The sequence below is a fragment of the Diceros bicornis genome, chromosome X, assembly GCF_020826845.1.
Source record: "Diceros bicornis minor isolate mBicDic1 chromosome X, mDicBic1.mat.cur, whole genome shotgun sequence".
In the NCBI taxonomy this organism is placed as follows: Eukaryota; Metazoa; Chordata; class Mammalia; order Perissodactyla; family Rhinocerotidae; genus Diceros; species Diceros bicornis.
The window spans coordinates 3,532,160-3,604,248 of NC_080781.1; the positions used below are offsets into that span (position 1 = coordinate 3,532,160).

Sequence of the window (72,089 nt, forward strand, 5' to 3'; positions counted from 1 at the left end):
GGCAGGCAGCAGGCCCTAGGGACCGGCCCTGCCCACCAGCAAGCCCACAGGCAACTTGTGGACCCACAGGGAAGGGGTGTGTGGGGCGTCTGCAGAGGGGCACGTGGGTCCATGTCCTCAGGGGCAGGGCGTGTGCTAGCAGTAGGCCTGCAGGCCTGCGTTGGCAGAGTGTGTGGGACCTCTGCAGCAGCACGAGCAGGCCAGCATGTGTCCACACGGGCAGGGCGTGCACCACGGGTGAGCCCGTGTGGGTGGAGCGTGTGGGGACCCTGCAGTGGGGTGAGAGGGTCCGCCTCTGAGGAGGAGTACTTATTTCACTGACTGAGGTGGAAGAGACAGAAATACCCCTCTGCTGAAGACAGGAGCCACACTCCAGCCCAGGCACTTCACAGCCAGGAGCAATCTTAGGTAAGAAGCTTTTCCTGGAGGACGGGACGATCTGAATGGGAGAGCTAAGCCAAAACACACAGACTTTAAATTTGGCACAAGCAAGAGAAGTGTCATAATACCTGGCTTTGCTGGCTGTTAAAACCAAGAGGCATATCCCCCAGAAAAGCTATCAAATGTAAGAGAAAGAAAAGCCTGCTCTTAAAGGGAGGACCAGAAATTGACCCATTCTGGAAACCAACACAAAATCACCAGAAAGAAGTGCATAGTCCTTTGGTAAAAGAGACTTATTTGATAATCTCTGAGTGTGTTTCAGAGAGGCAGGAGGTGGCTGGGACTGCGTCCCCAGAGACCTAGACAGTAGTGGCAGGCATTATTGTGATCTTGCACAGGTGTGCTGACACAGGCCGTGGCAGGCTCCATTGGATTTCTTCCCCTGGCCTGTTAGTGCAGGGGTTTGCCCTGCCGACTACAGTGCGGATTTAATCCAGATCAGCCATAGATGGCTATCTGCCCTAGAGAGTGGCCCAGCCCACCAGCAAGCCCACAAGCAATTTGTGGTCCCCCAAAGATGAGGTGGGTGGGACCTCTGCAGCTGAGTGAGTGGGTCCACCTCCATGGGGCAGGTTGTACACAAGAGGTAGGTTTGCATTGGTAGAGTTTGTGGAATCTCTGCAGTGGGGCAAGTGGGTCCTCCTTGGTGGGGGAGGGCATGCATGATGGGTGGGACTGCATTGGTGGGTGGAGTGTGTGGGGCCTCTGCAGCCAGGTGAGTGGGTCTGCTTCGGTGGGTCAGGGAATGCATATGGGGCAGGACTGCATTGTTGGGGTGTGTGGGTCTACTGGCAGTGAGGCTTGTTGGCTACAGCGGACTTGGGTTTCTAGCCTTCTCAAACAGTCACATAGGGGATCAGCCCCACCTCCCCACTCCTGAAACAATTGTGTGCTGCCTCACCTGGGGCAGGCCCCACCCAGCTGCACTTCTGAGAGAGCTGACGACAGCCTTGCAGGCCAGAGGCCTACAGCAATTCTGAGCCCCTGAGCCTAGCAACGAACCGTGCTGAGGGCGTGACCCACTAATAGCAAAACAGCAGCAGGTGTGTGATATTAGACACAGCCAGCCATGCTGGGGCTCACCCTGCCCAATAAAGTCACTGAAGTGACAGTAGCAGCTGCATGAGCCTGAGCCTTATAACCTGCCAGCCAGGGTGCCAGCCTAGCCTCGCTGGGCACCTGCAGCAAGATAAACCATGCCGTAACAGAAGGATACACGTAGCCCACACAGGGGACACTCCTGGAACATTTGGAACTGGTGACAGGAGGGAAGCACACTGCTGGGCCTCAAAAGACATGTCTTACACAAGCCCACATCTCCTAGATTGGGAAACATAGATGCACAGATATAAGCAGAGAGAAAGGGGCAAAGTGAGGAGGCAAAGGAATATATTCTGAGTAAGGGAATGGGACAAAAGCTCAGAAAAAGAACTAAATGAAACAGAGATAAACAATCTACCTGATAAAGAGTACAAACTAAAAGTCCTAAGGAAGCTCGCTGATCTTGGGAGAAGAACAGATGAACACAGTGAAAACTTCCACAAAGAACTGGAAACTATAAAAAAGAACCAATCAGAACTGAAGACGATACTGGAAATGAAAATTTCACTAGAGGGAATCAACAGCAGAGTAGATGACACAGAAGAATGGATCAGCGAGCTGGACAAAAGATTAGAGGAAATCACCGAGGTTGAACAGAAAAAAGAAAAGAGAATTTAAAAAAATGAGGACAGTGTAAGGGACCTCTGGGACAACATCAAGCAGACTAACATCCATATTGTAGGTGTCCCAGAAGGAGAAGAGACAAAGAGGCAGAGAACCTATTTGAAGAAATAATAGCTGAAAACTTCCCTAACCTGAGAAAGAAACAGCATCCAGGCGCAGGGAGCACAGATAGCACCAAACAGGATGAACCCAAAGAGGCCCAGACCAAGACACGTTATAATTAAAATGTCAAGAATTAAGATAAAGAGTGAATCCTAAAAGTTGCAAGAGACAGGCAACAAGTTACATACAAAGGAAACCCCATAAGGCTCTCAGCTGACTTCTCAGCAGAAATCTTACAGGCTAGAAGAGAGTGGCACGATATATTTAAAGTGCTGAAAGGAAATACCTACAGCCAAGAATACTCTACCCAGCAAGGTTATCATTCAGAATAGAAGGAGAGGTAAAGAGATTTCCAGACAAGCAAAAATCAGACGAGTTTATCACCAAGACACCAGCCTTAAAAGACATGTTAAAGAGACTTATTTAAGTGGAAAAGAAAAGGCCACAAATAAGAATAACAAAATTATCAAAGAAAAAAAAAATCACTGGTAAAGGCAAATACACAGTAAAGGTTGCAAATCAACCACCTTTGAAGCTAATATTAAGGTCAAAAGATAAAAATACTAAAATTATTTCCATGATGAGAGGTTAAGGGATACACACACACACAAAAGACGTTAAATATGACACCAAAACCAGAAACTATTGGCGGAGGTGAGTAAAAGAGGAGAGCTTCTAGTTTGAGGTCAAACTTAAGAGACCATCAACTTAATATAGATTGCTATTTACATATATTATTGTATATGAACCACATGGTAATCACAAACCAGAAACCTATAATAAATACACAAATTTAGGAGGAAGGAACCCAAACATAATACAAAAGAAAGCCATCAAATCACAAGGGAAGAGAGCAAGGGAAGAAGAAAGGAACAGAGAAGAACTACTATAACACCCAAAAAAAACCTCACAGAATGGCAATAAGTACATACTTATCAATAACTACTTTACATGTCAATGGATAAATGCTTCAATCAAAAGACATAGGGTGGCTGAAGGGACAAAATAACAGGTCCCATACATATGCTGCATACCAGAGACACATTTCAGACGAAAAGACACTCACAAACTGAAAGTGAAGTGCTGGAAAAAGATACTCCATACAAATGGCAGTGAAAAGAAAGCTGGGGTTAACAATACTTGTATCAGAAAAAATAGACTTTAAAACAAAAACTGTAACAAGAGGCAAAGAAGGGCTCTACATAATGATAAAGGGAACAATCCAACAAGAGGATAAAACACTTGTAAATATCTATGCACCCAACATAGGAGCACCTCAACATATAAAGCCATCAGTACCAGACATAAAAGGAGAAATAGACAGTAACACAACAATAGTAGAGGATTTTAACACTCCACTTACATCAATGGATGGATCATCCAAACAGAAGATCAACAAGGAAATATTGGCCTGAAATGACACTTTAGATCAGTGGACTTAGTAGATATATATAGAACATTCTATCCCCAAACCACAGAATACACATTCTTTTTGAATGCACATGGAACATTCTCCAGGATAGATCACATATTAGGCTGCAAAACATGTCTCAATACATTTAAGAAGACTGAAATAATACCAAGCATCTTTTCTGACCACAATGGTATGAAACTAGAAATCAACTATAAGAAGAAAACTAGAAAAGCCGTAAATATGAGGAGATCCAACAAAATGCTACTGAACAACTATTGAGTCATTGAAGAAATCAAAGGAGAAATCAAAACCTACCTGGAGGCAAATGAAAATGAAAACACGACATGCCAAAATTTATGGGGTACAGCAAAAGTAGAACTAAGAGGGAAATTTACAGCAATATAGGCCTACCTCAAGAAAGAAGAAAAAGCTCAAATAAACAATCTAAAGTGCAGCTAAAGGAACTAGAAAAAATAACAAAGCCCCAAATCAGTAGGAAGAAGGAAAGAATAAAACTCAGAGCAGAAGTAAATGAAATAGAGACTAAAAAAAAATAAGAAAAAATCAATGAAACTAAGAGATGGTTCTTTGACTATATAAACAAAATTGGCAAACCTTTAGCTAGACTCAGAATACAAAAGAGAGAAGGCTCAACTGAATAAAATTAGAAACAAAAGAGGAGAAATTACAGTTGACATCTCAGAAATACAAAGGATTATAAGAGAATACTATGAAAAGCTATACACCAAGAAATTGGATAATCTAGAAGAAATGGATAAATTCTTAGACTCATACAACCTTATAAAACTGAATCAAGAAGAAATAGAGAATTTGAATAGACCAATCACCAGTAAGGAGATCGAAACAGTAACCGAACACCTCCAAAAAATCAAAAACCCAGGACCAGACAGCTTTCCTGGTGAGTTCTACGAAACTTTCACAGAAGACTTAATACCTATCCTTCTCAAACTCTTCCAAAAGATTGAAGAGAAGGAGAAACTCCTCAACTTGTTCTATGAGGTCAACATTATCCTGATACCAAAACCAGACAAAGACAAAACAAAAAAAGGAGAATTACAGGCCAGCATCACAGATCAACAGTGACGCAAAAATCTTCCCCAAAATGCTAGCAAATCGAATACCAAAATATATTAAAAAGATCATACACCATGATCATGTGTGATTTATTCCAGCGACTCGGGGATGACTCAACATCTACAAATCAATCAACATGATACACCACATTAACAGAATGAAGAATAAAAATCACATAATCATCTAAATAGATGCAGAGAAAAAATTCCACAAGATACAGCATCCATCTATGATAAAATCTCTGAATAAAATGGGTGTAGAAGGAAAGTTCCTCAACATAATAAAGGCCATGTATGACAAACTCACAGCTAATAGCCTACTCAATGGTGAAAAACTGAAAGCCATTCCTTTAAGAACAGGAACCAGACATAGATATCCACTTTTGCCACATACTTTACCATAGTAGTGGAAGTCCTAGCCAGAGCAGTCAGGCAAGAAAAAGAAATAAAGGGATCCAAATTGGACAGAAAGAAGTATAACTGTCACTATTTGCAGATGACAAGATTTGATATATAGAAAACCCTAGAGAATCCAGCAAAAAACTTTTAGAAATAGTAAATGAATACAGCAAAGTTGCATGATACAAAATCAACATTTGTGTTTCTATACAAAAACAATGAAGTAGCAGAAAGAGAAATTAAGAATACAATCCGATTTATAATCACAAGAAAAAGCATAAAATAACTAGGAATAAATTTAACCAAAGAGGTGAAAGATCTGTACAATGAAAACTAGAAAACATTGTGGAAAGAAATTGAAGAAGACACAAAGAAATGGACAGATATCCCTTGCTCTCAGATTGGAAGGATTAACATAGTTAAAATGTCCATATTACATAAAGCAATCTACAAATTCAATGCAATCACTATCAAAGTTCCAATGACATTTTTCGCAGAAACAGAACAAAGAATCCTAAAATTTATATGGAGTAACAAAAGACCATCAATAGCCAAAGGAATAATGAGAGAAAAGAACAAAGATAGAGGTATCCCTGATTTCAAAATATGCTACAAACCCATAATAATCAAAACAGCATGGTACTGGCAGAAATGAGATATACAGATCAATGGAACAGAAACAAAAGCCCAGAAATAAACCCACACATCTATGGACAGATAACTTTTGAGAAGGGAGCCAAGAACATATAAAAGAGCTATAAAAAAGTGAAATCTTGCCATTGGCAAAACGTGGATGGACCTTGAGAGTATTATGATAAGTGAGATTAGTCAGAGGGGAAGTCAAATACGGTATCAACTCACTCATAAATAGAACATAAAAACAACAACAACAACCAAACACGTAGATACAGATTTTGGATTGGTGGTCACCAGAGGGGAAGGGGGAGGATGGAGGGCAAAAGGGTGACAGGGCATTTGTGTGTGGTGATGGAGGGTAGCTAGTCTTTGGATGGTGAACATGATAGTAGTCTACACAGAAATTGAAATATAATGATGGACATCTGAACTTCATATAATGTTATAAACCAATGTTACCTCAATAGAAAGAAAAGTGACTCATAGACTATACGTAAGATATAAAGCTACACGCACTTGGAAGAAGAAAGAGGAGTAAACTCTGTGGCCTTGGGTTATGCCATTATTTCTTAAATAAGACTTCAAAGCATGATCCTTGAGTGCAAACAATCAATAAATAACCTGACCTTTATTAAAGTAAAGATACTTGGGTCTTTGAAGGACACTATTATAGGAATGCAAAGAGAGGCCACAGACTGGGAGAAAATATTTGCAAATCTTCTATCTAAATTAGGACTTGTATCCAGAATATATAAAGACATTTCCAAATTCAATAATAAGAAAACAAACAGCCCAATCAACATTGAACAAATGATTTGGAGAGACACTTATCAAAGAAAATATACACATGGCAAATAAGCACTTACAAAAGATGTGGAACATCTTTACTCATTTAAGAAATGTAAATTAAAACTGCAACCAGATACCATGACATACTTATCATAATGCCTAAAATGAAAATGACTGACCACACCAAGTATTGGGGAAAATTTGAAGCAACCAGGATCCTGAATGGTTGATCTAAAATTGTATGGGCACTTTGAGGCAGCAATTCCACTCATAAATATCTACACAAGAGATAGGACAGCACAGGCCTATGATATGCATCCATTCGTATTCGAGTGGACAAAACTGATTGTTATGAGAGGTTCGGGGATTCGATCGGAGACGTAAAAGACACTTTCCACTCCAAACAAATGGACTGAAGGTATATTTTATTATATAGAGGATAGTAAAGGCGATAGTCTGCAAACAGATCCAAATAGGTCAAATATTAAGAGGGAAAAAACATCAGCCCGACTGGAAAGGGAAAACACCCACATCGGTTGAAGAGAAATGACACAAATCAACCGGAAAGAGAAACACCAGGTTGACCGAAAAGAGAACACATCAGATCAATTACTTCATATCAAATCAATTACTTCACATCAAATCAAAAACTCACAATATCCACGCCCCACTGCCGGGGGAGTCCTGTCAATCGACGCGGCTGGGCAAGGATCACACGTCCTGGGCAAGGTGTCCCTTCCACAGGTGGAACTCTCACCGGGTCTCAGTTTCCAGCAGTTTTTATACCATCAGTAATTTTCAGAGTAAGCAATTACAGAGTTTGCAGAGCAAGCATTTAGTGTTCCCATGTACAAAATGGTTATCAGTGGCGTACGTGCACTGAGCCCCCTGGCTAACATCCCGGCCCAGTAGTTGTGTACGTGCATTGTTCTCTTTGGTTATCGTCCCAGCCCGGCACAGATGGCCAGTCCATCCCGTGCTACGACGCTCCAAGAGCCTTGAAATGTTACAACTTGCAACTCCCTCCGTGAGAGAAAGGCCAGTTCCCGGGAAAAGGCCAGTTCCCACCACACAGAAAGCAGCTTTTATATTTCTTTTTGTGCTGGTGGCTGTAGGTCAATGGAGCGGCCAAACATGGCTGTACTCATGTCAAGACACTGATACATCTAGATACTACTACTCAGTGGTAAATGGAAATGTACTCTACAAGCTGTAGTATAGATAAATATCAAAATAATTACGCCAAGTGAAAGAAGCCAGAAAACACACACACACACACACACACACACACAGACGTATATACACTAAGAGTTAATTTTTGTAAAATTCTAGAGAATATCAACTAATCTCCTGTTTCAGAAACTGAAGAGCGCTTTCTTAGGACAGGATAGGGATGGTTGAGATGGACAGGAGGAGGGATTACCAAGGAGCTTAGGGATAATTTTGAAGCTGAGGGACATGTTCATCATAGTGACTGGGGAGGTTTCACAGCTGTGTTCACCTGTCAAAGCCGATCAATTGTACACTTGAAATAGCTGAAGTTTTGTTGTCTATCATTTATACCTCAACTAAGATTTTTTTTTTTTTTTTTTTTTTTGTGTGAGGAGATCAGCCCTGTGCTAACATCCACCAATCCTCCTCTTTTTTTTTTTTGCTGAGGAAGACGAGCCTGGGCTAACATCTGTGACCATCTTCCTCCACTTTATATGGGACGCCGCCACAGCATGGCTTGCCAAGCAGTGCGTCGGTGCGCGCCCGGGATCCGAACGAGCGAACCCCGGGCCGCCGCAGCGGAGCGCGCGCACTTAACCGCTTGCGCCACCCGGCCGGCCCCTCAACTAAGATTTTAAAAGAAATCATCTTTCAGTTCAGCTATAGAGTTACAAAACTCAATTCAGATACAGATGTTCAGTCAATTTCTGTGTTTTTATTTTCTTATTCGTTATCCACCCATTTATTTCTCATTATTATTATGATCACCATAGTTAGGGCTGGTGTCAACCTGATAGCAAATTGTCTGACTCAGTCTTATTTAGAGATTGGTTTCTCTAAACTAGATTGGCCACTGTGTGGACAGTTCAGAAGGATGGCTTGAAATAACACAGAGATCAATATCAGCAGCCATACACAAGGCAGAAAGCTCATAAATTTTAGTAAGATTAGGCTGTACACTCACGGCAAAATGAAATTATAGAGACAGATTTGGGATGGATTCTTAGGTAGAGTAATAGACAAGAATTTGTTTTTGTTGAAAATATTTCATTAATCTTAAATATAGACTCCTCTGAGGAACGTCTTGATAACTGATTCATGGCATAGATGTCACATTTTAATTTTGTTAAACCAGACAGTAACATCTTTAGTTTTAGAAACTAAGTTTAAATATACCTCCAAAATGTTAAAGAAATCATACAGGAGTTGGGGATACATATCTTGAACTGCTTATCCCATTTTGGAACTCAGGATATAAGAGAATAAATATTACCGTCCTTGAAATACCTCAGATATCTTGTGATCTCTCGCTTATTCTAAGATCAAATGTCCAGCTCAACTCAAGCTTCTCGTAAAGCTAATCCCATTATTAAAATAATAGAATGCCATCAATTTCATCACTGCCAACCAAGACCTTATGAGTCATATGTAACCAAGATCTTGAGATGAATAACCATTGGTTCATTACTTGTTGTGCCAACTGACCAATACTATACAAAGTGACACATACTCAAATTCTCTCCAACAACCAGCACGCTCTCAGTTTCTCCAGAGGAGAGACAAGGGCCAGCGAGATGAAGATTCTGCCGCTGAGCCTTGTACTTGGTCTCGTTTGTGCTGCCCAGTCAACGCGGATCCCAGCACTGGTACGAGGGGTCGGCAGATCTGGGAGGAGTCTTGGTGGTGTGTGTGTGTGTGTGTGTCCCTTTTGGGTTGTTAGATGTGTATTCAAATTTCTATGCACCTAAGCCTACCTCCAACCCAGAATCACGCTTTTAATTGGCTCTTGACACATTTCTACAGTACTGGTCATATATTGTCTCTGTATTGTCTATATTATTTATTAATTAGATATTTATGCTTTTGCAGTGTACTTGTATAAGGCAAGAAGAACCAGGCAGAGAACCGTTGGGTTGGAGTTCTGCTTTGAAAACAGACCTTCATCTGTTTCGCAAATATCCCCCTTTCTTTTTTACCACCCTTTCTTTTTTACCATTGACTTGGGTTTTCACATTGTTTTATAAATCCTGCTTCGTTTAGTAGAGATAGATAGTTTTGTGCTGATGTAAAATGGAAGGAAAACTCATGATGGATGATGTCAGAGAAAATTAAAAGAAAGAATAACTAAAATTTATAATGGGAACTTTGCTTTTAGGTTTCAGGAGAGTGGAAATCCATTTATATGGCATCCAGTGACAGAGCGAAGATGAGTGACAACGCGCCATTCAAGGCTTTTCTCCGTAGAATTGATTTTGAGAATGCATATAACAAAATCACCTTCAAGTTTTTTGTCGTGTAAGTAAAAATAACACAGAACAAAAAAATATAAATATAAATGCTCGACCGTGAGAGAGGGTCTGTCTGAATTCCATGTTTGTGTTGAAATATCTGGATTATGTTCAAGAGCGTGGCTCTCTGAGCTCTGTGCTTAGAAGGGTCTTTGGAGGGGTCGTGTCAGTTCTACTACCATCCTCTAGAGAATGTCCTGGAGCATTTGCTTGGAGGGCAAAGAGTCACAGAAACTCCATTGAAATCATCTCATTAAAGAAAAGAGGACAAAAGCAGCCAAGAGGCTGCTTGAATCTTTCACAGAGAATTTGAAAAAGGTCATTCACTTAGGGGATTTAGGGGAACTGTGATCCCAAAGAGTGTGAGCAGGTGTAGAACACAAAATGATCTCTACCCTGAAGAATTTACTCATAGTAAATTGCAATCTTTACTAAATTAAAAGCCTTCGTTGCTTCAAAGATTATTTATGGATTGCTCATAATATTACAGGCATTTTATGAAGACCTCAAATGACTAATTTCACTTAGCATAATACCCTCTAGATCCACCCATATTGTTACAAAGGACAGCATTTCATTCTTTCTTATGATTGACTAATATTCCCCTGCATATATATACCACATCTTCTTTATCCACTGATCTACACGTGGACACTTGGGTTGTTTCCACATCTTGGTTATTGTAAATAATGCTGCCATGAACAAACGGGTGCATATATATTTTCAAACTGGTGTTTTCATTTTTTTCAGATAAATACCCAGAAGTGGAACTCCTGGATCATTTGGTAGTTCTCTCTTTAATTTTTTGAGAAACTTCCATACTGTATTCCCTAGTGGCTGTACCAGTTTACATTCCCACCAAGAGTGCACGAGGGTTCCCTTTTCTCTACGTCCTCACCAACACTTATTATTTGTTTTCTTTTTGCTAACAGCCATTCTGACAGGTGTGAGAATGTGCTTTTGATTTGCATTTCCCTGAGGATGAGTGACGTTGAGCATCCTTTCATGTGTCTGTTGGCCATCTGTATGTCTTTTTAGGAAAAATGTGTGTTCAAGGCCCCTGCCCAAAGCAACAAATTGGATTGTTTACTTTTTTGATATTGATTTCGATGAGTTTCTTATGGTTTGCATTTACGTTTCCTTGTAGGTTAGTGATGGTGCGCATCTTTTCACGTGTGTTTTGGCCATCTATATGTCTTCTTTGGAAAAATGTCTATTCGGGCCTTCTGCCCAGTTTTTAATTGGATTGTCTGATTCTTGGTGTTGAGTTGTAAACGATCTTTACATATTTTGGGTATTAACCCCTTATTTAATATATCATTTGCAAATATCTTTTCCCATTCCATAGTCGCCCTTTTGTTCTACTGATGTTTTCCTTCTCTGTGCAAAAGGTTTTTAGTTGGATGTAGTCTCATTTGTTTATTTTTTCTTCTATTGCCCTTGTCTGAAGACACAGATCCAAAAAATATTGCTAAGACTGATGTCAAAGAGCTTCTTACCTATGTTTTCTTCTAGGAATTTTACGGTTAAGGTAATTTACGGCATTTGTTTTTCAAATATACAACTATTATCTCCAATGTGGTTTGCTCCATTATACATTCATTTTTATTTTGTACAATTTTCATACTATTTTCTTTCAAACTCCACAACCATCATTCTTCCCAATAAGGGTAACTATTCTAATGTTTCTACTGAGTTTCTTTTTTTGTTTTTATGTATTCTTGTAATTAGGTATATTTTACATAAATACGTGTATTTTTAAATTTTTATAAAAGTCACTAATATAAAAAAAAGATGAAAGGGCCAGCCCAGTGGCATAGTGGTTAAGTTCGCGCACTCCGCTTTGGTGGCCCGGGGTTTCACTGGTTCAGATCCAGGGCGCGGACCTATACACCACTCATCAAGCCATGCTGTGGCGACATATTGGCACAGATGTTAGCTCAGGGCTAATCTTCCTCAAGCAAGAACAAGTAAAAAAAGGAGGAAGATTGGCAACAGATGTTAACTCACGACCAATCTTCCTCATCAAAAAAAAAAATGAAGAAATTGTCTCTTATTTTTTGCCTTCATTGGTCAAAATAGTGTCAGGGATACTGATTTTAAACTAATAACAATACTGTGTATGAAATTCTATAATAACGGTATGGATGAGGTGGAAAGAGAACACGAAAAAATGAAAAATGATGGCAATGCAGGAATCTAAACAGTTACACAAGGGACATGACATGTATAGCATGCTTTTGAAGGTGGAATGGTGGAATGGGCTTCTCAGACAAAGAAGTAGGAAAAGGGAGAAATATTGGCATAATCAGAGACATCCAGTTATTTAAAAAAATGTGTTCAGGAAATAATGAATAGGGCTGGGGAACTGTGTAAAAGATATATGGAGGTGATTGTACAAGTTGAGATTGAGAAAGAAAATCGGAGTGAATTCTGAGGAATCTTAAATGTGAAAGTATTAGTTTTAACTTTCCCCACTAGAAATGGGTATGTACTGAAGTATGCAGAAGCAGTCAAAGTCTCCTTCTTTCTGATTGTGCTTTCCCTATGAACTCAGGACATACGGAAGAAACAAGGCTTTGATTCTCAAATTTCATTCTGAGGTTTCAACTTGACCATATAGATCCAGAGAAATGGCCTTAAGCCAAAAGAAAATATTTTAGGAGTTACAGATCAATATCTCTCTCTCTCACAGACACATATTTGAAATTATTGCTAATTAGTAATACCATATGTAGTCACTTATGTTGATGATATTTTCCAGAAACAACAGTTGTTTAAATACTACCATTTAAGTTTAAGCAGAAGATTCCTAGGGTAAAGAAATGAAGGAGGAGAAATTATTTATATCAGTGAAATGTAGGGTATCCAAAAGCATCACCTGCTGATAAGAGATCTCTTCCCCATAAGATTAAAATGCATATTTATATTGTAGGTAGAAATTAAAATGTTAATTTTTACTTTGTGCTGTCTTTTAAATCCAAATATAATCACATTGAGAGGTAAGGATAGCTTAAGATTTCAAAAAGATGGATATTATGAAGACAGAGGAAATTTGCAGAGAAGCAACTTGAGGAGGAAACAGAAGATTTGAAGGAAACATTTCCATACTTATAAATACCCGAGCACACTTACTGGCTAGAAGAAAGTTGCAAAAAGTGGGCTGAAAGTAAGGAGAGAAAGTTATTAATCTGTTGGGAATGGGAAGAAACTGGAAATAATGTGAAAGGGGGTACAATTTTTCCCATGAAAATAAAGAAAGCACAGATATAAGAAATCACTTATTAGGAGAAATTGAATGAACTCTATTTCCAAAGACCTAATTTCCAAAGACATAAGTGGGATTCAAGAATCTCTCTCTCTCGCATCACTTACAAACACTCATGCAAATACAGACACATATTTTGAAGGAATCAAATATTAAGAAACAAGAATAAGAGAGTTATGCTTGATAAAATAGAGATAATTGATTATATATCATATATAATATACGACTGATTGTTTACAGATAATCAAATTATACACACACACGCGCATATCTTATCCCAATAGTGACACCGGTCAGCTTTCAGTAACTTTTTAAAGAATATCGGATTATCTTATTTGTCATATTTACAATTTTTGTGTCCTATGTTTAATTCACTTTGCCTGTGGCCATGCTTATTGAGGTTGACTTGATCGAAGTGTATTTCCATGGAATCACATGCACCGTTTTGAAAGGTGTAGTTCAATGAGTTTTGACGTATGTTTGCCCTTGTGTCACTACTGCCACAGTCAGGATATAGACCTTTTTCCATCACAGCAGAAAGTTCCGTTTCTTTCCCTGGCCATAAATGTCCACTGTGAATTAATAGACAACAACTGATCTGCTTTTTCTCGCCTGTTCTAGATCTTCATACAATGGAATTATAAACTATGTATCTTTTTCCGCTGCTTCTCTCACTCAGCATAATGCCTTACAAGTTTATCCCTGTGGCTGCATATACAAGTATTCACTTTTTTCATTGCCAAGTGAAAGTCCTTTTTTGCATATATGAAAACCGTACGTATTCCAGTTGCTGGACAATGTTGTTTCCAAATTGTGGTTATTTTCAATAAGTTTCATGTAAATAGCTCTGTACTGTCTTTGTGTTGACATGTATTTTCACTTCTCTTGGGTAGGAGTGGAATTGATGCATCATAGTATTTATGCATATTTAATAATATTCAATAATTTATTCAATTTTGATTGCGTTATTTCCCCTTGTAACATTTGTGTTGTATGCATTCTTCATATATTTCAAATACATGTTCATTGTCGTGTACATACACACAGAGATGCACAAAGACTTGTTATATATGTGACATATACATGTAATCATAATATATATTGTGTGTATATAATTTCCATATATAAAATATGCAGATCACGTGTGTTTGTGTGCTTGCTCTTGTGTGTGTGTGGTGTTTGAATACATACCTGTGAGTTGCTATTTAATTTTCTTTAACGTGTTTTCACATAAGAAGTTTCTGTTTTGATTTCATACAACTCATATTTTTTTTTCTCATATTTGTTGTGCTTTTTTGTCTATTATATTACCTAAGAGATCTTTGCCAGGGCTGCAAGAAGCCCTAAAGTCTGTCTTGATAGCTATTTCTCTCAGTTTCAAGAAAACGTTTCAAGCAAGGGCTTGTATTTTTCCTCCTTCTTCTCTAAAATTTTGCCTTTCTCCATATTCCCTGGCTTTCAACATGACCTGTTTTGTCTCTGTAGCTGGTCCTTGGATCTGCTGCTCTGACCCCGTGTGTCAACAAAGACATTCTAACCACCTAGAGTTCTTTGATCTTGGACAACTTATGTCTTCTCTTTTGAAAGTCAGTGTTTATAGGCACTAGAATCATAGCTTACACAGGGTCAGATGAGGGTGAAACAAAGAAAGTCCTAATTATAGATCAAATTTTTATTGTTTTTCTTGATCAACTTCAAGATGTTTTCTTTTTAAGGGTCAATGGACAATGCATAGAAAAAACTTCCGTGGCAAGAAAAATAGCAGAAAATGTTTACACTAGTGATTGTAAGTATGAGCATTTTACTGAAGGGTTGAAACTTTGGCCTCAAATTCTTTTCAGAACTCCATATATCTGAATTCTAGTCTATTAATAATTAGAAGTGTGACCAGGCAAAGTCCCTAAATTTTCCAATCACTTTATTTTGTCACGTGCTAAGGGTTAAATCATAGAATGTGGATGACTCCTCCCAATTGTGAGTGTTATTCAATGACTGACTGACAGCATGTGCTGAGAACTTTTATCTCATAAAGTTCTTAGGTATGTGCAAGTGTTTCGAGATAATTTAAAATGATCTTAGGAACTAACACTTAATGGTCTTTCTTGAGTTTAAATATCAATGTCATTTTGCTTTAAAAGAACATTTTCAAAACTAATCTTAAAAGATCTTAATCATTCAAGGTATGGTTTGTTTTACTTAAATCCCAAACAAGTCATAGTAATTTCAACCCCAAGCACATTTCTTCATAACCACAGCTTCTCTTAAAAGCAATGGAGATGTTGGTTAAGATTTATATCTCTAAGTTCTTTTTTTTCTTTTTGTTGAGGAAGATTGGCTCTGTGCTAACATCTGTTGCCCATCTTCCTCTTTTTTCCTTTTTCTCCCCAAAGCCCCAGTACACAGTGGTGTATCATAGTTGTAGAGTTGTACCTCATCTATGTGGGATGCCGCCTCAGCATGGCTTGATGAGCGGTGACTAGGTCCATGCCTGGTATCCAAATGGGTGAACCTCAGGCCGCCAAAACAGAGCGTGCCAACTTCACCACTACACCACAGGGCTGGCCCTTCTAAGTTCTTTTTAATGACCCCAAACAACATTACGAATTTCAAATGGCCCAGTGCCTTAATATTTGATGAAAATTTAAATGTAGTAAATCTGTGGTTTCAATCTTTGCCTAACGTAAGAACTAGCAGAGTGGCTATGCCATGAATATACAAATAAGTTAAACATATGCCTGACATTTTGTCCTACACATTCATCACTATCTCTCCTTTTATATTACCAACAAATTTTTTGGAAAAGTGTGTTTTCATTTTGGTTATCCCTATGTTATTTGTTCCTTTGTCTGAATCATCAATGTTTTCTACCATCTTTCCTATAATTTTCTCCATTCTTGTAGTCCTTTTTACTTGGATTTGATATGGCAACTTAAGGAGGGAGAGAAGGGAAGTGACCTGGCCTTATTGTACAGGCCTCTTGGGAACGAGGAATTGCAATCTCCCCAGCTTCTGCTTTGTAGAAAATATCGTGTAACCATAACAAGCACAATAGCAGCAGTGGCCTTCACAGCAATGTGAGGCTCAGAAGATAGATTTATTTTCGTTGTCTCCATAACCTGCATTACCTTTATAAACCTATTTAGCGCGACTTTCTGCAAAACCCTCCTTTGTAAATATATATGAAACTTTGAAGTTGCTTCAGCTGCCGCTTATCTTTGGCATAGCAGACTAATGATATTTCAGTGGAAACACAAATTGGCACAGTTTTAAATCAAATCCCAATGAGTGATTCAAGCAAGTTGCTATGTTACGGCTAGAAGAGAGAATGAATGTTAGAGGGTTCATTGATAACGCAAAGTAGATCGGCACTTATTCTTTTCCCTATAAACATGGCGGAGTGGATGGGCACATCCAGAGAGATGGAGGTGTGGTCTCCAGGTGGGATCTGAATTAAGTGTTTAGATTGTCACCACCTACTTATCCTCACAAGCACAATTGATTTCATTCCAAATTATGTTTTGTTAAGTACGTGACAGCTATAAATTTGTTAAGTAATACACCTAGATCAAGGGGCAGAGGAAATGCAACAGTTAGTATGAAATGTTTAGAAAGTTGCCTGGTACAGAGTAGGTACTCAGTACAGAGTTACACAATGTTTTCAATGATAAATTGATTTCAGTCCTAAAGAGAAACCAATTCAGTTTTTGGATCAGGGAAATGCAAAGAGTTTTTAAACTTTGTTTGATAATATGCCATATAACAACAGGTTCATGCTATTTAAAGCAACGTTGGCTCCATTAGAACACATGTTTTAGAAAACATTTCAGTAAGACTAGAAAATGGGCAATGTTTAGTTGGATAAAATGATAGCAATAAGGCAAATCCTTCCCTGCTTTCCTGCTGTAAAAATCCGTGTTAACATTTGCCGTACTGTTGGAGTGAGACAAAGATCAATTTAGTGTTTATTATTATCAATGTTAAGTAAGCCTTGATGAAGCTCATCAACAAGAAATTAATGAAGCTAAGGCTACCTACATATATGTCTTCTCTCCCTCTCATAGATGCAGGTAAAGTTGAATTCCACATCCTTCACGCCTCAGACCACGCTCTGGTAGGATCCCTTACCAACGTGGACACAAATGGCAAGGTCACTCACATAACAACGTTGCTTGGTATGTGTCACATCCTGACCATATTTCCATCGTCACTGTCATAGAACATTTCCATTGTCAGTATGTTTATTCAGAAACTCAGTATTAAGGAAATCATACGGTATTTGACCTTCTCCCTCTGACTTATTTCATTTTGCATTATACCCTCAATGTCCATCCATATTGTCACAAATGGCTGGATTTCATCGTTTCTTATGGCTGAGTAGTAAACAAACACATAGGGAGAGAGATTGGATTGGTGGTTACCAGAGGGGAAGCGGGGAGGGAGGAGGGTGAAAGGGATAATTCGGTACATGTGTGTGGTGATGGGTTGTAATTAGTATTTTGGTGGTGAACATGATGTAATCTATGCAGAAATAGAAGTACAATGATGTACACCTGAAATTTTTACAATGTCATAAACCAATGTTACTGCAATAAACAAAAAATTAAAAAAAAAAAAAGAAACTCAGTATGTATTGACATCATTCATTGCTAAGTATACAACGTCTAGGTCTTTGTGTTCATTGCATTTAGGACCCTGGAACATAATCTACAAAGAAAGGTGAAAAGAAGAGATGGTAGGGATGGGAGGTACCAGATCATCAGGCCTTTAAAAATAATTCCCATAACAACTGAGATTTACTAGAAATAATTTCTTAACGTGTCACCTAATTTTAAGCCATGTCTGTATTGAAGTTGACCTCAATTCCTTCTTTTTATGACAGTTTTTCAAATACAATCTAAGCCTGAACCTGAAGGTTTTAGAATGAACCTTGATCATGTTTAGTCCTTCCATTGATCATGTTTAACCCTTCCAATGCATTGTCCTCATGAAATTGAGAATTTCAACCCCAGAATAGCCACAGAGGGGCACGGAGGGTGTGTTTTAGCCTTGGGGATAATAGGTTTCTATTTGGAAAATGTATGGGTAGACCTGTGGTTTACTAAAAGAAAATGTTGTCTCCCATTACTACTTGCAGCAGGGCTAAAGTATCTCTGGAGGTGAGAATCAAGTTTCCAGGTTATTTGGGTCCAGCACAAGGCAAGAATGTCAGGTATGGGTTCCAAGAAGTTGACAGAGAGGCAGCAGATGAGCTATTCTGGATCCTTGGGCCCAAAATTCATGGAGCTCCTGATGTGTCCTTGGAGTCCTGCTGATGTGGGAGAGTTGGGCTGGGATTCATTCCTCCTATCGACCTAGGTCAGGCAGCTGTCACTGTGACATGGTGAATGTTAACTATCTGAGACTCTGTTAAATTATTCCACACGAAGAACTGATTTGCACATTCATTTTTCTCACTCATGGATCCAGAAATTCCTGGGAGTTCTAACAGGCGAATTTCTGCTTTCTGCACGGTGATTTTCAGGCAAAGGATACTACGTTGAATGGAACGACATTGAGAAGTTCAAGAAGGCGACTAGAGAAAAGGGGATTCCAGAGGACAATATTGTGAATCTCCTCACAGTTGGTAATGTGACTATATTTTTTTCCTGAATACATCATTTACCTGTTATGTAAATATACTATTGGGAAACAAATTGTTTCATTTTAAATTTCCTCTTCCATAAATTATCTTTTATAAAATCTTTTATATAAGAAAAAAATAATGCTTAAAAATATTGACAAATAGTACTGACCACTGGCACTCTTTCTCCTGTTTTCTTTTTTTTCATCCTCAGACCACTGTCCTTCACGTTAATGAAAACAGGGACTTGGACATCTCCTAAATGTTGTAAGTAAAACTGACCCATTATTAAGGCTGCTATGTCAGGTTATTCTATAAGCACACGTTGTGACTTCAAATGGGCCAAATTTTTTGAGTAACTCTTTTTGTCCCGATAACTTAAATTATGTCACCAGAACACATTTTTTCTATTACATAAGGATATTTTGCTTCTTCTGAGCCCTCTTAAATTGCCAGTTAGTTGAGTTGATTAACGCTGAGGCTATTTTGGTGACAAAACATTATCAAGCAAGAACCATGCAAGTGAAACACATTTAGAAAGAAGCAAGAATTGCCAGAAATTGGTGGGGATAACTGGAAAAATAATTAGTTTTCCACTTAGTCCTGAGATTGTGGTTGTTCACACATGTCACCTCTCCAGGAGAATTGGGCTTAAAGAGAACTCACCATTCCTGCAATCACAAGGTGAATTTTACATAATCATGACAGCCACTTTGGAAGCCTTCCAACCACACTCTTCAAACATGCATTCAATTATATTCTCCTTCAGAAGATGGTTTCCTTAAAGTGTGATCTTTAACTAACCAAAATGACGTAGCCTCAGAAAATGACATTGATCTATGATCCAACATGCCTTCTTTTTGTCTGTTGAGAAGAAATGAAGCAGAAAATCAAAGAAAACTTTAGCTTCCAGGGTGTATATAATGTCTTGAAGACACAGACCCTTTGGAATTAGAGGAGAGGAATCTAACTGAATCATGGATCCTGTAAATCTTTTTTAAATAGGCCTTCCCCATGAAATGCATCCTGAATCATGAATCTCCTGGAATGTGTCCTAACCATGAAAGTTCCCACCATGTGTCCATCCTGGGAAAATTCCAAATGGATCCTCTCATACCATAGAGATGGAGAACATTAAGTTCCACATACAGTTTGTCCACTGGGTTAACTGAAATCTCCTCTAATCCTCGACATCCTACTTCCTGAGACTCACTCCTCTCAGGCTGTCATACAGTCAACTCAACCTTTATCCTGTTTCCCTCACCTACAGAACGTGTCATTGGGGACCAGGCCTATCATCTCTTCTGTGGAATCAAGACCAAAAATCTGAAGAAAACATTTCTTGTTCCTGTCTAACTTCACCCTTCTCACTTCATGAACATATTTGCCTTTCCGTTTCATCTCTCCCAGTCACCATTCATGTCCTGTATGATGTTATTGGATTTCTCAGTGTTTAAATAAATGGATTTACTATGTACTTCATACATCTATGTCTGTGCAGAAAGTTGCTTAATTTAAAGCAACAACAGCAAATATTCACTTTAAATGCAGCTATCCAGGAAGATGTGCATTTAATAGAACTGATGTCCTATCAGAGAGAATTCTGATCAAGATTAAATAGAGAAGCCCTCGTTGTGTCAAAGGGAGAGGGACAAAGGGTCTAAACCAGCATGGGGAGGAAGGGAGGGTTATGGATATATTACTGTCATGGGATGAGGGAGTCTGGTCAAGAAAAAAGTCCCTAGGAAGCATCTTATACTCACAGGGAAAGGAACATGTGTGCACCTCAGTAGGATTTACACAGAGAGAGTCTAAAATGCCATAAACTGAGGGAAAATCAGTACTATCACACCACCATCACCGTGAAGTTGAGTGGAAAAACTGATATTTCCTTATTGTAGGACCAGTAGTAATCAAAGATGGGGCAGCATCTAAGACATAGTCAACCCCCAGTGTTATAACGTGAGTGGAGTGCTTAGAGAAACAATACCATTGAGAATTCAGTTAGGGAGCTGCAGCTGCAAACACAGAACACAAGATCTACACAACATGGGCCATTGCATTGTGCTTCCAAAAGCAGAAGATACTAGGAGTTCTAAAAAATGGCCATTCCCACTGTAGCAGGTAGAGCATATTGATCAGCTATCCATGATACACGAGGTCTTTATCATCTAAGACATCTAGCACTCTGAATATAGACTTTATTCCAACGTTTGGGCCAAAATCCAGAGATATGGTCCATACAGTGGGAAAATAAAGTAGAGCTAAGCAATATTTAACAGAACAAATAATGTTTTAGTTACTGAAACAGACATGGCCTCCAAATGGGCTACAGTTTGCAAATGTCAATGGCATCAATAATGAAGACTTCTATGGCTTTAGCTGGAAGTAATGGAGATGTCAAGTGCAGTGTTTGAATTCTCCCTTTGGCATAAAAGAGTGTATGCATTCGGAGTTCTGTATCTGGTCATCAGATTGTGTCTGGAAATGCTGGATTGAGTGGGTGGATATACACATAGGCTACCGAATAGAAAGTGTGGGAGATGAATATAACCTGAATATCTTAAAAAATGTTGAAAGGCAAGACCTGGCATAAATAGTTGAACATTGTGAAATATGGGCATATGTGTGTGTGTGAAGGAAAAAGGGATTATGACTACAAATCCTACTGAAATGAAGGGATTTGTAAGAGAATAATAGAAACAAAATTATGTCAATAAATTGAACACTTTGCATGATTGGCCACATTTCTTGAAAATATGGTACCAAAATTGACGTAAGATGAAACGAAAAATTTCCATAGTGTTCTATCTATTAAAAAAATTGAATCTGCCATCATAGAATTTTCCATCAAGAAGTTGCAGGTCCAGAGGATTTGACTAGTGAATTCTTTCAAACATGCCAAGACCACAAACCTTAGACAAAGTTTTCAGAAAGAGATGAGGAGGGAAGACAGTCCTACTCATTTTATGGGGTCAGCATAACCTAAATCCCCAAATGTGACAAAGACATCTGTACATACACGAGCATATGAGTTCATATGAAAATATTTCCTATGCCAACTGGCTCGTTTCTGCCCCTGACCCACATTAGGTACTCCCAACATCTTGGTATAAATTCTACATCATACATAACATGCATTTTCATTAACACACAGACCTAGTAACATATTAGATTTCAGTCTTTGATTTTCACAGTCATAACATCAGAAACAAAATATAAAGAGAATCGCATTTTTGTTTTTCTCACATAGTGATCTTTTTAGAAATTATTCATACCTTAATTCATAGAGATCTAACATACTGTTTTAATTTCTTACCTTTTCCATTTTGAATGTGCCATAGCTACCAGATTGTTAAATTTATCTTTTAAGTATCCCAACATCGTAAACAAACCAGTGAATGATTTTTATACGTGTCACTTATTTTAAAATTTTGATATATAGAAATGCCTCATCAAAGTGAACACACGGTTAGAATTTTGATAGATACAACCAAATTGACCTTTCAAAACATCTTTGTTTTTTCTGTTCTCACTTCCTACCATGTTCCTCCCGGAGATACATATGTAAGTCACTCTTCCAACTATTATCGGAGCTTTGCTCAGAACCCTTCCTTATAGATACAGTGCCCCCTCTGAAATCGGATTCCCCTGCCAGTACGCTGCACGTTCTCATCTTGATTGATTTTTCATCCTAGATTTAGAAACAGGTGATACATATGGCAGCTACTGGCTAGCTTGTTTGTATTCTGCCTCTTTTTTCTGGAAGATCCCTCCCTGGATCATGCACTGAGTCTGTCTGTTCCCTGCTAAACGTTGAGGTTAGGCTGTTGTGGACACATCACATGTGCTGAATCAATGTTCATTGAACACAGACCAAGCCTGGATAGTAGGAATCTTATAGAACACACTTTCTTCATAATGCATCCTTGGACAAGTTCATGGTATATTGGAGTGTAATATATTTTCTAGTGTATTACTGTAAGAGAACAAGAAAAATCAGGTCATTCTGCAGAGTGCTGAGTCTTGTCCTGTCATTGAGTGCATACAACCTGAGGAGGGCTGGCATATGATTCAGCGTTGCCGACACGGGCTTTTGCTTCAAACATGGCAAGAGGTAAAACTCAAGAGAGTGATGAAAAAAGCAATTCCTATTTAATTGATAATAAAGGTTTTGATAAAGGACTATGTCCAGAGGCTGACTGACTAAAATATCACCACAGGAATAGTGGGTCCATCAGTTAGTAAAACAAATATACAGTCTGAAATTGAAACAAAGAACAAACAGAAACCAACCGAAAAACACCAACACAGGAACAAGAAACCAAAGGCAAACAGCAAAAGAAACAGTGGACCTTTCTTTCTGGAAGGTGCCCTCTCTGACATATGTAGGATGTCATAGCTAGTCCTGTCCATATCTATTTGTATTCCTAAATGTTTCCAGAGGTTGCCAGAAGGATTAGGAAGGTCAAGGAATAGGTCAGGTTTTTAAAATATGTTTCTTTTTCTCTCCACATGGACGTGTTTAAAGGATTCTCAAAGGCAAGCACGGGCTGAAAGGAAGCTCCAAGGGGTAAGAATTTCTAGTGAGAAAATTTGAGATAAAGTGCAGAGTTGCCTCTCCCATTCACATTTCCTGTTTATCTGTTCTTTGTCTGCGCTGTTTGCCACCTCAGAGAGTTTCCAAACACCATGCCATTTAGTGGGAAAATGGTGTTCCTTTCCTGAGTCAGACTGCTGAGGCACCCTTGGAAGATATGCTGAAATGTACAATGTGGGTAATTATTTAATAGAAGCATCGCTATTTTATGATAATCTGTTTCCGGGGGGCGGGGGGTCTTCCCTAAATACCAATTTGCATATCTTCCTTTCTTCTTCATAAAACAGTCTTGTTCGTCTTATTGAACCCATCTTAGCTCTCTTTCCCTTTCTTCACGTGTCTCAGGTACAACTAGTCAAGCGGGACATGCTGCTTGGCTCTTCCTCCTTCTCAACACATCTGGTTCAGCCCACCCTTGCCTTCTAGAGCCTGGCTTCCTTGCGCACCTGACTGTGCTGACAAGAACCCCTTGTATTTCAGCCATACTCCATTGAGTTTATTGGAATGACTCTTGAACATGGTGCTACAGTTCTGGTTATTAGCAGCTACTTTGGTATTTCTTTTCACCAAGAAATGTCCTTATTATACAGCAGCATTGCCCAAATTTGCCCAATCAAAAAAAAAAAATTCACCTGAGACACACACTGACTAATTCATTAACCAAATTCTAGGCACTGGGGATGCAGCCAAAACCAAAAGTGCAAACATTATGACACTGTGGAATTGACTCTTTAGTGCATGGTGACTGGGTATAAGAAGAAAAAATGAATATGAAGGTGGAAGGAGAGAGGAGTCGTGCAGGGTTATGGAGTAGCACACTTTAGGGATGGGCAAGCATCTGAGTCAGAAGCAATCCAGTGCGGCTGGAACAGAGGAACAGAGAGGTAAAGTAGTTGCAGACAGGCTAGGAAAACAAGCATAGCATGGAGGGACCTGCAGGCTATTATAGGGATTGGAGCTTTATTCTACGCGAAGGGAACAGGTTAATATACGTTAACCAGGATTTCTCAACCTTGGCCTGATTGGCACTTGGGGATGAATAATTTATTATTAGGGGCTGTCGTGTGCATTGTAGGATGTTTAGCAGCATATTTAAGCTCTACCCACTGAATGGAAGGCGTACCACCCCACCCTGCCATAGTGACAGCCAAAAATGTCACCAGACATGTCCAAGTGTCTCTTTGGGGTGTCACAATGACCCCTGGTTAGGAACCAAGACCCTATAAACGGTGTTAGGTAGCCTTTCCTAGATCTGGTCAAACTGAAGTTTCTGCTTAAAGCCTAGAAATCTGCGTGGGAAATCAGCACCCCCAGGGACTCTTAAAACAGGACAAGCTTTGGAAAGACTGCTTGAATCCTTGCTACTGAAAATGCGCTTTTAAGACCAGAAGCAACGACATCTCTTGGGTGCTTGTTAGAAATGCAGAGTTCGGGGGGCGAACTCACGAACTCAACATGGTGGCGGAGGCAGACTCGGAACTCGCCTCCTCCCGCGGACACAGCCAATTTGCAACTACTTGTGGAAAAATTACCCCTGAGACAGAACTGAAAACTGGATGGGAGGAGCTCCTGCAACAACGGACAATCCTGATTGAAGTGGAAGAGGCAGAGACTCCCTTCTGGAGAGGAAAAACGCCGCCTTCACAAGCCACCAGCTGCACGGCCGCCAGGAGCAGCCCACAGGTATGCAGCCTCCCTGGAGATGCGGGGCCCTGAGCCGGGGAACGCCCCTGCTGTGGGCATTTTGTGGACGCAGTACAGTCGAGACCAGTGGCATAATATCTGACTTTGCCTGCTACTAAAACACTGGGGAGTACCCCCAGAAAAGCTGGTTCACAAAGAAACTAAAACCAGCTCTTAAAGAGCCCACTCCAAACTCACCCGTTTCAGAAAGCATCCTAAAATCACCAGAAAGAAAGGTGCACAGTGCTGTGGTGAAAGGAGACTCACCTAATAGGCCCTGAGTGCATCTCGGTGAGGGGTGAGACCTCTCCAGGGACTGGGACATTGGCGGCGGCCATTGTTGTGGCCTGGTGTGGGCGTGCTGACACAGACACCATTGGAGTTCTCCCTGAGGCCTGCTACCCCAGGGTCTGCCCCACCCGCTAGAGCACTGATTTAATCCAGCTCAGCCAGGGCAGGCAGCCCACCCTAGAGACTGGCCCCACCCAACAACATGCCCTCAGGCAACGTGTGGACCTGAATATATTGGTGACTGGATTCTCTGCAGCCTGGCAACTGAGCCGACTCTAGCAGGGCAGGGTGTGCACAAGGAGCCAGTGGAGAGTGTGGGGCGGTGGCGGAGTGTGTGGGGCTCCCGCCGTGGAGAGACTGGGTCAGCTTCGGGAGGTCAGGGCACGCACATGGGGCAGGACTGTGTTGACTGTGTGTGTGGACCTGTGGGCGGCAGGGCTTGTCAGCTGCAGAAGACTTGTGTTTCTCAAAGACCCACATAGTGGGTTTGCCTCACCTTCCAAAGCCTGAAACAATTGGGTGCTCCTGTGCCTGAGGCCAGCCCCACCCAGCTGCAATCCTCAGAGAGCTGACAAGAGACCTGATAGGCTAGAGGCTTACAGCAATTGTAAGGCCCTGAGCCTAACAACCTGCCACGCTGGGGGCCTACTCACTTAAAAGAAATACTGCAACACAAATGTGGTATTAGAACTTGCAGCCAACTGTGCTGGGGCTCCCCACACCTCATAAAGAGACTGAAGGGCCCACAAAAACTACAAGCAGCTGAGCATTACAACAGCTGGCCATGAGCATAACTCAGCCTCCCTGGGCGCCTACAGGGAGAGCAAACAGGCCACAACAGAAGGACACACATAGCCCACATAGGGGTCACCCCTGGAACATTGAGAACTGAGGGAAGCACACTGGAAGCCTCCTAAAGCATTACTTACATAAGGTCACCTATCCAAGAGCAGGAGACGTAGCTGACCTACCTAAAACATAGACACAAACACAGGGAAAGAGGCAAAATGAGGAGGCAAAAGAATACATTCCAAGTAAGGGAACAGGACAAAACCCCAGAAAAGGAACTAAGTGAAACAGAAATAAGCATCCTACCTGACAGAGAGTTCAAACAAAGAGTGTTAAGGATGCTCACTGATCTGGGGAGAAGAATAGATGAACTCAGTGAGAATGTCAACAAAGAAATGGAAGATATAAAAAATAATCAATCAGAAATGAAGAATACAATACTGGAAATGAAAAATTCATTAGAGGGACTCAAAAGCAGAGTAGAGGATACAGAAGAACGGATCTGTGAGCTGGACGAAAGACTAGAAGAAATTACCCAAGGTGAACAGGTAAAAGAGAAAAGAATTAAAAAGAGTGAGGACAGTCTAAGGGACCTCTGGGACAACATCAAGCGCACTAACATCCATGTTATAGGTGTCCCAGAAGGAGTAGAACGAGACAAGGAGGCAGAGAATCTATTTCAAGAAATAATAGATGAAAACTTCCCTAACCTAAGGAAGGAAACAGACATCCAGGTACAGGAAGCACAGAGAGCCCCACACAAGATAAAGCCAAAGAGGCCCACACCAAGACACATCATAATCAAAATGTCCAGAATTAAAGATAAAGAGAGAATCCTAAAAGCCGCAAGAGAATGTCAAGTTACATACAAAGGAAACCCATAAGGCTATCAGCTGACTTCTCAGCAGAAACCTTACAGGGTAGAAAAGAATGGCACAATATATTTAAAGTGCTAAAAGGAAAAAACTTACAGCCAAGAATACTCTACCCAGCAAGTTTATCATTCAAAATGGAAGGAGAGATCCAAAATTTCCCAAACAAGCAAAAATTAAAGGAGTTTGTCACCAAGAAACCAGTGCTACAAGAAATGTTAAAGGGACCGATTTAAGGGGAACAGAGAAGACCACAAATAGGAAAAATTATCTATTTCCATGATAAGAACATAATGGATACAAATGCACAAGAAAGAGATTAGATATGATATCAAAAACAAGAGGGAGGAGGGGAGTTAAAGAGTACAGCTTTCAGACAGAGGTCAAACTAAAGTGACCATCAATTCTGTATAGAAGAAGAAAGGAACAGAGAAGGACTACTAAAACACTGAGAAAAAAAAAAGTTAAAAAGTGGCAGTAAGTACATACTTATCAACAGCTACTTTAAAGGTCAATGGACTAAATGCTCCAATTAAAAGGCATAGGGTGGCTGATTGGATAAAAAAACAAGACCTATATATAGGTTCTAAGAGGGTTCTAAGAGGGAAGTTTATAGCAATACAGGCCTACCTCAACAAACAAGAAAAATCTCAAAGAAACAATCTAACAATGCACCTAAAGGAACTGCAAAAAGAAGAACAAAGTCCCAAATCAGTAGAAGAAGGGAAATAATAAAAATCAGAGCAGAAATAAATGAAATAGAGACCAAAAAAAACAATAGAAAAAATTAATAACACCGAGAGCTGGTTCTTTGAAAAGATCAACAAAATTGACAAATCTTTAGCTAGACTCACCAAGAAAAAAAGATAGAAAGCACAAATAAATAAAATCAGAAATGAAAGAGGAGAGGTTACAACAGACACCTCAGAAATACAAAAGATTATAAGAGAATACTAGGAAAAGCTATATGCCAACCAATTCGACAATCTGGAAGAAATGGATAAATTCTTAGAATCATACCTTCCAAAACTGGATGAAGAAGAAGTAGAGAATTTGAATAGACCAATCACCAGTAAGGAGATCGAAACAGTCATCAAAAACCTCCCCACAAAGAAAAGTCCAGGACCAGACGGCTTCCCTGGTGAATTCTACCAAACATTCAAAGAAGACTTAATACCTATCTTTCTCAAACTCTTCCAAAAAATTGAGGAGGGGGGGAAGCTCCCTAACTCATTCTATGAAGCTGACATTACCCTGATACCAAAACCAGACAAGGACAACACAAATGAAGAAAATTACAGGCCAATATCACTGATGAACATCGATGCAAAAATCCTCAATAAAATACTAGCAAATCGCATACAACAATATGTTAAAAAGATTATACACCATGATCAAGTGTTATTTATCCCAGGTATGCAGGGATGGTTTAACATTCACAAATCAATCAATGTGATACACCACATTAATAAAATGAAGAATAAAAATCACATGATCATCTCAATAGATGCAGAGAAAACATTTGACAAGATACAGCATCCATTTATGATAAAAACTCTGAATAAAATGGGTATAGAAGGAAAGTACCTCAACGTAATAAAGACCATATATGAGAAACCCACAGCTAATATCATCCTCAATGGTGAAAAACTGAAAGCCATCCCTCTAAGAACAGGAACCAGACAAGGATGCCCACTGTCACCACTCCTATTTAACATAGTACTGGAAGTCCTAGCCAGAGCAATCAGGCAAGAAAAAAAAATAAAAGGGATCCAAATTGGAAAGAAAGAAGTGAAACTGTCACTATTTGCAGATGACATGATTTTATATATAGAAAACCCTAAAGAATCCACCAGAAAACTTTTAGAAGTAATAAACGAATATGGTAAAGTTGCAGGATACAAAATCAACATACAAAAATCAGTTGCATTTCTGTACACTAACAAGTAAGTAGCAGAAAGAGAAATTAAGAATACAATCCCATTTACAATTGCAACAAAAAGAATAAAATACCTAGGAATAAACTTAAAGAGGTGAAAGATCTGTACATCGAAAACTATAAAACATTTCTGAAAGAAATTGAAGAAGACATAAAGAAATGGAAAGATATTCCGTGCTCTGGGATTGGAAGAATTAACATAGTTAAGATGTCCATACTTCCTAAAGCAATCTATAGATTCAGTGCAATCCCTATCAAAGTTCCAACAACATTTTTCACAGAAATAGAACAAAGAATCCTAAAATTTATATGGAACAACAAAATACCCCGAATAACTAAAGGAATCCTGAGAAAAAAGAACAAAGCTGGAGGTAACACATTCCCTGATTTCAAAATATACTACAAAGCTATAGTCACCAAAACAGCATGGTACTGGCACAAAAACAGACACACAGATCAATGGCATAGAATCGAAAGCCCAGAAATAAACCCACACATCTATGGACAGCTAATCTTTGACAAAGAAGCCAAGAACATACAATGGGGAAAAGAAAGTCTCTTCAGCAAATGGTGTTGGGAAAACTGGATAGCCACATGCAAAAAAATGAAAGTAGACCCTTACCTTACACCATGCACAAAAATTAACTCCAAATGGATTAAAGACTTGAATGTAAGACCTGAAACTATGAAACTTCTAGAAGAAAACATAGGCAGTACGCTCTTCAACATCGGTCTTAGCAACATCTTTTCAAGCACCATGTCTGACCGGGCAAGAGAAACAATAGAAAAAATAAACAAATGGGACTACATCAAACTAAAAAGCTTCTGCACAGCAAAGGAAACCATCAACAAAACGAAAAGACAACCTAACAATTGGGAGAAGATATTTGCAAACCATACATCTGATAAGAGCTTAATCTCCAAAATATATAAAGAACTGATGCATCTCAACAACAAAAAAACTACCAACCCAATTAAAAAATGGGCAAAAGACCTGAACAGACATTTCTCCAAAGAAGATATACAGATGGCCAACAGACACATGAAAAGATGTTCAAAATCACTAACTATCAGGGAAATGCAAATCAAAACTACAATGAGATATCACCTCACGCCCGTCAGAATGGCTATAATTAACAAGACAGGAAACAACATGTGTTGGAGAGGACGTGGAGAGAAGGGAATTCTCATACACTACTGGTGGGAGTGCAAACTGGTGCAGCCACTATGGAAAACAGTATGGAGATTCCTCAAAAAATCAAGGATAGAACTGCCATATGATCCAGCTATTCCACTGTTGTGTATTTATCCAAAGAACTTGAAAACACCAATTTGTAAAGGTACATGCACCCCTGTGTTCATTGCAGCGTTATTCACAATAGCCAAGACTTGGAAGCAACCCTAGTGCCCATCAAGGGACGAATGGATAAAGAAGATGTGGTATATATACACAATGGAATACTACTCAGCCATAAGAAACGATGAAATCCAGGCATTTGTGACAACATGGATGGACATTGAGGGTATAATGCAAAGTGAAATAAGTCCGAGGGAGAAGGTCAAATACCGTATGATTTCCTACATTAAGTAGTAGATAATAACAACAATAAACAAACACATAGAGACAGAGATTGGATTGGTGGTTACCAGAGGGAAAGGTGGGAGGGAGGAGGGTGAAAGGGATAATTCGGTACATGTGTGAGGTGATGGGTTGTAATTAGTATTTTGGTGGTGAACATGATGTAATCTATGCAGAAATAGAAGTATAATGATGTACACCTGAAATTTTTACAATGTTATAAACCAATGTTACTGCAATAAACAAAAAATTTAAAAAAAAAGAAAGAAATGCAGAGTTCCAGGCACAATACTAGCCATGCTGAACCAGAACAGCATTTTCAACAAAGCCCTCTGGGGATCACTGAATATTTTCCTATTTGACAGCACTGTGTTAGAGAATTTCAATAGGGTAAGATCTCAAAAAATAGTCTTGAGATTAATTATCTTATCTTAGATTCTAAGTCATTGAATCTTTGGTCAGGAATCATTGAGGGGAGAGGGAACTTGTGGTGACCAGCGTCAGATCTACCCTGCACTATGTACAAAGCAGTGGTGGAATCTAGGAAAGTGAAAACAAAGATCACAGAAAAAGCAGAAAAACCAAACAGAAACCTGCAAAGTGGAGAGATATCCTACGTAGATACAGAACCCTGGACAACTTTGAGGAGGAAAGACCAGGAAGATCTACATTGGATACATTAAGCATTATTTGTTGGATTACAGGTGTTCATGTTTGTGTCAGAAGGCTTTGCTTTTATTTATCATTCTCTTACCCACATTTTGACCAAGATTAATGAAAAAGAGTTGGGATTTGAAGTCATTTGACTTCCTTTAAGAATAAAATAAAAGGATTAACAGGATCTAAAGACCAGGCTGTTGTGATAATCTCTTAGAATAACGACTCGTTAATTTCCCCTTGATCATCAGTTAGAATGTTCCTCCTAAGAATGATTTTAGGATGCATTCCCAGGAAACAAGTGTTGGTTGGAAATTTTCACTTGATTGGAAGTTAGAATGATCTTCCTAAGAAGGAATGGTCTTAGGATACATTCCCAGGAAACACATGTTGCTAGGACTCCAGTAGAAAAACTGGGAATGTTAGAGTTCTGTAAAAAGAGATGGAGCAGGTGAAAATGAGTAGAACACTGTGTTAGTGGGGATTATACACCTGCTCAAAATTATCCAAATCAAGGAGGTGATGGGGAAAATTTGTGAGAACATCATGAGACCTGAAAACTTTCCATTTCACAGCTTTCGCAATAGGAAGTTAAATAGCACAATACACAGAGGAATCAGTGAAACAAAGAGAAAAAAAATCTTGGAACCAAGAAAAAAGAAAACATAAAGTAAGAAAGACAAGAACATAGAACAAACAGTGTTGGTCCCTTCTGAGAAAGAAGGCAAGTGGCCAATTGAAAACACAGGCGGAAGACTCCTTCCAGCCAAACTCTCCTCAAAGGTCAGACACCAAACAAAGAGAAGGGTTCTGAGGCTCTGGGGTGCCCCCGGAGCAGGTAGATGCCCTGTGTGAGTACGGTGGGTGTTTTCACTCAGCTAACGTGGAAATCCTGAGAGTATCTTGTTTGTTCATTTTTACAGGACGATCAAAATACACGTTTAGGGTATCTATCTAGTAAATTACTGGGAAAGAAAATAAAAATACATGGAAATTCGAGGAAAAAAAAACAAAAGAAGAGGATCTTTGGCTGATCAATGTCCTTGAAAATAGCCAGTTGTACAGAAATAGGAGGAAATTTGTTTTTTCCTATCAAATTTCTAAAAATTGGGGAACTACTATCACTCTTTCTTGCTTCCTTGGAGAAACTATTGAGTCAATGAATAAATAATATCTTGAAGATCAGCTTCTCATAAAGTTGTTAGGAAAATGGAACAATGAAAGTAATTGTTCATATGCTTTTATTCCGATGAGGTTATTGGGCATTTACATGGAAGGTCCTCTTAGTACAAAGGATGAAAGAGCCTGCTTCAGGGAAGAAGGAGGTGATTAATGTTTTGTGCTGATATGATCTTCTCCTCAGAGGAATAGGTGACTTGCCTAGGGTCTCTTAGGAAACCTGAAACCTGAAGAAGTTTGGCTGAACTGTCATCCAAAGGAAAATGGATTAGTAGTTATTCTGCGAGATTGTCATGAATGATTGGTGTTTGGAGCCTAAATCTTATTTTAGTTAATTCCTAAAGGGAGTCATATGACCTTCACGTCCTATGTTAGAACATGTTAGAGCTTTTGTTTAATATTGCCCAAAATACCTGTAAGAGAATGGGGATAATAAAATAAAACCAAACCAAACAAAACCTACTCCTGGGAAAGTGACAAGAATACAAAAACAATGGATTTTCAATAAATGTACAAGAGAAATTCGGTAGAAGAGAATAGTCTTTTCAACAAAATTTCCTGAAAATATTGGGTGTCCATATGCAAAAAAGAAAAAGGAACTTCAACCTATACTTTTCCCTATATAGTAAACTCAAAGTGATTCATGGACTATGTGTAAAATCTAAAGCTACACAAATTCCAGAAGAAGAAATAGAAGAAAACTCTACGACCTTGGGTTAAGCCATTATTTCTTAGATACGACTCCAAAGCACGACCCTCGAGTGCAAACAATAAATATATAACCTGACCTTTAGCAAAAGGAAGATATTTGGGAATTTGAGGGACACTATTAAGGGAATGGAAAGAGAAGCCACAAACTGGGAGAAAATATTTGCAAATCTTCTATCTGAAATAGGACTTGTATCCAGAATATATAAAGAAATCTCCAAACTCAATAATAAGAAAAAACCAGCCCAATTGATATTGAACAAATGGTTTGCAGAGACACTTAACAAAGAAAATATGCACATGGCAAATAATTGATTGTCATTTAGAAATTGGTTTCCTTTTTTATCTCTAATCTCCGTTGGCTACTGTGTGGACAGTTCAAGAGGATGGCTTGAAAGAACACAGAGATCAATAACACCAGACATAGACAAGGCAGAAATCTCATAAATTTTAGTGAGATTAGGTTGTACACTCATGGCAAAATGAAATTGTAGAGCTAGATTTGGAAGGATTCTTAAGCAGGGCAATAGACAAGAATTTGTTCTTCTGGAAAATATTTCATTAATCTGAAATATAGACTCCTCTGGAGAATGTTTTGATAACTGATTCATGGCCTAGATGCCACATTTTAATATTGTTAAACCACACAGAAACATCTTTAGTTTCAGAAATAATTGCAAACACACCTCCTCAATGTTAAAGAAATCATACGCAAGTTGGGGATACAGATCTTGGACCGCACATCCCATTTTATAACCCAGGATAAAAGAAGATAAATATTACCGCCCTTGAAATACCTCAGATGTATTGTGATCTCTCACTTATTCTAAAGGTCAAATTTGCAGATCAATTTAAGCTTCTCTTAAAGATAATCTCATTACTGAAACAACAGGATACCATAAAAGCTCATCGCTGCCAATCAGGATATTATAAGACTTACACGTAAGCAAGGTCTTATGATTAACAACCATTGGTTCATTATGTGTCATGTCAACAGACCACTAGTATAAAAAAGGGCACAAATTCAGATTCTCTCCAACAACTGGCACACTCTCAGCTCCTCCAGAAGAAGGTTGACAAGCACGAACGAGATGAAGATTCTGCTGCTGACTCTTGTGCTTGGTCTGGTCTGTGCTGCCCAGGAACCTCAGTCGGAGACCAACTTCTCACTGGTACCAGGGGTCAGCTGATCTGGGAGGAGGTCTTGGTGGGGTGTGGGTGTGGGTGTGTGTCTGCGTGTGTGTGTGTCCCTTTTGGACTATTTACATATGTATGCAAATTTATGTGCACCTAAGCCTAGCTATCTACCTCAAACTCACAATCACTCTATTAATTGGCTCCTTACACATTTCTAATGTACTTGTCCTATATTGTCCCTGTATTGTCTATATTGTCCCTGTATTGTCTATATTGTCCATTCATTGGATCCTTATGTGTTTCTACTGTACTTGTATAAGACAAGGAGAACCAGCCAGAGAACTGTTGGATTGGAGTTCTGCATTTGATAACAGAACAGAAGCTATTTCAGAAATATATCCTTTTCTTGTTTTACCATTGAATTGGGTTTTCACATTATTTTATAAATCCTGCTTTGTTCAACAAAGACAGTTTTGTGCTCGTGAAAAAGGAAAGAAAACTCAGGGTGGATGATGCCAGCAAAAAAGAGCATGACTAAAATTTCTGATGGGAACTTTGCTTTTAGGTTTCAGGAGAATGGAAAACCATTTACGCCACATCCAGTAACATCGAGAAGATCAGTGAGAATGGACCGTTCAGGGCTTTTGTCCGTAGACTTGATTTTGACAGTGAGGGTGACACAATCGCCTTCACATTTTTTGTCAAGTAAGTAAAAATAACACAGAACAAACACACGTATAAGTGCTCGACCCTGAGAGAGGGTCTGTCTGACTTCCACGTTTGTGTTGAAATATCTGGATTATGTTCAAGAGCATGGCTGTCTGAGTTGTGTGCTTAGAAGGGTCTTTGGAGGGGTCATGTTAGTTCCGGTACCACCCTCTAGGGAATGTCCTGGAGCATTTGCTTGGAGTGCAAAGAGTCACAGAAGGTCCACTGGAATCATCTCATTAAAGAAAAGAGGACAAAAGCAGCCACGAGTGCATAGATTCCTCAAACCCTACAGTTCTTTCCACTAGCCTAAATCTTTCACGGAGAATTTGTAAAGGGTGGTTCACATTTAGGGGAACTGTAATCCTCAAGAGTATGAGTAGGTGGGTAACGCAAAATGATCTCTACCCTGAAGAACTTATTCATAGCAATTTTTAACCCTTACTAAATTCATTAAAGCCTTCGTTGCTTCAAAGCTTATTTATGGAATGCTCACCATAGTGCAGGCATTTTATTAAGAACTCTGATGACTTATTTCACTTAGCATAATACCCTCTAGATCCATCCATATTGTTAAATGGCAAGGTTTCATTCTTTCTCATGATTGCCTAATATTCCACTGCCTATATACCCCACATCTTCTTTATCCATTGATCTACAGGTGGACACTTGGGTTGTCTCCATGTCTTGGCTATAGTAAATAATGCCGCCATGAACAAACGGGCGCATATATCTTTTCAAATTAGTGTTTTTGTTTTCTTCGGATGAATACCCAGAAGTGCAATTGCTGGATTATTTGGTATTTATTTCTTCAATTTTTTAAAAAAGCTCCATACTGTTTTCCATAGTGGCCGTACCAATTTACATTCCCACCAAGAGTGTACGGGGGTTCCCTTTTCTCTACGTCCTCACCGACACTTGCTATTTGTTTTCTTTTTGGTAAGACATATTCTGACAGGTGTGAGAATCTGGTTTTGATTTCCATTTGGTTTACCATGAGCGACAATAAGCATCTTTTTATGGGCCTGTTGGCCATCTGTATGCCTTCTTTGGAAAAGTGTCTATTCAGGTCCTCTGTCCATTTTTTAATGATTGTTTTCTTTTTTTCTATATGGATTTCTATGAGTGCCTTATGGTTTTGGTTTGCATTCACTTGATGATTAGTGATGTTGAGCATCTTTTCCTGTGTCTGTTGGCCATCTGTATGCCTTCTTTGGAAAAATATCTATTCAGGCCCTCTGCCCATTTTCTAATCGAATTGTTTGCTTTTTGGTACTGAGTTGTTTCATAAGTTCTTTATATACTTTGGATATTAACCCCTTATGGAATATAACATTTGCAAATATCTTCTCCCATTGAGTAGGTTGCCTCTTTATTTTGCTGATGCTTTCCTTCACTTCACAAAAGCTTTCTAGTTTGATGTAGTCTCATTTATTTTTTCTTTCATTGCCCTTGTCTGAAGAGACATATCCAAAATGTTTTGCTCAGATTGATGTCAAAGAGCTTTACTACGTGTGTTTTCTTCTAGGAATTTTATGGTTTCAGGCTTTACATTGGAGCCTTCAATCCATTTTGAGTTTGTTTTTATATATGGTTAAGAAGTGGTCCACAATCATTAGTCGCTCCAACATTCTAATGTGTTTATTCTAATGTGTTTACTTAGTTCCTTTTTTTATGTATTCTTAAAATTAGGCACATTTTATATAAACATATGTATTTCTACATTCTTATAAACGTTCTTAATTTAAAAAAAAGAACTTGAATAAGAGAAGATGAAGAAACTTTTTTTGTTGGAGGGTCTTCATTGGTCAAAATAGAGTCAGGTATATTGATTTTAAACTAATAACAATACTGTGTGTGACATTCCATAACAATGGTAAAGATAATTTTAGAATTTACTAGAGGATATTTATAAATTACTAGAGGATATTAAGTTAAGTGATAAAAGGTGGAAAGAGGGCATTTTTTTCAAACAATGAAAAATGATGGCAGTGAAAGAATCTAAAAAGTTACACAAGAAACATGATATATATAAAATGCTTTTGAAGGTGGAATGGGCTTCTCAGATGAAGAAGTAGGAAAGGGAGAAATATTGGCATAATCAGAGATACCCAGTTATTCAACAAAATGTGCTCAGGAAATAATGAATAGGGACAGAACACTACACAAAAAACATATGGAGGTAATTACAGAATTTGAGATTTAGAAAGAAACTTAGAGTGAGTTCTGAGGGATGTTAAATGTCAAGGTATTAGTTTTTAACTTTCTCCACTAGAAATGGGTATGTACTGAAGTACGCAGAAGCAGTCAAAGTCTCCTTCTTTCTGATTATGCTTCCCGTATGAACGCGTGAAATATGGAAGAAACAAGGTTTTGATTCTCAAATTTCATTCTGAAGTTTCAAATTGACCATATAAATCCATGGAAATGCCCTTAAGCTGAATGAGAATACTTTTGGAATTATAGATCAATCTCTCTCTCTCTCTCTCTCAGACATACAAAGACACACACACACACACACACACACACATTTGAAATTACTGCTAAATTAGTAACACCTGTAATCACATATGTTGATGATATTGCCCAGAAAAACAATTATTTCCACACTAACATTTAAGTTTAAGCAGAAGAATCCTAGGATAAAAACACGAAGCAGGAGAAATTATTGAATCAATGAAATGCAGGGTATCTAAGAGCATTATTTCGTGCTAAGAGATCTGTTGCCCATAAGATTAAAACATGTATTTATGTTGTACGTGGAAAGTCAAATGTTGGTATTTATTTTTTGCAGTCCTTCAAATCCATAAATAGTCACATTGAGAAGTAAGCAAAAAAGTTTGGCAGTATAAAGTGAAATCGTGCGAGAAAGCAACTCTAAGAGGAAAAGGAGATTTGAAGGAAACATTTCTATCCTTACAAATGCATGAGCAAACATACTGGCTGGAAGAAAGTTATGAGAAAAGGGCCAAAATTAAAGAGAGAACATTAGGAATTTGGAAGAAATAGGAACTGAAGTGAAAGGGGATACAATTTTTCCCATGGAAAAAAAATTAAGCACAGACACAAAAAATAATTTGTTATAAGAAATTGAATGAACTCTATTTCCAAAGACCTAATTCCTAAAGATATAAGTGGGATTCAAGAATCTCTCTCTCTCTCTTCACTTACACACACTCATGCAAACACAGACACATAGTTTGAAGATTAAAAACATTAAGAAAAAACTAAGAGGATCATGCTTGGATAGATTGCCTTATAAATATATATAATCGGTTATATATTATATATAATATATAACTACTTGTTTACATATAATCAAAATATCTTATCCCAGTAGATACACTTGTGAGTTTCCACCATTTTTTTAAGAATACAAGATTATCTTTTAGTTCGTCATATTAATAATTTTTGTGTCCTATGTTTAATTGACTTTACCTGTGGCCACTCTTTTTGAAATCGATCTTATTGAACTGTATTTCCACAGAATTATGTGTACACTTTTGAAGGGTGTAGTTAATGAGTTTTGACGTATGTGTGAGCTTGTGTCACTACTGCCACAGTCAAGTACAGACCTTTTCCATCACCGCAGAAAGGTCTGTGTCTTTCTCCACTTGCCATTATGTGTCTACCATCTAGACATAGAGAACAACTTATCTGCTTATTCTCGCCTGTTACAGAACACCACACGCTGGAATTATACTTTACGCATCTTTTTACACTGTTTCTCTCACTCAGCATAACACTTCGGAAATTTATCCATGTGGCTGCATATACAAGTAGTCATTTTTTCCATTGCCAGTTTGGATATATGAAAACTGTGCATTTTCCGGTTGTTAGACAATGTTGTTTCCATGTTGTGGTTATTTTGAATAATTTTGATGTGAATAGCTCTGTACTATCTTTGTGTTGACATGTATTTTCATTTTTCTTGGATAGGAGTGGAATTGTTGCATCATACTATTTGTGCATATTTAATAATATTCAATAATTCATTCAATTTTAGTTGGGGTATTTCCCCTTAGAATATATGTGTTGAACACATACTCCATATATTCCAAATACACTTTCTTTGTCATGTAGATACACACAGAGACACACACAGAAATATAAAAGGACTTGATTATATATGTGACATATATATGTAATTATATATATCGTGTGTATATAATTTCCATACATCATATATGCACATCATGTGTATTTCTGTGTTTGCTTTTGTGTGTCTGTGTGTGCAGTGTGCTTGTATACATACATGTGACCTGGTATCTAATTTTCTTTAAAATATTTTTATATAAGAAGTTCTATTTCGATTAAATACCACCCATAATATTTTTCTCATATTTGTTGTGCTTTTTTGTCTATTACATTATCTAAGAGATCTTTTCCAGGGCTGTGAGAAGCACTAAGTTCTGTCTTGATAGCTATGCCCCTCAGTATTGTGAAAACATTTCAAGCAAAGGCTTGTATTTTCCCCATTTCTTCTCTAAAATTTTGCCTTTTACCATGTTTTCCTGGTTTTCAACATGACCTGTTTTGTCTCGCAGCTGGTCTTTGGATCTGCCGCTCTGACTTTGTCTACGCGTCAACAAAGACATTCTAACCACCTAGAGTTCTTTGATCATGGACAACATATGTCTTCTCTTTTGAAAGTCAGTGTTTATAGGCACTAGAATCATACCTGACACAGGGTCAGATGAGGTTGAAACAAAGAAAGTCCTAATTATAGATCAATTTTTTATTATTTTTATCAATCAACTTAAAGATGTTTTCTTTTTAAGGGTCAATGGACAATGCACGATAATACATTCCGTGGCAACAAAAATAGAAGGAAATGTTTACATTAGTGATTGTAAGTATTAGTGTTTCACTGATAAAGTTATATTAGGGTTGAAACCTTGGCCTCAAATTCTTTTCAGAACTCCATATATCTGAATTCTAGTTCTACTAATAATTAAAGGTGTGACCAGGCAAAGTCCCTAAATTTTCCAAGCACTTCATTTTGTCACGTGCAAAGGGTTAAGTCGTAGGATGTGGATGACTTCTTCCAATTGTGAGTGTTATTCAACGACTAACTGAGAGCATGTGCTGAGAACTTTTATCTCATAAGGTTCTCAGGTATATGAATGTGTTTCAAGATAATGTAAAAGGGTCTTAGGAATTAATGTCTAATGGGTGTATCTTGAGTTGAAATATCAATATTATTTTGCTTTATCAGAATATTTTTAAAACTAATCTTAAAACATCTTAATCCTTTCAAGGTACGGTGTGATTTACTTAAATCCCAAACAAGTCACAGTAATTTCAACACCAAGGACGTTTCTTCATAAACACAGCTTCTGTTAGAAGCAAAGGAAATGTTGGTCAAGATTTATGTCTCTAAATTCTTTTTAATGATATCATGCAACATTCCCAATTCTAAATGGCCTAATGTTTAAATATTTGATTAAAATTTAAAAGTACATAAACCTGGGGTTCCAACCTTTGACTAACATAAGAAATGCACAGCGGCTATGCAATAAACACACAAATAAGTAAAATATAAGCCTGACATTTTGTCCTACACTTTCATGAATAACTCTCTTTTTATATTACCAGTAGTTTTTTTAAAATCATGTTTTCATTTTGCCTGTCCCTATATTATTTGTTCCTTTGTCTGAATCATCTCCATTCTTGTAGTCATTTTTACATGGATTTGGCATGACAACTAAAGGAAGGAGAGAAATGAAGTGACCTGGCCTTATGGCCTCTTGGAGGCCTCTTGGGAACGAGGCATTGCAATATCCCCAGCTTCTGCTTTGTAGAAAATATCGTGTAACCATAACAAGCACAATAGCAGCAGTGGCCTTCATAGCAATGTGAGGCTCAGAAGATAGATTTATTTTCGTAGACTCCATAACATGCATTACATTTATAAACCTATTTAGCTAGACTTTCTGTAAAACCTTCCTTTGTGAATATATTGTTATAACATACTTGGTACTAAGAATCTGAAGAGATGCATAAAATCGGATTTAATTGTCCCAACGTGACCCGAGACTCAAGGACTTACTGTGGGCTTGGGCAAGATTTATCTATGAAACTTTGATGTTCTTACAACTGCTACTTAGTCTTTGGTGTGGTAGACTAAGGATATTTCAGTGGGAAACTCAAATTGGTGTAGTTTTAAATCAAATCCTGATGAGCGATTCAAATGAGGTGCTATGTTATGGTTAGAAGAGAGAATGAATGCTAGAGGGCTCATTGATAATGCAAAGTAGATCTGCACTCATTCTTTTCCCTATAAACATAAGGAGTGGATGGACATAGCCAGAGAGATGGAGGTGCAGCCTCCAGGGGGGATCTGAATCAACTGTCTAGCTTGTCACCACCTGCTTATCCTCACAAGTACAATTGATTTCATTCCAAATTAAGTTATGTTACGTTTGTGACAGCTATACATTTGTTAAGTAATACACCTAGATTAAAGGGCAGAGGAAATTCAGTAATTTACATGAAGTGTTTAGAAGTTGCCTGGTGCAGGCACAGTAGGTACTCAGTACACAGTTACACACTGTTTTCAATGGTAAATTGATTTGAATCCTAAAGAGAAACCAATTCATTTCTTGGATAAGGGAAATGACAAAGGATTTTTAAACTTGAAATTGATAATATGCCATATAATAACAAGCTCATGTTGTTTAAAGAAAGGTTGGCTTCATTAGAACACGTATTTTAGAAATCACATCAGTAGACTAGAAGACAGGAAATGTTTAATTGTATGAAAAGGGGGCCATAAGGAAAATTCTTCCCTATTTTTCTTCCTGAATGTAAATCCATTTTAACATTCACTGTACTGTTGGAGTGAAACAAAAATCAATATAGTAATCATTGTTACCAATAAACTAAGTAGGCCATGATAAATCTAATCAACAATTAATTAATTACCTGAGGCTATACATATATATTTTCTCTCTCTCTCTCACAGATGCAGGTATAAATGGTTTCAAAATTCTCGATTTGTCAGAAAATGCCATGATAGGATATATTCTGAATGTGGATGAAGAAGGCCTGGTCACCAAAATAATTGCATTGCTTGGTATGTATTATATCCTGACCATATTCCCATTGTCATTGTCATAGAACATTTCGATTGTCAGCATTTTTATTCTGAAAATCAGTATGTATTGATAGCATTCATTAGTAATGATACAGGTCTAGGTCTGTGTGTTTATTGAGGAAGGACCCTGGAACGGAATTTACAAAGAAAGGTGAAAAGAAGAGCTTGTGGGGGGGGGGAAGTATCAGATCATCAGGCCTTTAAAAATAATTTTAATCTGTAAATTATAACAATTGAGTTTTTTGAGAAGTACTTACTTAACAGGTGAACTAATTTCAAGCCATGGTTATATTCAAATTGACCTCAATTCCTTCTTTTTATGACAGTTTTTCAAATACATTGTAAGCCTTGGACCTGAGCTTTCAGAATGAACCTTGATCATGTTTAGTCCTTCCATTGACCATGTTTAGTCCTTCCAATGCATTGTCCTCATGAAATTGAGAATTTCAACCCCAGAATAGTCACAGAGGGGAGCAGAGGGTGCATTTTGCCTTGGGGATAATAGGTTTCTATTTGGAAAATATATGGGTAGACAGATGGTTTACTAAAAGAAAAAATTATCCTCCATTGCTACGTGCGGCAGGGCTGATGTTTCTCTGTAGGTGAGAATCGAGTTTCCAGGTTATTTGGGTCCAGCACAAGGTAAGAATGTCAGGTATGGGTTCCAAGAGGTTGTCAGAGAGGCTTCAGATGAGCTATTCTGGATCCTTGGGCCCAAAATTCATGAAGGTCCTGATATGTCCTTGGAGTCCTGCTGATGTGGGAGAGTTGGGCTGGGATTCATTCCTCCTATGGACGTAAGTCAGGCAGCTGACACTGTGACATGGTGAATATCAACTATGTGACACTCCGTTAAATTATTCCACACGAAGACCTGATTTGCACATTCATTTTTCTCATTCATGGATCCCGAAATTCCTGGGAATTCTAACGGGCAAATTTCTGGTTTATGCACGGTGATTTTCAGGCAAAGGAAATGATATCAATGAGGAAGATATTGAGAAGTTCAAGGAGTTGACTAGACAAAGGGGGATTCCAGAAGAAAACATTGTGAATATCATCAATATTGGTAATGTGAATTTATTTTCTTCCTGAATATATCATTCACCTGGTGTGTAAACATACTATCAGGAAACAAATTGATTCATTTTAAATTTCTTTTTCCATGAATTATCTTCTATAAAATCTGTTATTTAAGAAAAAGAAAGTCTTAGAATACTGACAAATGGTATTGATCAGTGGCTTTCTTTCTCCTGTTCTTTTTTTTTTTCACCCTCAGATGACTGTCCTACAAGTGACTAAAAACAAGGACCTGAACACTCCAAAAAGTTGTAAGTAAGAATGATGTGTTAACAGCACGGCTTTATCAAGTGATTCAATAAGCACACATTGTGACTTCACATGGGCCATATTTATTCAGTAATTATTTTTGTCCCAATAACTTAAATTATGTCACTAGAGAACTTTATTCTGTTATATTAGGTTATTTTGCTTCTCCTGACCTCTATTAAATTGCAAACTGGTTGAGTGGATTAATGCTAAAGCAGTTTTAGTGACAAAGCATCATCATGCAAGAACCATGGAAATGTTACTCATTTAGAGAGAAGCAGGAATGGCCAGAGGTTGGTGGGGACCACTGGAAAATAATTAGTTTTCCACTCATTCCTGAGTGGTTGTCCATATACATGACTACTTCATGACAACTGGGCTCCATAGAACTCACCATTCCTACAATCACAATGTTGAATTTTTTTTTTTTTTTTTTTTTTTTTTTTTGTGAGGAGAACCAGCCCTGAGCTAACATCCAATGCCAATCCTCCTCTTTTTTGCTGAGGAAGACTGGCCCTGGGCTAACATCCATGCCCATCTTCCTCTACTTTATATGGGACGCTGCCACAACATGGCTTAACAAGCGGTGCGTCGGTGCGCACCCGGGATCCGAACCGGCGAACCCCGGGCCGCCGCAGCGGAACGTGCGCACCTAACCACTTGCACCACCGGGCCAGCCCCACAATGTTGAATTTTATATCATCATAACTGCCACATTAGAGGCCTTCCAACCAGATTCCCTGAAACATGCGTTTGGTTATTTTTACCTTCATAAGATGATTTCATTAAAGAATGATCTATAATTTCCTAAAATGTCATAGCCTCAGAAGATGACATTGAAATAGGCTAAAGCATGAGTTGTTTTTTTTTTTCATCTATTGGGAAGAGATGGGAAAAAAGCCCCAAAAATCATTAGCTTTCTGGGTGAATATAATGTCTTGAAGGCACAGACCCTTGGGATTTAGAGGAGAGGAGTGTAACTCGGATCCTATAAATCATTCTTAGGTGTGCCATCCCTATGAACATGCATCATGTAATCATGAAACCCCTGGGATGTGTCCTACCCACAAAAAGTGCACCATGTGTACATCCTGGAAAAATTCCAAGAGGATTCTCTGATACCATAGAGATGGAGAACATTAAGTTCTACGTGCAATTAGTCCCCTGGGTGATCTGAAAGCTCCCCTAACCTTTGACACTCTACTTCCTGAGGCTCACCCCTGGCACGCTGTCATACAGTCAACTCAACCTTGTCTCCTGTTTCCCTCACCTACAGAACCTGTGACTGGGGACCAAGCGCATCATTTTCTCTATGGAATCAAGACCAACAATCTGAAGAAAACATTCTTTTTTCCTGTCGAACATCAACTTTCTCTCTTCATACACATACTCTGCTTCCCATTTCATCTCTTCCAGTCACCAGTCACATCCTCTATGGTGTTACTGGATTTCTGAGTGTTTAAATAAATTGATTTAATATGCACACTAGACATGTTGGTGCAGAAAGTCACTTAATTTTAAAAATACACAAATATCCACTTTAAATACAGCTATACTGGAAGATGTGTCTTCAATAGGATTGATGTCCCATAAGAGACAATTCTGATTAGGATTAAATACAGAAGTCTCAGAGGTGTCAAGGTGAGAGGGACGAAGGGCATAAACCCACATGGGGAGGGGGAAAGCATTACGGATATTTTTATTGTCACAAGATGAGGCAATCTAGTCAAAAAAAATGTCCCTAGGAAGCTTCTTATCATCACAGGGAAAGGGACACGTTTGCAACTCACTGAGATTTACACAGAGATACTCTATGCCTTGTATCATAATTGAGGGGACGTCAGTACTATGACATCTGCATCACCTGTGAAGTTGAGTTAAAAACTGGTATTTCTTTACAGTGGGTCAGTAGTAATCAAAGATGCGGCAGCATCCAAGACATGGTCCAATCATAGAGTTAGTTATAAGGTCAATGGAGTGCTTAGAGGATCAATACTACTGAGAGTTCAGTTAGGGAGCTGCAGCTGCAAACACAATATGCAACATCTAAAGTGGTGTGCCATTCCATTAGGTTTCCAAAAGCAGAAGACACTAGGAGTTCTAAGGAATGGCCATTCCCACCGTAAGTGGCAGAGCATATTGATCAGCTATCCATGATACACAAGGTGTTTATAATCTAAGACATCTAGCATGCTGAATGGCGACCTTATTCCAAAGTTGGGGCCAAAGTCCAGAGATGTGGTCCACGCACTGGGAAAATAGAAGAAGAGCTAAGCAATATTTAACAGAACAAATAATGTTTTAGTTACTGGAACAGACGTGGCCTCCCAATGGACTACAGTTTGCAAATGTCAATGGCATCAATAATGAAGATTTTTATGGCTTTAGCTGGAAGTAATGGAGATGTCAAGGGCAATGATTGAATTCTCCCTCTGGCATAAAAGAGTTTATGCATTCCGAGGTCTGACTGTGGTCATCAGAGAGTGTCTGGAAATCCTGGATTGGGTGGGTGGATATACACATGGGCCACAGAATAGAAAGTGTAGGAGGTGAACATAACCTGAATATCCTAAGGAATATTCAAAGGTAAGAACTGGCATAAAGACTTAAAACATTGTAAAATTTTATATGCATGTGTGTGTGTGTGTGTGTATGTGTGACCAATGTAAGAAAAGAGAGGTTATCACCACAAATCCTACTGAAATAAAGAGAATAGTATGAGAAAACTGTAAACAAAGGTATGTCAACAAATTTGATGCTTTTGATGAAATGGACACATTTCTTGAAAGATATGGTACCAAAATTGACACAAGATGAAACAGAACATTTCTACAGTTCTTTATCTATTAAAGAAATTGAATCTGCCCTCAGAGCATTCTCCATGAAGAAGTTGTAAGTCCAGAGGATTTCACCAGTGAATCCTTCCAAACATTCAAAAAAAGAGCATGAAACTTAGACAAATTTTCCAGAAAGACAAGATGAAGGAAGCCTGTCCTACTCCTTTTATGCAGTCGGCATACTTAAATCCCCAAATCTGACAAAGACATCTGTGCATACGTGAGCACATGAATTCATATAAAAATATCTCCCATGCCAACCTGCTCCTTATGCCCCTGAGCAGCAGCAGGTACTCCCAACTGCTTGGTATAAATTCTACATTATACATATGGACACAATTTCATTATCACACAGACCTAGTAATGTATTAGTACAGTCTTTGTTTTATGCAGACATAACATTAGAAAAAAAAGAGAATCATATTTCTGTTTTGCTCACATAATAATCTTTTTAAAGATTATTTTTATGTTGATTTATGGAGATCAAATTTATTATTTTAATTTCTTATATTTTCCATTTTGAACGTCTCATAACTACAAGCCTGTTCAATTTATTTTAGAATATTTCAATGTTACAAAAAACAAATGAGTGAATGATTTTTATATGTATCAATATTTTAAAATTGATGCATTCTGTGAATGCATTTTGGAATTTTGATAAATACAACGAGATTGTCCTTTCAAAACATCTCTGTATCTTCTGTTCTCAATTCTCACCATTTTCCTCCCAGAGACATATATTTAAGTTGCTTTTCTAACTATAGTCAGAGATTTGCTCAGAACCCTTCCCTATGGAGACAGTGCCCCTTCTGAAATAGGATTCCCCTCCTGGTACACTCCATGTTCTTACCTTGGTTGATTTTTCATCCCAGAATTAGAAACAGGTGATGTATTTGGCAACTACTGGCTAGCTTGTTTGTATTCTGCCTCCTTCCTCTGGAAGATCCCTCACTGGCTCGTGCACTGAGTCTGTCTGTTCCCTGTTGAATGTTGAGGTTAGGCTGTTGTGGACACATCACATGCACTGAATCAATATTCACTGAACACAGACCAAGCCTGGATAGTAAGAATCTTACAGAACATACTTTCTTCATAATGCATCCTTGGACAATTTTATGGTATATTGGACTGTAATATATTTTCTAGCATATTACTGGAAGAGAACAAGAAAAATCTGGTCATTCTGCAGAGTGCTGAGTCTTGTCCTGTCATTGAGTGCATACACCCTGAGGAGGGCTGGTATGTGACTCAGCGTTGCTGACACGGGCTTTTGCTTCAAACATGGCACGAGGTAAAACTCAAGCGGGTGATGAGAAAAGCAATTCCTATTTAACTGATAATAAAAGTTTTGATAAAGGACTATGTCTAGAGGCTGACTGACTAAAATATCACCACAAGAAAAGACGGCCCATCAGTTAATAAAACAAATATACAGTCTGAAATTAAAACAAAGAACAAACAGAAACCAACTGAAAAACACCCACACAGGAACATGAAAACAAAGTAAACAGTGAAAGAGACATGGGAACTTTCTTTCTGGAAGCTGTCCTCTCTGACTTTTATGGGATATCATAGCTAGTCCTCTCCATATCCATTTGTATGCCTAAAAGTTTGCAGAAGTTTCCCCAAAAATTAGGAAGATCATGGAATGCCAGATTTTTGTGTGTATTATTTTATTTTATTCCTAAAGGAAGTCATATGACTCTCATGTCCCACCCGTCTTTTGTTTAATATTGCCCAAAATGTGTGTAAGGGAATTGGGAAAATGAAAAAAACACCAACAAAACAAACTTGCTCCTTGGGAAGGGACAGGAATATATAGACCGTGGATTTTCAATAAGAATACAGAAGATATTCAGTGGAGAAGAATAATCTTTTCAACAACACTTGCTGGAAATATTGGATGTCCATATGCAAACAATAAGAAAAAAAGGAACTTGAACCCATGCTTGGCCCCATATAGTAAACTCAAAGTGATTCTTAGACCATGTAGAATCTAAAGCTACACAAATTCTGAAGGAAGATATAAGAGAAAAGTCTGTGACGTTGGGTTAAGCCATTATTTCTTAGACAAGACTCCAAAGAGTGATCCTTGAGTGACAACAATAAATAAATAACCTGACCTTTATGAAAAGGAAGACATTTGGCGTTTTGAGGAACACTATTAAGGGAACGGAAAGAGAAGTTGCAGACTCGAAGAAGATATTTCTATCTAAATTAGGACTTGTATCTAGATAATATAAAGAAATCTCCAAACTCAATAATAAGAAAACAAACAGCCCAATCAATATTGAATAAACGATTTGGGGAGACACTTACAAAAGAAAATACCCATATGGCAAATAACACTTAAAAGGAATGTCCCATATATATATTTATTCGGGAAATGTAAATTAAAACTGCAATCAGATACCACGACATACTTATTACAATGTCTAAAATGAAAATGACTGACCACATGAAGTATTGGAGAAGATTTGAAGCAACTGGAATTCTCCTCCACCGTTGACGTAAAATTGTCTTGGCACTTTGAGCAAGGAATTCCACTCATGAGTATCTACCCAAGAGACAGGACAGCACAGTCTTTACAAAGACTTGCCCATGATACGAATCCATCCATATTTGAGTGGACAAAACTGTGATACATCTAGATATTACTACTCAGTGGTAAATGGGAATGTACTATACAAGCCATAGTATAGATAAATATCAAAGTAATTATGCCGAGTGAAAGAAGCCAGAAAACACACACACACACACACACATACACACACACACATACACACACACACACACACACACTAAGATTTAATTTTTGTAAAATTCTAGAGAATATCAACTAATGTCTTCTGTCAGAAACTGAAAAGCGCTTTCTCAGGACTGGATAGGGATGGCTGAGACGGACAGGAGGAGGGATTACCAAGGAGCGCAGGGGTACTTTTGAAGCTGCGAGACATGTTCATCATAGTGGTTGGGGAGGTTTCACAGCTGTGTTCACCTGTCAAAGCCGATCAATTGCACACTTGAAATAGCTGAAGTTTTGTTGTCTGTCATTTATACCTCAGCTAAGATTTTAAAAGAAATCATCTTTCAGTTCAGCTATAGAGTTACAAAACTCAATTCAGATACAGAGGTTCAGTCAATTTCTGTGTTTTTATCTTCTTAATCATTATCCACCCATTTATTTCTCATTATTATTATGATCACCATAGTTAGGGCTGGTGTCAACCTGATAGCAAATTTTCTGACTCAGTCTTGTTTAGAGATTGGTTTCTTGTGGTGTCTCTAAACTAGATTGGCTACTGTGTGGACAGTTCAGGAGGATGGCTTGAAAGAACACAGAGATCAATATCAGCAGCCACACACAAGGCAGAAATCTCATAAATTTTGGTAAGATTAGGCTGTACACTCATGGCAAAATGAAATTGTAGAGACAGATTTGGGATGGATTCTCAGGTAGGGTAATAGACAAGAATTTGTTCTTGTTGAAAATATTTCATTAATCTTCTTTAGTTTTAGAAATAAGTTCAAACACACCTCCTCAATGTTAAAGAAATTGTATCTGAGTTGAGATGCAGATCTTGGACTGCTTGTCCCATTTTGGAACTCGAGATATAAGAGGATAAATATTACCGTCATTACAATGCCTCACACGTATTGTGATCCGTCGCTTGTTCTAAAGGTCAAATTTGCAGATCAACTTAAGCTTCTCCTAAAGACAACCTCATTATTCAAAGGACAGGATGCCATAAAAGCTCATCACTGCCAAACAGGATATTATAAGAAGATTTACACATAACTAAGGTCTTGTTATTAACAACCGTTGGTTCATTATGTGTCGTGTCAACAGGCCACTAGTATAAAAAAGGGCACAAATTCAGATTCTCTCCAACAACTGGCACACTCTCAGCTCCTCCAGAAGAAGGTCCACAAGCACCAACGGAATGAAGATTCTGCTGCTGACTCTTGTGCTTGGTCTGGTCTGTGCTGCCCAGGAACCTCAGCCGGACATCGATTACTCACTGGTACCAGGGGTCGGCTGATCTGGGAGGAGGTCTTGGTGGGGTGTGTGTGTGTGCGCGTCCGTTTTGGAATATTTATACGTGTATCCAAATTTGTGTACACCTAAGCCTAGCCATCTACCTCCAACTCTGAATTGCTCTATTAATTGGCTCCTTCCACATGTCTGCTGTACTTGTCTTCTATTGTCTCCGTATTGTCTATATTATCTATCAATTGGCTGCTTAGGCGTTTCTACTGTACTTGTATAAGACAAGAAGAACCAGGCAGAGAACTGTTGGATTAGAGTTCTACTTTGACAACAGACCTTAAGCTATTTCAGAAATATCTCCCTTTCTTGATTTACCATTGACTTGGGTTTTCACATTATTTTATAAATCCTGCTTCGTTTAACAAAGACAGTTTTGTGCTGATGAAAAAGGGAAAGAAAACTCAGGGTGGATGATGCCAGAAAAGAACAGCATGACTACAATTTCTGATGGGAACTTTGCTTTCAGTTTTCAGGAGAATGGAAAACCATTTACGCCGCATCCAGTAACATCGAGAAGATCAGTGAGAACGGACCGTGGAGGGCTTTTGTCCGAAGACTTGATTTTGACAGTGAGGGTAACACAATCTGCTTCACGTTTTTTGTCAAGTAAGTAAAAATAACACAGAACAAACACACATATAAGTGCTCGACCCTGAGAGAGGGTCTGTCTGACTTCTATGTTTGTGTTGAAATATCTGTATGATGTTAGAGAGCATGGCTCTCTGAGTTGTGTGCTTAGAAGTGTCTTTGGAGGGATCGCATCAGTTCCAGTACCATCCTCTAGAGAATGTCCTGGAGCATTTGCTTGGAGCACAAAGAGTCACAGAAGGTCCACGTCCACTGGAATCATCTCATTAAAGAAAAGAGGACAAAAGCAGCCACGAGTGCATAGATTCCTCAAACCCTACAGTTCCTTCCACTAGCCTGAATCTTTCATGGAGAATTTGTAAAGGGTGGTTCACATTTAGGGGAACTGTGATCCCAAAGAGTGTGAGCAGGTGGATAACACAAAATGATCTCTACCCTGAAGAACTTACTGATAGTAATTTTTAACCATCACTAAATTTGTTAGAGCCTTCATTGCTTCGAGGATTATATATGAAATGCTCACCATAGTGCAGGCATTTTATTAAGAACTCCAAAGACTTATTTCACCAAGCGTAATACCCTGTACAGCCATCCATGTTGTTGCAAGTGATAAAGTTACCTTCTTTTTTATGTTTGACTAATATTCCTTTGGATATATATACCACATCTTCTTTATCCATTCATCTACGGATGGACACTTAGGTTGTCTCCGTGTCTTGGCTATAGTAAATAATGCCGCCATGAACAAACAGATGCGTATATCTTTTCAAATTAGTGTTTTCGTTTTCTTTGGATGAATTCCCAGAAGTGCAATTGCTGGATTATTTGGTATTTATTTCTTCAATTTTTTAAAAAACCTCCATACTGTTTTCCATAGTGGTTGTACCAATTTACATTCCCACCAAGAGTGTATGAGGGTTCCCTTTTCTCTACATCCTCACGGACACTTGCTATTTGTTTTCTTTTTGGTAAGATGTATTCTGACAGGTGTGTGAATGTGGTTGGATTTGCATTTCACTTACAATGAGCGACAATGAGCATCTTTTTATGTGTCTGTGGGCCATCTTTGTGTCTTCTTTAGAAAAATGTCTGTTCAGATCCTCTGCCCATTTTTTAATCAGATTGTTTGTTTTTTATATATAGATTTCTATGCGTTCCTTATGGTTTTGATTTGCATTCACTTGATGGTTAGTGACGTTGAGCATCTTTTCCTGTGTCTGTTGGCCATCTGTATGCCTTCTTTGCAAAAATGTCTATTCAGGCCCTCTGCCTAATTTCTAATCAAATTGTTTGCTTTTTGGTAGAGTTGCATAACTTCTTTATATACTTTGGATATTAACCCCTTATGGAATATAACATTTGCAAATATCTTCTCCCATTCAGTAGGTTGCCTCTTTATGTTGTTGGTGGTTTCCTTGACTGCACAAAAGCTTTTTAGTTTGATGTAGTCTCATTTGTTTATATTTTCTTTTGTTGCCCTTGTCTGAAGAGACACATCCAAAAAATTTTTTGCTCAGGTTGATGTCAAAGAGCTTTACTACGTGTGTTTTCTTCTAGGAGTTTTATGGTTTCAGGCTTTACATTGGAGTCTACAATCCATTTTGAGTTTGTTTTTGCATATGGTTAAGAAGTGGCCTGCAATCATTAGCCACTCCAACATTCTAATATGTGTATTCTAATGTGTTTATTTAGTTCCTTTTCTTATGTATACTTAAAATTAGGCACATTTTATGTAAACACGTGTACTTCTACATTTTTATAAGAGTTCTTAATTCACAAAAGAACCTGAATATGAGAAGGTGAAGAAACTTTTTTTGAGGGGGGTCTTCATTGGTCAAAATAGAGTCAGGTATATTGATTTTAAACTAATAACAATACTGTGTGTGAAGTTCTATAACAATAGTATAAACTACTTTATAATTTACTAGAGGATATTTATAAATTACTAGAGGATACTATGTTAAGTGATAAAAGGTGGAAAGAGTGCATTTTCTTCAAACAATGAAAAATGATGGCAGTGAAAGAATCTAAAAAGTTACACAAGAAACATGATATATATAAGATGCTTTTGAAGGTGGAATGGGCGTCTCAGACAAAAAAGTAGGAAAGGGAGAAATATTGGCATAATCAGAGATACCCAGTTATTTAACAAAATGTGCTCAGGAAAAAATGAATAGGGATAGAACACTACACAAAAAACATATGGAGGTAATTATAGAAGTTGAGATTTAGAAAGAAACTTAGAGTGAGTTCTGAGGGATGTTAAATGTCAAAGTATTAGTTTTTAACTTTCCCCACTAGAAATGGGTACGTACTGAAGTACGCAGAAGCAGTCAAAGTCTCCTTCTTTCTGATTATGCTTCCCGTATGAACGCGTGAAATAAGGAAGAAACAAGGTTTTGATTCTCAAATTTCATTCTGAAGTTTCAAATTGACCATATAAATCCATGGACATGCCCTTAAGCTGAATGAGAATACTTTTGGAATTTTAGATCAATCTCTCGCTCTCTCTCTCTCACAGACATACAAAGACACACACACACACACACACACACACACTCACACACATTTGAAATTACTGCTGAATTAGTAACACCTGTAATCACATATGTTGATGATATTGCCCAGAAAAACAATTATTTCCACACTAACATTTAAGTTTAAGCAGAAGAATCCTAGGATAAAAACACGAAGCAGGAGAAATTATTGAATCAATGAAATGTAGGGTATCTAAAAGCATCATTTTGTGCTAAGAGATCCATTGCCCATATAATTAAAATATGTATTTATATTGTATGTGGAAAGTCAAATGTTAATTTTTATTTTTTGCAGTCCTTCAAATCCAGATATAATCACATCGAGAAGTAAGCATAGCTTAACATGTCAAAATAGTTTGGCAGTATAAAGAGAAAATTTGCAAAGAAGCAACTCTAGGAGGAAACAGAAGATTTGAAGGAAACATTTCTATACTTACAAATACCCGAGCAAACTTGCTGTCTGGAAGAAAGTTGTGAGAAAGGGGCCAAAAGTAAAGAGAGAATATTAGGAATTTGGGAGAGATTGGAATTCAAGTGAAAGGGGGTACAACTCTTCCTATGGAGAAAAAATTAAGCACAGACACAAAAAATCGTTTGTTATAAGAAATTGAAGGAAGTCTGTTTTGAAGACCTAAATTCTAAATATATAAGTGGGATTCAAGAATCTCTCACTCTCTCCCTTCACTTACACACACTCATGCAAACACAGACACATAGTTTGAAGACTAAAAACATTAAGAAAAAAACTAAAAAGATTATACTTGGAGAGATTGCTTCATAAATATATATAATTGGTTATATTATATATAATATATAACTACTTGTTTACATATAATCAAAATATCTTATCCCAGTAGATATACTTGTGAGTTTTCAGCCATTTTTTTAAGAATACAGGATTGTCTTTTTGTTTGTCCTATTCACAATTTTTGTGTGCTATGTTTAATTGACTTTACCTGTGGCCACTCTTTTTGAAATCGTCCTTATTTCAGTGTATTTCCATGGAATTATGTGCACACTTTTGAAGGGTGTAGTTCAATGAGTTTTGACATATGTGTGAGCTTTTGTCACTACTACCATAGTCAAGTATAGACCTTTTTCATCACCGCAGAAAGGTCCCTTTCTTTCCCCCCCTTAAATGTCTACCGTCTAGACTTAGACAACAACTGATCTGCTTATTCTTGTCTGCTCTAGAACTTCACGAGATGGAATTATACTCTATGCATCTTTTTCCACTCTCTCTCTTTTTCCACGCTTCTCTCTCTTAGCATAACACTTTAGAAATTTATCCATGTGGCTGCATATACAAGTAGTCATTTTTTCCATTGCCAGTTTGGATATATGAAAACTGTACATTTTCCGGTTGTTAGACAATGCTGTTTCCACGTTGTGGTTATTTTGAATAACTTTGATGTGAATAGCTCTGTACTATCTTTGTGTTGACATGTATTTTCATTTTTCTTGGGTAGGAGTGGAATTGCGACATCATAGTATTTGTGCATATTTAATAATATTGGATGATTTATTTAAATTAATGACATTGATTTAATTTTCTCTAAGTGTTTTCACATAAGAACTTTCTGTTTTGATTGCATTCAACCCATAATTTTTTTCTCGTGTTTGTCGTGCATTTTTGTCTATTATATTATCTAAGAAATCTTTGCCAGGGCTGTGAGAAACACTAAGGTCTGTCTTGATAGCTATTCCCCTCAGTTTCGAGAAAACATTTCAAGCTAGGGCTTGTATATTCCCTCCTTCTTCTCTAAAATTTTGCCTTTCTCCATGTTTTCCGGGCTTTCCACATGACCTGTTTTGTCTCGCCCCTGGTCTTTGGGTCTGCTGCTCTGACCCCTTGTGTCGACAAAGATATTCTAACCACCTAGAGATCTTTGATCATGGACAACATATGTCTTATCTTTCGAAAGTCAGTGTTTATAGGCACTAGAACCATACCTGACACAGAGTCAGATGAGGGTGAAACAAAGAAAGTCCTAATTATAGATCAATTTTTCATTATTTTTAATGATCAACTTCAAGATGTTTTCTTTTTAAGGGTCGATGGACAATGCACAAAAATGAATACCGTGGCAACAAAAGCAAAAAAAATGTTTACGTTTGTAGTTGTAAGTATGAGTATTTTACTGATAAAGTTATATTAGGGTTGAAACCTTGGGCTCAAAGTCTATTCAGAACTTTATATATCTGAATTCTAGTTCTACTCATAATTAAAAGTGTGACCAGGCAAAGTCCCTAAATTTTCCAAGCACTTCATTTTCAGGGAGTGTGCTGAGAACTTTTATCTCATAAGATTCTCAGGTATATGAAAGTGTTTCGAGATAATTTAAAACGATCTGTGGAACTAACGTCTAATGGGTCTTTCTTGAGTTTAAATATCAATGTCATTTTCCTTTATCATAACATTTTAAAAACTAATCTTAAAACATCTTAATCCATTCAAGGTATGGTTTGATTTGCTTAAATCTGAAACAAGTCACAGTAATTTAAACAACAAGCACATTTCTTCGTATACACAGCTTCTGTTAGAAGCAATGGAGATGTTGCTGAAAAGATTATCTGTAAGTTCTTTAATGACCTCAAACAATATTCCAAAATTTTAAATGGCTTAACATATAAATATTTGATTAAAATTTAAATGTACGTAAACCTGTGGTTCCAGCCCTTGACAAACATAAAAAATGCACAATGGCTATGCAATGAACACACAAATAAGTAAAATATACATCTGATGCTTTGTCCTACACTTTCATGAATAACTGTCCTTTTATATTGCCAGTAGTTTTTTTTTTAATTATGTTTTTATTTTGCCTGTCCCTATGTTATTTGATCCTTTGTCTGAATCATGAATGTTTCCTACCATCTCCTATAATTTCCTCCGTTCTTGTAGTCTTTTTTACATGGATTTGACACGGCAACTCAAGGAGGGAGAGAAATGAAGTGACCTGGACTTATTGTGCAGGCCTCTGGGGAACGAGGCATTGCAATCTCCCCAGCTTCTGCTTTGTAGAAAATATCATGTAACCGTAACAAGCACAATAGCAGCAGTGGCCTTCATAGCAATGTGAGGCTCAGAAGATAGATTTATTTTCGTTGTCTCCATAACGTGCATTACATTTATAAACCTATCTAGCAAGACCTTCTGTAAAACCCTCCTTTGGAAATATATTGTTATAACATATTTGGTACTAAGAATCTGAAAATATGCATAAAATGGGATTTAATTGTCCCGACGTAACCCGAGACTCAAGGACTTACAGTGGGCTTGGGCGAGATTTATCTATGAAACTTTGATGTTCTTACAACTGCTACTTAGTCTTTGGTGTGGTAGACTAGGGATATTTCAGTGGGAAACTCAAATTGGTGCAGTTTTCAATCAAATCCTGATGAGTGATTCAAACAAGTTGCTGTCTTATGGCTAGACCAGAATGAATGCTAGAGGGTTCATTGATAATGCAAAGTAGATCAGTACTTATTCTTTTCCTATAAACATAAGGAGTGGATGGGCATCACTGAGAGATGGAGGTGCAGCCTCCAAGTCGGATCTGAATCAAGTGTTTAGATTGTCACCACCTGCTTATCCTTACAAGTACAATTGATTTCATTCCAAATTATTTTATGTTATGTTTGTGGCAGTGATAAATATGTTAAGCAATACAACTAGATTAAGGGGCAGAGGAAATTCAATAATTTACATGAAATGTTTAGAAGTTGTCTGGCACAGGGTAGGTACTCAGTACACAATTACACAGTGTTGTCAATGGTAAATTGATTTCAATCCTAAAGAGAAACCAATTCATTTCTTGTATAAGGGAAATGACAAAGGATTTTTAAACTTGAAATTGATAATATGCCATATAATAACAAGCTCATGTTGTTTAAAGAAAGGTTGGCTTCATTAGAACACGTGTTTTAGAAAACACATCAGTAGACTAGAAGATGGGAAGTGTTTAAGTCAATAAGAAGTGGGCAATAAGGAAAATTCTTCCCTACTTTTGTTCCTGTCAAAATCCATTTTAACATTCACTGTACTGTTGGAGTGAAACAAAAATCAATATAGTAATCACTGTTACTAATAAGCTAAGTAGGCCATGATAAATCTAAGCAGCAATAAATTAATTACCTGTATATAAATACATACATACCTTCTCTCTCTCTCACAGATGCAGGGAAAACCATTTTCCGAATTCTTGAATTTTCAGAAAATGCTATAATAGTATGTTTTGTCAATGAAGATGAAGAAGGCCTGATCACCGAAATAATTGCATTATTTGGTATGTATTATATCCTGACCATATCCCCAGAGTCATTGTCATAGAACACTTCCATTGCCAGCAATTTTATTCTGATAATCAGTGTGTATTGACATCATTCATTACTAACGACACAAGGACTAGGTCTATGTGTTCATTAAGTTAAGGACCCTGGAACATAATCTACAAAGAAAAGTGAAAAGAAGAGCTGGTAGGGGCGGGAGATATCAGATCATCAGGCCTTTAAAAATAATTTCAATCTGTTAAAATCATAACAACTGAGTTTTATGAGAACTACTTTATTAACAGGTAGACTAATTTCAAGCCGTGGCGAATAAAGTGGACCTCAATTCCTTCTTTTTATGACAGTTTTTCAAATACATTCTAAGCCTTGGACCTGAGCTTTTAGAATGAACCTTGATCGTGTTTAGTCCTTCCGTTGATCGTGTTTAGTCCTTCCAATACATTGTCCTCATGAAATTGAGAATTTCAACCCCTGAGTAGTCACAGAGGGGCACGGAGGATGTGCCTTAACATTGAGGATAATAGGTTTCTATTTGGAAAATATATGGGTAGACCTGTGGTCTACTAAAAGAAAAAGTTGTCTCCCATTACTACGTGCGGCAGGGCTGAAGTATCTCTGTAGGTGAGAATCGAGTTTCCAGGTTATTTGGGTCCAGCACAAGGCAAGAATGTCAGGTATGGGTTCCAAGAGGTTGTCAGAGAGGCAGCAGATGAGCTATTCTGGATCTTTGGGCCCAAAATTCATGGAGCTCCTGATGTGTCTCTGGAGTCCTGCTGATGTGGGAGCGTTGGGCTGGGATTCACTCCTCCATGGACCTGAGTCAGGCAGCTGACACTGTGACATGGTGAAGTTAACTATCTGAGACTCTGTTAAATTATTCCACACGAAGACCTGATTTGCACATACGTTATTCTCATTCATGGATCCAGAAATTCTTAGTTCTAATGGGCAAATTTCTGCTTTATACATGGTGATTTTCAGGAAGAGAAAATGATAATAATGAGGAAGATATTGAGAAGTTCAAGGAGTTGACTAGAGAAAAGGGGATTCCAGAAGAAAACACTTTGAATATCATCAATATTGGTAATGTGAATTTATTTTCTTCCTGAATATATCATTCACCTGGTATGTAAACATACTATCAGGAAACAAGTTGATTCATTTTAAATTTCCTTTTCCATGAATTATCTTCTATAAAATCTGTTATTTAAGAAAAAGAAAGTCTTAGAATACTGACAAATGGTATTGATCAGTGGCTCTCTTTCTCCTGTTCCTTACTTTTCTCATCCTCAGATGACTGTCCTACAATTGACTGAAAACAAGGACCTGAACACTCCGAAATGTAGTAAGTAAGAATGATGTGTTAACAGCGCTGCTGTATCAAGTGATTCAATAAACAGACATTGTGACTTCACATGGGCCATATTTATTCAGTAATTATTTTTGTCCCAATAACTTAAATTATGTCACTAGAGAACTTTATTCTGTTATATTAGGTTATTTTGCTTCTCCTGACCCCTATTAAATTGCAAACTGGTTGAGTGGATTGATGCTGAAGCAGTTTTGGTGACAAAGCATCATCATGCAAGAACCATGGAAATGTTACTCATTTAGAGAGAAGCAGGAATGGCCAGAGGTTGGTGGTGACCACTGGAAAATAGTTAGTTCTCCACTCATTCCTGAGTGGTTGTCCATATACATGACTACTTCATGACAACTGGGCTCCAAGAGAACTCACCATTCCTACAATCACAATGTTGAATTTTGTATAATCATAACCGCCACATTAGAGGCCTTCCAACCAGATTCCCTGAAACATGCATTCGTTTAATTTTACCTTCATAAGATGATTTCATTAAAGAATGATCTGTAATTTCCTAAAATGTCATAGCCTCAGAAGATGACAATGAAATAGGCTAAAGCATGAGTTGTTGTTTTTTTTTTCATCTATTGGGAAGAGATGGGAAAAAAGCCCCAAAAATCATTAGCTTTCTGGGTGAATATAATGTCTTAAAGGCACAGACCCTTGGGATTTAGAGGAGAGGAGTGTAACTCGGATCCTATAAATCATTCTTAGGTGTGTCATCCCCATGAACATACATCATGTAATCAGGAAACCCCTGGGATGTGTCCTAACCACAAAAAATGCACCATGTGTACATCCTGGAAAAATTCCAAATGGATCCTGTTATACCATAGAGATGGAGAACATTAAGTTCTCCTGCAATTAGTCCACTGGGTGAACTGAAAGCTCCCCTAACCTTTGACACTCTACTTCCTGAGGCTCACCCCTGGCACCGTGTCATACGGTCGACTCAACCTTGTCTCCTGTTTTCCTCACCTACAGAACCTGTGACTGGGGACCAGGCGCATCATCTTCTCTATGGAATCAAGACCAACAATCTGAAGAAAACATTCTTTGTTCCTGTTGAACATCATCTTTCTCTCTCTATAAATGTACTCTCCTTCCCATTTCATCTCTTCCAGTCACCATTCACGTCCTGTATGGTGTTACTGGATCTCTGAGTGTGTAAATAAATTGATTTAATATGCACACTAGACATGTTTGTGCAGAAAGTCACTTAATTTTAAAAATACACAAATATCCACTTTAAATACAGCTATCCAGGAAGATGTGCCTTCAATAGGATTGATCTCCCATAAGAGACAATTCTGATTAGGATTAAATACAGAAATCTTACAGGTATCAATGTGAGAGTGACAAAGCGCATAAACCCACATGGGGAGGGGGAAAGGGTTACGGATATTTTTATTGTCAAGTGATGAGGCGTCTGGTCAAAAAAAAAGTCCCTAGGAGGCTTCTTATCATCACAGAGAAAGGGACATGTTTGCAACTCGCTGAGATCTACACAGAGATACTCTATGTCTTGTATCATAATTGAGGGGACAACAGTACTATGACATCTGCATCACCTGTGAAGTTGAGTTAAAAACTGGTATTTCTTTACAATGGGTCAGTAGTAATCAAAGATGGGGCAGCAGCCAAGACATGGTCCAGTCATAGAGTTATAAGGTCAATGGAGTGCTTAGAGGATCAATACTACTGAGAGTTCAGTTAGGGAGATGTAGCTACAAACACAGTATGCAACATCTAAAGTGGTGTGCCATTCCAGTATTTTCCAAAAGCAGAAGACACTAGGAGTTCTAAGGAATGGCCATTCCCACCATAAGCGGCAGAGCATATTGATCAACTATCCATGATACACAAGGTGTTTATCATCTAAGACATCTAGCACGCTGAATGGCGACCTTATTCCAAAGTTGGGGCCAAAGTCCCGAGATATGGTCCATGCACTGGGAAAATGGAAGTAGAGCTAAGCAATATTTAACAGAACAAATAATGTTAGTTACTGGAACAGATGTGGCCTCCAAATGGACTACAGTTTGCAAATGTCAATGGCATCAATAATGAAGATTTTTATGGCTTTAGCTGGAAGTAATGGAGATGTCAAGGGCAACAATTGAATTTTCCCTCTGGCATAAAAGAATGTATGCATTCCGAGGTCTGACTGTGGTCATCAGAGTGTGTCTGGAAATCCTGGATTGGGTGGGTGGATATACACGTAGTCCACAGAATAGAAAGTGTGGGAGGTGAACGTAACCTGAATATCTTAAGGAATGTTCAATGGTAAGAACTGGCATAAAGACTTAAAACATTGTAAAATTTTATATGTGTGTGTGTGTGTGCATGTGTGACCAATATAAGTAATAAAAAAGAGGTTATCACCACAAATCCTACTGAAATAAAGAGTATAGTATGAGAAAACTGTAGACAAAGGTATGTCAACAAATTTGACATTTTGGATGAAATGGACACATTTCTTGAAAGATATGGTACCAAAATTGACACAAGATGAAACAGAACATTTCTACAGTCCTTTATCTATTAAAGAAATTGAATCTGCCCTCAGAGAATTTTCCATGAAGAAGTTGTAAGTCCAGAGGATTTCACCAGTGAATCCTTCCAAACATGCAAAGATACAGCATGAAACTTAGACAAAGTTTCCAGATTGACAAGGTGAATGAAGCCCGTCCTACTCCTTTTATGCGGTTGGCATATTTAAATCCCCAAATCTGACAAAGACATCTGTGCATACATGACCACATGTGTTCATATGAAAATATCACCCATGCCAACCTGCTCCTTATGCCCCGAGCAGCAGTAGGTACCCCCAACTGCCTGGTATAAATTCTACATTATACATATGTATGCAATTTCATTATCAAACAGACCTAGTAACATATTAGTGCAGTCTTTGTTTTACACAGACATAACATCAGAAATAAAATATAAAGAGAATCATATTGCTGTTTTGCTCACATAGTAATCTTTTTAGAGATTATTCATATGTTGATTTATGGAGATCTAATTTATTATTTTAATTTCTTACATTTTCCATTTTGAAGGTGTCATAACTACCAGACTGTTAAATTTATATTTAAACATTTCAATGTTACAAAAAACAAATGAGTGAATGATTTTTATATGTATCAATATTTTAAAATTGATGCATTTTGTGAATGCATTTTGGAATTTTGATAAATACAACCAGATTGTCCTTTCAAAACTTCTCTGTATTTTCTGTTCTCACTTCTCACCATCTTCTGCCTGGAGGTACAAATTTAAGTCACTTTTCCAACTATCGTCAGAGCTTTGCTCAGAACCCTTCCCTATGGAGACAGAGCCCCGTTCGAAATTGGACTCCCCTCCCAGTACACTCCATGTCCTACCTGGGATTATTTTTCATCTCAGAATTAGAAACAGGTGATGTATTTGGCAACTACTGGCTAGCTTGTTTGTATTCTGCCTTCTTTCTCTGGAAGATCCCTCACTGAATCATGCACTGAGTCTGTCTGTTCCCTGCTGAACGTTGAGGTTAGGCTGTTGTGGACACATCACATGCGCTGCATCAGTGTTCATTGAACACAGACCAAGCCGGGACAGTAGGAATCTTACAGAACACACACTCTTCATAATGTGTCCTTGGACAAGTTTATGGTATATTGGACTGTAATATATTTTCTAGGGTATTACGGTAAGAGAACAAGAAAAATCAAGTCATTCTGCAGAGAACTGAGTCCTGTCCTGTCATTGAGTGCATACAACCTGATAAGGGCCGGTATGCGATTCAGTGTTGCTGACACAGGCTTTTACTTCAAAATAGGAATTAAAACTCAAGAAGAGCATGGAAAAAAGCAGTTCCTATTTAATTGATAATAAAGGTTTTGATAAAGGACTATGTCCAGGGACTGACTGACTAAAATATCACCACAGGAATAGAGGGCCCATCAGTTAGTAAAACAAATATACAGTCTGAAATTAAAACAAAGAACAAACAAACAGAAACCAAGTGAAAAACACCCACACAGGAACATGAAACCAAAGTAAACAGTGAAAGAGACAATGGGAAATTTCTTTCTGGATGCTGCCCTCTCTGACATTTGTGGGATATCATAGGTAGTCCTCTCCATATCTATTTGTATGCCTAAAAGTTTGCAGAAGTTTCCCAAAAAATTAGGAAGACCATGGAACATCAGATTTTCGTGTGTGTGTTTCTTTTTCTCTCCACATGGATATCTTAAGCTATTCTCAAAGGCAAGCATGACCTGAAAGGAAGCTCCAAGGAGTGAGGATTTCCAGTGAGAAAATTTGAGATAAGGTACCAATGTTGGTTCTTCCATTCACATTTCATGTTTATCTGTTCTTTGTCTGGGCTGTTTGCCACCTCAGAGTGTTTTCAAACAACAATGACATTTAATGGGAAAATGGTGGTCCTTTCCTGAGTCAGACTCATGAGGCACCCTTGGAAGATATGCTGAAATATACAACATGGGCAATTATTTAATAGAATCATCCCCATTTTCTGTTAATTTAAAACAGTGCCTGTCAAATAGGAACATGTTCAATAATGCCCTGTTCATCCGTTTCCGGGGAGGACTGCCCTAAATACCAATATGCGTGTCTTTCTTCCTTCTTTAAAAAACATTCCCATTTGTCTTATTGAACCCATCATGATTCTCTTTCCCTTTCTTCCTGTGTCTCAGGTACAACTAGTCATACAGTGGGGATGCTGCTAGACAACTACTTCCTTCTAAACGCACCTTGGCCAGCCCACTCCTGCCTACTAGAGCCTTGCTTGCTTCATTGCCCAACTAACTGTGCTGACAAGAACCCCTTCTATTTCAGCCATAATCTAGTGAGTTAGGTTGAAAGACTCTTGAACATGGCCCTGGATTCTAGGTTCTTAGAAGCTACTTTAGTATTTCTTTTCACCAAGAAATATCCTTATTATACAGCAGCATGGCCTAAACTTGCCCAATCAAAAAATATGTATATATCCTGGGGGACACACTGACTCATCCATCAACCAGTTCTAGGCACTGAGGATGCAGTCAACACCAAAAGTTCAAAGACCATGACACTGTGGAATTACTCTTTAGAGACTGCTTATAGGGAAAAAAAAAAAAGAAAAATGAATACAGTTAAAAAGGGAGAGGAGTCATGGAGGGTTGGGGGATTTGCATACTGTAGGGATGGGCAAGCGTCTGAGTCACAAGGATCCAGTGTAGCTGAAAGAGAGGAACAGAGGAGTCGAGTAGCTGCCAATGGGTTCGGAAAAGAGCAGATCGTGGAGGGACTTGCAGGCTATTATAGGGTTTGGGGTTTTAGTCTACGTGAAGGTTACAGGTTAACACATGTTAACCAGGATTTGTCAACCTTGGCCTGATCGGCACTTGGGGATGAATAATTTATTATTAGGGGCTGTCCTGTGCGTTGTAGGATGTTTAGCAACATAGTTAATCTCTACCCACTAGATGGAAGGTATATCACCCCTCGTTCCCATGGTGACAGCCAAAGTTGTCATCAGACATTTCCAGTTGTCTCTTTGGATGGCACAGTGACCCCTGGTTAGAGCCAATACCCTATAGACAGTTTTAGAAAGCCTTGCTCAGATCTAGTCAAACCAAACCCCCTGGATAAAGCCTAGAAATCTGCATTCTGGGGAAGCAGAACCCAAGAGGACTCTTAAAAGTAGACAAGCTTTGGAAAGACGGTTCTAAACCTTGCTACTGAAAAGTGTGGTTTTAAGACCAGAAGCAATGACATCTCTTGGGTGCTTGTTAGAAAAGTAGACATCCAGGCACAGCTTTACACATGCTCCATCAGAACCAGCATTTTCAAAAGCACCCTCTGGCGATCACCGAGCATGTTTCTATTTGACAGGCACTGTGTTGGAGAATTTCGACAGGATAGAATCTCAGAAAGTAGTCTTGTGGATAATGATCTCATCTTAGAGTCTAAGTACATTGGATCATTGGTCAGGAATGTTGAGGAAACAGGGTGCTTCTGGTACCCAGGGTCAGATCTTCCCTGCACTCTGTAGAAAGGAGAGGTGTGATCTAGGAAGGTGAAAACAAAGATCACAGAGACAGCAGAAAAAACAAACAAAAACTTGTAAAGTGGAGAAATATCCTACATAGATACAGAACCCTGGACAACGTTGAGAAGGAAAGACCAGGAAGATCTACATCGGTTACCTTAAACATTATTTATTGGATTACAGGTGTTCACGTTTGTGTCAGAGGGCACTGTTTTTATTTATCACTCTGTTACTCACATTTTGACCAATATTAATGAAAGATAGTTGGGACTCGAAGGTCATATGACTTCCTTTAAGAATAAAATAAAAGGATAAAGAGGATCTAAAGACCAAGATGTTGTGATAATCTCTTAGAATAATGAGTCTTTATTCTCCCCTTGATTGGCAGTTAGAATGATTTTCCTAAGAAGGCGTGTTCTTAGGATATATTCCCAGGAAACACGTGTTGCTAGGACTCCAGTGGAAAAAGCTTGGAATGTTAGAGTTATATAAGAAAAGATATAGAGGGTGAAAATAGGTAGAATAGTATGTTAGCTGGGATTATACCTGTACTAAAAACTATCCAAATCAGGGAAGTGATGGGGAAAATTTATGAGGACATTGTGAGACATGAGACCTTTCTATTTTATAGTCTTTGCAATAGGAGGTTACATAGGACAATACACAAAGTAATAAGTGAAACAAAGAGAAAAATAAATCTTGGAACCAAGAAAAAAGAAAACAAAAATGAGAAAGACAATAACATTGAACAAACAGTCTTTGTCCACTCTGAGTAGGAAGGCAAGTGGCCAATTAAAGAAATATGGTGAAGACTCCTTCCAGCCAAGTTCTCCTCAAAGGGCAGACAACAAACAAAGAGAAGTGTTCTGAGGCTCTGAGGTGCCCCTGGAGCAGGTAGATGCCCCGCGTCAATATGATGGGTGTTTTCACTCAGCTGACGTGGAAATCATGAGAGCACCATTGTTTGTTAATTTTTAAGGTATGATCAAAATATATTTGTAGGGTATCTATCTGAGACATTAATGGGAAACAAATAAAGATACATGAAAGTAGGAGAAAAAAACAAAAGAAGAGGTTCTTTGGTTGATTGGATGTCATTGAAAATAGCCAGTTGTACAGAAGGAGGAGGAAATTTGTGTTTTCCTTTCAAATTTCTAAAAATTGGGGAACTATTATAACTCTTTCTTGCTTCCCTGTAGAAACAATTGATTCAATGATTAAATAATATATTGAAGACCAGATTCTTACAAAGCTGTTAGGAAAATGGCACAATGAAAGTGAATTGTTCATATGCTTTTCTTCCAATGAGGTTATTGGGCATTTACATGGAAAGTCCTCTTAGTACAAAGGACGAAAGAGCCTGCTTCAGGGAAGAAGGAGGTGATCAACATTTTGTGCTGATATGATCTGCTCAGAGGAATAGATGACTTGCCTGGGGTCTCTTAGGAAACCTAAAATCTGAGGAAGTCTGCGTAAACTGTCACCCAAAGAAAATGGATTACTAGTTATTCTGAGAGATTGTCATGAATGCTTGGTCTTTGGAGCCTAAGCATTATTTTATTTTATTCCTAAAGGAAGTCATATGACTCTCATGTCCTAACTGTCTTTTGTTTAATATTTTCCAAAATGTGTGTAAGGGAATGGCGAAAATGAAATAAAACCAAACAAAACAAACCTGTTCCTGGGAAGGGACAGGAACATATAGACAATGGATTTTCAAAAATATACGGAAGAAATTCAGTGGAAAAGAATAGTCTTTTCAACAAAACTTGCTGGAAATATTAGATATCCATATGCAAACAATAAGGAAAAAAAAGAAACTTCAACCCATACTTTGCCCCATATAGTAAACTCAAAGTGATTCATAGACTGTATGTAAGATCTAAAGCTACACAAATTCTGGAAGAAAATATAGGAGAAATTCCATGACCTTGAGTTACACCATTATTTCTGAGATAAGATTCCAAATCATGATCCTTGAGTGAAAACAATAAATAAATAACCTGACCTTTATGAAAAGGAAGATATTTGGGTCTTTGAGGAAGGCCTTAAGGGAATGGAAAGAGAAGCCACAGACTCGAAGAAAATATTTGCAAATCTTCTATCTGAAATAGGACTTGTATCTAGAATATACAAAGAAATCTCCAATCTCAATAATAAGAAAACAAACAGCCCAATCAATATTAAATAAATGACTTGGGGAGACACTGAGTAAAGAAAAGATGCACATGGCAAATAAACACTTAAAAAGAATGTTCCATATCTTTATTTATTCAGGCAACGTAAATTAAAACTGCAATCAGATACCATGACATACTTATTACAATGTCTAATGTGAAAATGACTGACCACATGAAATATTGGAGAAGATTTGAAGCAACTGGAATTTTCTGCCACCATTGAAGTAAAATTGTCTGATCACTTTGAACCAGGAATTCCACTCATGAGTATCTACCCAAAAGAGAAGACTGCACAGTCTTTACAAAGACTTGTCCATGATAGGCATTCATGCATATTTGAGTGGACAAAACTGTGATACATCTAGATACTACTACTCAGTGGTAAATGGGAAGGTACTATACAAGCCATAGTATAGATAAATATCAAAATAATTATGCTGAGTGAAAGAAGCCAGAAAACACACACACACACACACACATATATACACACTAAGTTTTAATTTTTGTAAAATTCTAGAGAATATCAACTAATCCATTGTGTCAGAAACACAAGTTAGGGATGGCTGAGACGGACAGGAGGAGGGATTACCAAGGAGCGCAGGGGTACTTTTGAAGCTGAGAGACATGTTCATCATAGTGGTTGGGGAGGTTTCACAGCTGTGTTCACCTGTCAAAGCTGATCAATTGCACACTTGAAATAGCTGAAGTTTTGTTGTCTGTCATTTATACCTCAACTAAGACTTTAAAAGAAATCATCTTTCAGTTCAGCTATAGAGTTACAAAACTCAATTCAGATACAGAGGTTCAGTCAATTTCTGTGTTTTTATCTTCTTAATCATTATCCACCCATTTATTTCTCATTATTATTATGATCACCATAGTTAGGGCTGGTGTCAACCTGATAGAAAATTGTCTGACTCAGTCTTATTTAGAAATTGGTTTCTTATAGTTTCTCTAAACTAGATTGGCTACTGTGTGGACAGTTCAGGAGGATGGCTTGAAAGAACACAGAGATCAATATCAGCAGCCACACACAAGGCAGAAATCTCATAAATTTTGGTAAGATTAGGCTGTACACTCATGGCAAAATGAAATTGTAAAGACAGATTTGGGATGGATTCTTAGGTAGGGTAATAGACAAGAATTTGTTCTTGTTGAAAATATTTCATTAATCTTAAATATAGACTCCTCTGAGGAACATTTTAATAACTGCTTCATGGCATAGATATCACATTTTAATTTTGTTAAACCAGACAGTAACATCTTTAGATTTAGACATAAGTTCAAACACACCTCCTCAATGTTAAAGAAATCATACAGGAGTTGGCGATACAGATCTTGGACTGTTTGTCCCATTTTGGAACTCAGGATATAAGAGGCTAAATAGCACCGTCCTTGAATTACCTCAGATGTATTGTGATCTCTTACTTATTCTAAAGGTCAAATTTGCAGATCAACGTAAGCTAGTGTTAAAGACAATCTCATTATTGAAATAAAAGAATGCCGTAAAAGCTCATCACTGCCAAACAGGATACCATAAGAAGATTTATACATAACCGAGGTCTTATGATTAACAACAGTTGGTTCATTATGTGTCATGTCAACAGACCACTAGTATAAAAAGTTGTACAAATTCAGATTCTCTCCAACAACTGGCACACTCTCAGCTCCTCTGGGAGAAGGACAAGCACCAACGAGATGAAGATTCTGCTGTTGACTCTTGTACTTGGTCTGGTTTGGGCTGACCAGGAACCTCAGTCTGAGGACGGCGAATCACTGGTACCAGGGGTCGGCTGACCTGGGAGAAGGTCTTGGTGGGGTGTGTATGTGTGCATTTCTCATACTTTAGTTCATATGGGTGCATCAGATTTTATATACACCTCAGTCTATGCATCTACATAAACATGAAATAATCCTTCCGTCTTTCATCTCTTTATATTTTTTCTTTTTATTTTTCTATAGGTAAAAAAGTCTAATGTGCCAAAACGCTACTATGAGTTGTCATGATATTTAATGTCACCGTTTTAGCTATTTCAAGAAGTTCCCCATTCCATGATTTATGTTTGAATATGGATTGTTATTTCATTTCATAACATTCTACGAGGTAGGGAGTAGAATCCGACTTTGCTTAACAGGGTCAGATTTATCTTTTCTTCTGAGGTAAATCAGAAGCAGTGATTATGATGAGTGGTTGTCAGAAAACAGAAAAAAGATTGACTAACATTTCTTATGGGAGCTTTCCTTTTTAGATTACAGGAAAGTGGTACACCATTTCCATAGCGTCCAATGACATAGAGAAGATATGCGAAAATGGCTCACTGAGGGGTTATGTCCGTCGGATTGAATGTAGCAACAACTGCGACCAAGTCTACATTACTTTGTATCAGAAGTAAGCAAAATTTACCTAAACGTAAAGCAATAAAACTGTTGACTTCTGACATGGTCCGGTCTCAAATTTGCAGTGAAGTGTCTGGATTATGTTCGAAAATTTGCATCTCTGAACTTTATTCATAGAACAGTGTTGTCAGTTTGGTGTCGTATCCTTGGCCATCAGCGTGACCCACCCTGGAGATTAGCATGTAGGTTTCTCTTAGAGAGCATAGTGGTTGAGCAGCTCTGTCTGAATTATATAATTACTAATAGAGTGATGAAGGCAGTAAGGAAGGAATCTTGTCTTGAAACCTGAAAATTATGGCGATGACAGTCACATCCCTAGGATCTGTGTGCTTGATTCTGCAGTTTTTACATATATTGGAAGCAGGTTATATAAAGTTCCTTTTTCAGTACACTTCAGTGTGAAGGGCTATACACAAAAGATTATCCACCTGACATTTCTGATGGCAAGTTTCCATCAATAAATTAAGACTTTCATGCAACAAGTAAACATTTATAGAATGTTTACTCTACTAGAGGCATTGTGCTAAAGAAGAGATTAAAAGATTGACAAAGAAAAAAATATGTCTCGCCTTGACAGTTCAAAATTTAATCAGGGTCACAGATATCTATGTTAAAAAAAATTTTTAAAAACCTCGATGGTAAAGATCATACTAAAGCATAGAGAAGTGAACACCTATGTCAGTTGTTGGAGTGAGAAATGGTTCTCACAGGCGATGACATTTATTCACTGAACACTGAATGAAATTTTAAACCAAAAATCAGGGACAGAGCAGAACTAGTGTGCAGAGAGGCACAGATCTATTAAAGCTCGCTGTGAGTTCAGGGGAGGTTGGATTTCAGCAGGATCATGTACTATCTGTGAGAAGTGGATTGTAGAACACTAAACTGAAAACAAAACTCGGACTTCGTGCTGGAGAATTTCATCCGTCAAAATATTAATTTTATGTTTATCATGTGGGAAATCAGCATGGATGAAGCTTTAAAATAAGGGAATAATAAAATTCATTTTCTGTCTAATTATCTGTGGTCTAGTAACTCATATAGTAGAGACTGTATTCAGGAAAATAATTTGGGGGAATTTTAGCAATGAAATAAGTAGATATGATGATGAGTAAAATCAACATTTTAAGAAAAATTGAGAATATGAAGAGAGAGTTTAATTCTGAAGTTAAATGCTAAAGTTTGAACTTGTCTGTCTGTAAAAATGGTGATACCGCTAAACCAAAGTAGAGAATAACGTATAAGAAAGAGAAAAACAAATACTGAAAATAATAATAAATGTTGAATGTGAGCTATAAATTTGAGATGTGAACAATGGATTTATAAACATCAGATCTGTGCATGGTGGGTGAATATATATTTATACTTATTTCTATGTCTATGTTTGTGTCTGTGTCTACCTGTGTCTCTATTTCTACCACTATCTATCTCTATTTGAATCTTCTTGCTAAATAAGTATAATCTGAATTCATGAAAGTTGAAGAGTTAGCTTAGAGAGAATGAGAACTTCAGAATCTATAGGAGCATCAACATTAATGGTAGAGGCAGAGATATGATTTTGGAACGGCGAAAGAGGTAAAGGTGGGATTGTTTATGATGGTGGGATTAGAGTGGCAATCCTCAACGTAGGGTGAGATCCTGCCTTCCCTTCTCCATGGCTTCGTGGTAGTATCTGGGGACAATTTTGGTTGCCACAATTAGGGGCAGAGGGTACTGGAATCTAGTGGGTGGTGACCAGGGATGCTGCTCCACATCCTGCAGTGCACAGGACATTGCCCCCACCACAAAGAATTATCTATCTAATCGCATGTGTCCCTAAGTGTTGAGGCTGAGAAACCCTGCAATAGAGTAAACAAAGCACCAAATAGTGTGGAGTGACTAAATGAGGCTAAGACGAAAACCATCTATTACTTTTGGCAATTAAAGTGCGTTGCAACTTTTGCAGTTCCTCAAGTGTCAAAGAATATCCAGATGGGAAATAAAGAATGTGTTACTTTTTTGTTTTTAAGGATTAACGGGGTGTGCCAAAAGCACACAGCAGTGGGAACGAGAACGAAAAAAGACAGTTACGCGGTCACCTGTGAGTACATGATATTTTCAGATGAGTGCAGGTTTTCAAACCATGGAAAGTGTTCAAATTCATGGTCCTAGCTCTATCCAAGACATCTACACATCTGAATCCTACAACTGATTCTGTTACTAATTACAAAAGCAATGTTGGAAAAGACATTGAATATTCTAAGCA

General features: G+C 38.0%; 3 protein-coding genes and 1 pseudogene across 3 annotated transcripts in view; all 4 read left to right on the plus strand.

The window, feature by feature from the left end:
- The first annotated feature begins 9,353 nt into the window (after positions 1-9,353).
- On the plus strand, positions 9,354-20,465 carry LOC131400693 (odorant-binding protein-like). The gene is made up of 7 exons (XM_058535382.1): positions 9,354-9,458; positions 9,968-10,107; positions 15,084-15,154; positions 17,430-17,540; positions 18,890-18,991; positions 19,203-19,255; positions 20,259-20,465. The coding sequence occupies exons 1-6, from the start codon at positions 9,387-9,389 to the stop codon at positions 19,220-19,222; spliced, it is 516 nt and encodes a 171-aa protein (XP_058391365.1). The 5' UTR covers positions 9,354-9,386; the 3' UTR covers positions 19,223-19,255; positions 20,259-20,465.
- Positions 20,466-34,376: 13,911 nt separating this feature from the next.
- On the plus strand, positions 34,377-43,531 carry LOC131400694 (odorant-binding protein-like). Its single transcript, XM_058535383.1, has 6 exons — positions 34,377-34,457; positions 34,988-35,127; positions 39,912-39,982; positions 42,098-42,208; positions 43,197-43,298; positions 43,509-43,531. Exons 1-6 carry the CDS (start codon positions 34,377-34,379, stop codon positions 43,529-43,531), a joined length of 528 nt encoding a protein of 175 aa, XP_058391366.1.
- A 6,744-nt stretch (positions 43,532-50,275) lies between these two features.
- Positions 50,276-60,413, plus strand: LOC131400696 (odorant-binding protein-like; annotated as a pseudogene).
- An 8,732-nt stretch (positions 60,414-69,145) lies between these two features.
- Positions 69,146-72,089, plus strand: part of LOC131400661 (female-specific lacrimal gland protein-like) — a 6,387-nt gene continuing 3,443 nt past the window's right edge. The window contains exons 1-3 of the mRNA XM_058535347.1: positions 69,146-69,226; positions 69,697-69,836; positions 71,854-71,924. Of these exons, the coding sequence (XP_058391330.1) occupies positions 69,146-69,226; positions 69,697-69,836; positions 71,854-71,924 (292 nt within the window). The remainder of the gene's footprint in view (positions 69,227-69,696; positions 69,837-71,853; positions 71,925-72,089) is intronic.

Coding starts and splice junctions, on each gene's coding strand:
- LOC131400693 (XM_058535382.1), top strand. CDS start 9,387: ATGAAGATTCTGCCGCTGAGCCTTGTACTTGGTCTCGTTTGTGCTGCC. Junction 17,541..18,889: donor TCACATAACAACGTTGCTTG/GTATGTGTCACA, acceptor GGTGATTTTCAG/GCAAAGGATACTACGTTGAA. Junction 18,992..19,202: donor TGTGAATCTCCTCACAGTTG/GTAATGTGACTA, acceptor TTTCATCCTCAG/ACCACTGTCCTTCACGTTAA.
- LOC131400694 (XM_058535383.1), top strand. CDS start 34,377: ATGAAGATTCTGCTGCTGACTCTTGTGCTTGGTCTGGTCTGTGCTGCC. Junction 39,983..42,097: donor AAATGTTTACATTAGTGATT/GTAAGTATTAGT, acceptor TCTCTCTCACAG/ATGCAGGTATAAATGGTTTC. Junction 42,209..43,196: donor CAAAATAATTGCATTGCTTG/GTATGTATTATA, acceptor GGTGATTTTCAG/GCAAAGGAAATGATATCAAT.